General features: G+C 42.5%; 5 protein-coding genes across 5 annotated transcripts; 1 reads left to right on the top strand and 4 right to left on the bottom strand.

Moving 5' to 3' along the window:
- Nucleotides 1–28589: 28589 nt before the first annotated feature.
- Nucleotides 28590–34979, bottom strand: rskrb (ribosomal protein S6 kinase related b; the record flags this gene model as incomplete). The annotated part of the gene is made up of 12 exons (XM_079738696.1): nucleotides 28590–28889; nucleotides 29246–29359; nucleotides 29787–29897; nucleotides 30005–30093; nucleotides 30259–30348; nucleotides 30869–30896; nucleotides 31070–31110; nucleotides 31536–31643; nucleotides 33149–33218; nucleotides 33594–33662; nucleotides 33780–33863; nucleotides 34656–34979. The coding sequence occupies 12 exons, from the start codon at nucleotides 34977–34979 to the stop codon at nucleotides 28590–28592; spliced, it is 1428 nt and encodes a 475-aa protein (XP_079594822.1).
- A 1901-nt stretch (nucleotides 34980–36880) lies between these two features.
- Nucleotides 36881–43890, bottom strand: cct8 (chaperonin containing TCP1, subunit 8 (theta)). Its single transcript, XM_079738110.1, has 15 exons — nucleotides 43760–43890; nucleotides 43007–43097; nucleotides 42719–42798; nucleotides 42463–42612; nucleotides 42038–42218; nucleotides 41494–41555; nucleotides 41218–41355; nucleotides 40747–40925; nucleotides 40370–40436; nucleotides 40175–40262; nucleotides 39616–39731; nucleotides 39343–39414; nucleotides 39038–39202; nucleotides 38797–38916; nucleotides 36881–37160 (listed from the first exon to the last, which is right to left on the bottom strand). The coding sequence occupies exons 1-15, from the start codon at nucleotides 43817–43819 to the stop codon at nucleotides 37086–37088; spliced, it is 1644 nt and encodes a 547-aa protein (XP_079594236.1). The 5' UTR covers nucleotides 43820–43890; the 3' UTR covers nucleotides 36881–37085.
- A 222-nt stretch (nucleotides 43891–44112) lies between these two features.
- Nucleotides 44113–49205, bottom strand: pimreg (PICALM interacting mitotic regulator). The gene is made up of 5 exons (XM_079738511.1): nucleotides 49097–49205; nucleotides 47867–48186; nucleotides 46996–47339; nucleotides 46573–46668; nucleotides 44113–45033 (listed from the first exon to the last, which is right to left on the bottom strand). Exons 2-5 carry the CDS (start codon nucleotides 48173–48175, stop codon nucleotides 44877–44879), a joined length of 906 nt encoding a protein of 301 aa, XP_079594637.1. The 5' UTR covers nucleotides 48176–48186; nucleotides 49097–49205; the 3' UTR covers nucleotides 44113–44876.
- A 2273-nt stretch (nucleotides 49206–51478) lies between these two features.
- On the bottom strand, nucleotides 51479–58206 carry tmigd1 (transmembrane and immunoglobulin domain containing 1; the record flags this gene model as incomplete). The annotated part of the gene is made up of 6 exons (XM_079739064.1): nucleotides 51479–51490; nucleotides 51595–51698; nucleotides 51885–52169; nucleotides 52489–52770; nucleotides 53169–53252; nucleotides 58065–58206. The coding sequence occupies 6 exons, from the start codon at nucleotides 58204–58206 to the stop codon at nucleotides 51479–51481; spliced, it is 909 nt and encodes a 302-aa protein (XP_079595190.1).
- Nucleotides 58207–59998: 1792 nt separating this feature from the next.
- slc47a1 (solute carrier family 47 member 1) lies at nucleotides 59999–67378 on the top strand (the record flags this gene model as incomplete). Its single annotated transcript, XM_079739063.1, has 17 exons — nucleotides 59999–60310; nucleotides 60504–60605; nucleotides 60961–61029; nucleotides 61715–61863; nucleotides 62158–62200; nucleotides 62503–62547; nucleotides 63075–63172; nucleotides 63739–63836; nucleotides 64139–64252; nucleotides 64640–64707; nucleotides 65164–65272; nucleotides 65447–65522; nucleotides 65613–65682; nucleotides 65822–65954; nucleotides 66221–66315; nucleotides 66461–66550; nucleotides 67028–67378. The coding sequence occupies 17 exons, from the start codon at nucleotides 59999–60001 to the stop codon at nucleotides 67376–67378; spliced, it is 2022 nt and encodes a 673-aa protein (XP_079595189.1).
- Between the last annotated feature and the right edge of the window lie 4711 nt (nucleotides 67379–72089).

Raw genomic sequence — 72089 nt, 5'->3', positions numbered from 1 at the left:
TGCTCTCCAAGACCAGTATAGTCAAATTTAGGTTAAGAACTTTCTCTACAGGTGGTTTGATAGACACTTCCAGAGCACCTTACACCGTATCAAGTGATTAACATACATTGTTAGCGATGGTGAGCCCAGTGGGAATCCCTGACCCTAGAAGCTACGCTGGGCCGCTACCTTTTATTCCATTATTTATGCTAGCTTTATAAACTGTGTAGCTAGGAGGAAACAATGACCAACACTTTTCTGATAGCAATCTTTATCTCAACTTTTTTTCTCCCCTCAAAACGTGTATAGCAGTGAGTTCAGGCAGCATTTCAAGCCCACTGTCAACAGAGCCCAAGGGAGATGCAGTATTTATTCTAGGAAACACCAGTATAAAACTGCAATCCCCCCCCCCCCTCACAAACACACACACACACATTTTCAGTGCTTAAAATAATGTCTTAGACGAATCAAGAGGTGGGATTTATCTTTTTCTGGAGACGCCTCCTTGAGGTTGTCAGCACTACAAACTCTGCAAAATAACATTTCTATGTCAAATCTCAACTTGCACTCTAAAATATCTATATGTGAAGCTGTTTGTTAGTTAGTACACTCTGTCCTGTATTATTACACTCTGTACTGTATTATTATTAATTATTACTGAACACACTTATTATTAAGTGTGTTCAGTGGAAATGAGGAAAGGCCCTAGGAGCCAAAAATGCTAAATGTTCAACTAGGCCTAGCCCATTCACCTGACAGTTTGGTTTAGCGCTCACCAATGTGTGTGTGTGTGTGTGTGTGTGTGTACGCTAGGGTGCGTGAGTGTGTCTCACAGCAGTCAATATTGACCAAATATTGATGCTTGATCTGTTTGAGTGTGAATGTGCAGGGAAAGCTTTGAGAATGGCAGTAGGTTTAATAGAAGAAGAAAAAAAAAAGGAACGATCGCATTTTGCCGATGTCAGCATCCCAGCTCTGAGCTCAACACACTTAGGGCCCTATTTTAACGGTCTTAAACGCAAGTGAGAAGCGCCAAGCGCAAGTAGCGTTGTGGGCGGTTCTATGGCGATGTCGCTATTTTACCGGCGCAAAAATGACTATTGCACACGGCGCAAATCTAAAAAGGATTGGTCTGAAGTAGCCTAATTACCCGTATGTGTGGTTTGGGCGTAACGTGCAATAAACCAATGAGAGAGCCAGCCCCCATCCCCTTTAAGAGCCATGAGCGCATTTGAATCTGACGAGTTGATATTTTGACAGCGCGTCTGCAGTCTCCGATGAGACAGATGCACATGAATTTCAAACTTCAAATGGCTCAGTTTATGGCCAAATAATATGGCCTAATTCACACATGGAATAAGGTTTTCTTCCACAACTTCAGAAATACTGAGTCCTCAAACAAATTTCGGCAAAGAAAACTTAACACACATATGATATGCGGTAATATGTGGTTCTATTTAATGATATACGCAATACATTATAAACATCGTTTCTTATCAGTATTGAATGCATTATCGTTATCGACTTGTGTTCCTAATATTCATGTGTCCCCCCGTTAATATACATTGCCATAGACTGTATTATGCGTTAAGTGTTTAGTTTGCGTGTGTTTAAGCAGATGGACGCACACACGCGCGCCCACATTCATTAATTATTTTACACATACACACACGCGCGCCCGCATTCATTCATTCTTTTTAACACTCACTCACGGTAAAAAAACATTTTCTCACGATCAAATTCTCATCAATCCTAACAGTTATGGGCATGTACACAATGTCTGTGTCAAGAAAATATGTGTTTGCTGTACGGTGTTTGCAGTTGCATTGATTTAAAAGTACAACTTATTACCGCTGTATCAGCTGTTCTTTCCCAAATAATTTACCAAGAATGTGTGGCTAGGTAGATGAGAGAAGCAAAGTGTATGCGCGAGGTGCACAAGCAACATTATGCATGCACCCTTAAAATAGCATCTGAACAATGTGCCACTGCCTTTAAACCAGGTATTTCCTGGTTTGTGGCGCAAATGGTTTCTGAAACTGCAAAATAGCACCAGGGAATGTTTGCGCCAGATCACGCCTCCTCCTTTCGCCGAACCGCCCCTTGGGGCACAAGATCATTCCCTTATTTACCGACGCGTGGCACACGAGGGAAAAGAACGCTCTGCGCCAGTTGCAAACTAGCAACGACACATGCGCCAGAGAGAAAGTCAAATGCGCCGGATGCAAGATAGGGCCCTTAGTGTTTCTAACATACCTTCCCGCTGAAGAAAGATGCAACAATATGTGTATGTTAAGAATGAGTATGTTAAAGTCAATGTGTGCATTGCTAAAGAATGGTTAACCAGAAGAGAAAATGCTGAAAGCTATCCTTTCAACTAGAGATGCATTATTTTGGCCTAAGTTTGGGTGGTAGGTCGGGCACCACTGCGTGCATTGGCTCAGTCTGAGATTAAAGAGACTTTGGTGCATTAAGCTTTCGAGTACTGCAATGAACCCCAAAAACTTTCTAATGAAGTCCTATGCAAATCTTAATAATACAAGTGACTGGTGAATAAAAAATACAGTGCAGTACAATAAAACTAAGCATACGGTTTTAAAGGTATCTTGCAGGTGGGAGCCACATCTTTAGCTGCAGATGAAGAGCTGTGACCCGAAGGTTGGAGACAGGTGTTAAATCTGTTTGTTGTGCAGATCCATCAGAGCGATGGCGTTCTTCTCAACACAAACATGGCCTGCTTCCATTTCTGTCTCTCTGTTGCCCCCCGATTTTGTGCAAGGCCCAATACGTGGAGCTAAGTGGTCAATGTACTCCAGATGGATGTGTGGGAAGTCGTCGGGGCGTATCCATTGCGACCATGAGAATTAAAGGGGCAATCTGACCTATTTCAGAGATTCTCCAGTCCAACTATTTCAAATTTAGGGCATAATATATATACTTATGATCTGTTACGCTCCTTCAGATTACTCCCCTTCAAATTCGGCCTGAGGACTCCTTCCTCAGGCCGAATCTGAAAGCGATCTAATGTCGCTGTGCAGATCAGGCTGGCCCCAAAGCATTTTGGCCGATCAAGAATCCCAGGGTAAAGGTAAAGCCATCTTCCCTTTCCTGATATTACCTGTATCATTCCAAATCAAAGGAATACGATTCGTTTGTTGTTGAGTCTGTTACTTTTCACAAACGCTAGGTAGCGTGGTAGCTTAGCTCTGAGAGCTACAGATAGTTGATTGGATTCGTTAATCGTTAATTCTTGGAACGATCTACACCAAGAATTGACGTCAAGGTGGTCCAGAAGTTTCTCAAAGTTGGAAGAGCAGGTTTTTATCTAAGGATCGTGATTGCTCACGTTACAACCGAGTGGAGTTATAACTCCAAGGCTACCCTAAATCAAGGCTACAACGTCAACATCATCAACCTATGACCCTATCCTGCTACAAAATGCGTTCAAAAAGATTGCCTACCTCAAAGAGGATATCCACAGTCTGTCAGATGAACTCTGACAGTCAAACAAATCTCCACTCTCGCGGCCATCCAAAATACCGTCCTTGGGACTCCACATGCCCACGGCCTGCTGCCTCCTCTACACCCAGCCCGCTGTGGACCGAGGTAGTGGTCCGCAACCGGAATGGACTCCATGGCCGATGCTCTTCACCTCCTCATCTGAACCTGGCGAATAAATACTCCATCCTCTCAGAAGTTGGCTCCCAGACCGGGGCTCCGGAGGCTGCTCTCAGGCCGACGTTCCAGGCGGACAGCTCGACATCTGTGGCTTCATCCCGGCAGATGGCAACAACCGAGGCTGTCACCCGACGATCGTCTGCCTGTGTGACCCACGCAGCAGCTACGGCTACCTACCATCTGGAGCCTCGTCGGCCAATGCATGGTCCAACTGTCTCCCCAGCCAAGCGGATGCCTGCAGCGGTGGATCCACCAGCGTCTTCCACCTCCCGGCGATCGCCGCCACTGGCCAGCCTGCCTGCTGTCCAGGTTGGAGGCCGGCCTGCCTCCCGATGGCTGCAACTGTCTGGACCCTTGGCTCTCCCTGTCTGCATCGGAGCCGCAGCAGGAGGGGTACTCTCACCCACTGGCGACAGTGCAGACTGGCCAGTGGCTACGAAGGCTAACGGTCGTTCCCGGCGTGAATCCATCTCTGCCCGCCGTCAGCTCCTGAGGAATGCCCTGAGCAGGCGACGGGGAGGCCTTCCTGCTGCTGTGATCTGCGTCCAGAATCCTAGCTCCACATCTCCAGTGGAGCCGTCTGCCGCAGCCCCTGTAGCCGCACACCGGCCAACCATCCCGTGTGCCTCGGGGCTAGCGGGGAGGAAGGGTGTAGTGCAGCAGCAACATAGAGGCCCTCGGCCTGCATCACCGTCTCCACCATCGACAATCATCCTGGGTGACTCGATTATCAGAAACGTCTCAATCTTCAATGCCCGCACTATGGTTTTTCCTGGTGCCACTGTGGTAGACATCACTGACAAAATCCAGGAAGTTACGATGTCCTTCCCATCGGCTGACTACCTCTTATTGCACGTCGGGACAAATGACGTTGGCAAACGGCAGTCGGAATTTTTAAAGAGTGACTTTATCCGACTGTTCAGTGTATTAAAACACCTTCATTACAAGGTAAGTATCTCCGGCCCCACCCCCACGGCTGGTCGTGGCAGTAACCTTTTTTCCAGATTGATGGGTCTTAACACCTGGCTCCAGTCTGCATGCCGCGCACACAATGTAGGTTTTATTGACAATTTTAACCTTTTCTGGCAGCGCAGCGAACTTTTTGCAATGGATGGAATTCATTTAAACTTTGCGGGAGCTCGTGCCCTTTCCTCCAGCCTCTCATATTATATCCGCCATCACCTTAGCTCCATTGGCATGCACCAGCAGACTCAAAATGAACTGGCTACATGTGCGTCACAACTTTGACGTTCCCCTGATCCCAGTCCATATGATAATGGTCACACTTTCATACTCCAAGTGGGGCTAGGATCGCCTTCTGTTAATAAACCTCGTAATCTCATTCCTTCTAATTTGATTACAATATATCCTCAGCCAACTCCCACTCATGTATGTATATTTCCCAGCCTATGAATTATGAGGTTCCGGCTGGCAATGTAAATCCACCCTGCTCCTGTCCACCCAACCAGCTTACGCCACCTAGCACTAGCGCCCCCAGCTGTCCTATCCCGATACTAACAAGTGATAGGAAATATCGATTACATCCAGCCTATGGGGTAAATCTGGTCAATCTTCAGCGAGTAGCTAAGCAAACTCAGAATGTTCAAGAACCTCACAACACTATAGTGAAACTTGCCCTATTGAATGTCAGATCGCTCTTAAACAAATCTTTTTTAATCAATGATCTTATTTGCTCTTATAACCTTGTTATATCCGTGAAAACAAAAAAGGAGGTAGAGTAGCCACAATTTTTAATGCATCTTTTCAATGCAGACAGTCATCATTCGGTGAGTTTGTTTCTTTTGAATACCTGAGCACAATTATTAAGGGTTCTCCTCAGATTCTATTACTGATCATTTACAGGCCACTAAAGCACTCTCCTAAAGTTTTTCTTAAAGAACTTAGTGAACTTCTGTCTGCCATTTGTTTAGAGTATGATTGTGTCATATCTGGGGATTTCAATCTGCATGTTGACAATCTGGAAAACAGCTATGCCAGTGAACTGCTCTCATTACTTGACACATTACACCTAACACAACATGTACAGGAGCCAACGCACTCCCTTGGTCATACACTTAACCTGGTCATCACAAAAGGTGTTGATATTTCGTTTACTGTTAGGGACTTAGCATTGTCTGATCATTCTTGTATTTTCTTTGATGTATCGATGTCCACACAAAAGTACAACAGCTCTGTGATGATGGGAAGGAGAATGATCAATGATCACACTAATGCTCTCTTTGAACAAGCGTTTGTCTCACAGCTTTCGAGTCCAACATCAAACTCAGTGGATGACGTGATGGATCATTTTAATTCACAAATGTTAGAGATTATGGATGATATAGCACCACTAAAACTTAAAAAACCTAATAGAAAACAGAAAGCCCCATGGAAACAAAACCCAACAGTTAAACTTTTGAAGAGAGAGTGTAGGAAGGCTGAAAGACAGTAGCGCAAAACCAAGCTCCCTGTACACTACATAATATATAAGGAGATGCTTCGAAATTTGAATACTGAGACATATACAGCAAGAAAGTTGTTCTTCTCAAACATTATAAACAGGAACTTGAATAACGCTTGAGTCCTGTTCTCGACAGTTGAAAAACTGACCAATCCCCCCTCAACTAGGACCTGAGCTCATCTCCACCAGCAGGTGCAATGAGTTTGTGTCTTTTTTCCAAACAAAAATTTATCAGATCAGACTGAACATACTATCTCAAACTTATATCACTCAGCAACCAGAACTAATAACCATAAAGACTGGAACAGTAAACCTGATGTCCAATGTCAGCATGATTGACTCTGAATCTTAGAAAACGGTACAAAGCCTCAGCTCCTCCACGTGCACACTAGATACTCTGCCCACCATCTTTTTTAAATCTGTCCTTCACCTACCAACGCCAGACCTGCTTAAAATCCTATAATCATCTTTGGAGATGGGCATTTTTCCCAAATCCCTAAAGACTGCTGTTATAAAACCACTACTTAAAAAGAACAACCTAGGTACATCCAAATTAAGCAATTACAGGCCCATATCCAACCTACCGTTCATTGGCAAAATTATTGAAAAAATTGTTTGTAATCAACTTGCCTCTTTTCTAACGCTCAACAACTGCCTTGACAACTTTCAGTCAGATTTCCGGGCCAACCACAGTACAGAAACAGCTCTTGCCAAGTCAAAAGTGACATTCGGCTAAATACAGATTCAGGCAAGGCATCAATCCTAGTATTACTGGACCTCAGTTCTGCCTTTGACACTGTGGACATCACCATATTACTTCAGCGACTTGAGCACTGGGTTGGCTTCACTGGTGTTGTAATCGGGTGGCTAAAATCCTACCTATTAGACAAGAGCTTCTCTGTTACAGTTGGAAACTGTTCCTCAGCATCTACATCTTTGACCTGTGGAGTTCCCCAGGGCTCAATCTTGGGTCCACTATTATTTAACCTTTACATGCTGCCGCTTGGTCAACTTTTAAAGCCTACCACAGTTACGCTGACGACACTCAAATTTATCTACCGCTAATGCCTAATGACTATACCCCCGTTGAAAGTCTCTGTCATTGTATTTATGAAATAGATAAATGGATGTCACAGAACTTTTTACTGCTCAACAAAAACAAAACTGAGGTTGTAGTTTTTGGAAAGAAGGAGGAAAGGCAAAAGATTTCTGCCTTGCTTGAAAGGAAAGGCCTAATAACAAAAGATGTGGTAAAAAAACTAGGTGTCCTTATAGATAACAACCAAAATTTTAGCAGTCACATTAAATCAGTCACAAAATCAGCATACTTCCATCTTAAAAATATCAAAAAACTTAGAGGATATATGTCAAAGGAGGATCTGGAAAAAATCATATATGCTTTCATCATTAGTAGGATTGATTATTGCAATGTACTTTTCACAGGACTTCCCAAAAACTGCATAAAACCACTTCAAACGATACAGAATAGCGCAGCCAGGGTCCTCACTAAAACAAAAAGGGGAGATCACACTACCCCAATCTTAAAGTCCCTGCACTGGCTCCCAATTAGTTACAGAATTGATTTTAAAGCATTTCTGCTTGTTTTTAAGTCTTTGAAGGGGGTTGGGCCAAACTACTTACATGACATGCTTAAGCAATTTCCCAAACAAGGTCCCTTAGATCACAACATAAAAAATTACTACTGAAACCAACCGTCAGAACAAAGCAGGGTGAAGCAGCTTTTAGCCACTATGGTGTCCATCTCTGGAACCAGCTTCCAGAGACCATCAACAACTCCCCAACTGTCACCATTTTTAAAACAAGTGTTAAGACCAAACTCTTTTTAGATGCTTTCGGCAGTTAATGCACATTGTTTTTATATGCCTTTTTTATTTTCTCTTTTACTTTTAAATTCACTCTTTGCTGTTGATGTTCTAGCTATATTTTACATTTTACTTTTATTATTGCTAAAATTGTGTATGGTTCCATGTTTTTATCTTTATTATTATTTTTATTTTTTTGTGCAGCACATTGAATTGCCACGTGTATGAAATGCGCTATACAAATAAATATGCCTTGTCTTGCCTTCAGTGAGTGCTAATCATAGGGGGAGGCTTCCAAGACATCCAATAGTTGCTATTTTTTAACCATATATTGACGAAATTTAGTCAAACCAAAGGTTGGACGCATAAGAAACTGAGAATTCTACTCTCAAGGACCCATACCTCATTGATTTACCAAGCGGCAAATTTAACCCCGGGAGGTGTCTCCCACAAACACCCAGTTGACCAATCAGACTCTGCGAGCCCAAAACAGCAAATCAGGAAAGTCTTCCACTTTAAGGAGGAGGTCAAACACCATTAAAACCCTATGCACAGACAAGGTTTGCTTGCAACCTTATTTTGCTCTGCTATTACATTTTATACAGAATTAACTCTGTTATTTTTAGAGATATTTCCTCTGTTTTCTCTACAACAATTCTCCAAATCACGAGGTGTGTGATTTTCCATCCAGGCTGGAAGAAACAAAAACACACACATCTATTACTGGTTTGGTCGCTAATTTATGCTGCTATGCTTTGTGTGAATAAAACATTTATGAAACATGAATATTAGATTAAATCGTATCCGTTTTTCATCATTAAATCCTTTTAGAGTCAACGTCATCAAATAATCGTTCTCCCTAGAAAACCCTTCAATCAATCCACACAAAGGACACGTGAGAACAACTCCGAGCCGTTGTTCTCAGTATAAGCGCTCACTTTGACTCTGACAGCTCTATGTGCAGACTGGCCAGCTTTAACTTCCACCTCTTCTCAAAATCTTGGAGTGCCATTCATCACCACCCATTATCTTTTCCACACAATCCCAGCATGCATCTGTCTGGGAATCAATAAATGCCGTCTTCGCAGGATGGCTGAGCTGGTTCAGGGCCACCATTTAAGGCGGCACTCTTTCACAAAGCATTACCATGGTAGAAAGCTGTTGAAACTACTGTGGTTGTCAAAACTAGTGAAAAGTGAGTAGTAAAAAACAAGAAAAATCATTGTATTAAATCCATCCCTGTCTCTTCCTGGAAGGTACTGGTACTATGCATAATAAATAGAATTGCTGCCTGGAGATTAAGCTGCTAAACAAAGCCTTAGCACACATTCAAGTGCGTGTGTTTGTTTTGTGATTGGACAAAGGCAGCCGATGGCTGTTGTGGTTCATCACTGTGTGATGTGATTCAACAGCTCCATTATTCTGTGTCCATTGGGACTCATGGTATAGTAATGTTTGTTTTATAGGTCACTGGCCTGTACACTGCTCCCAGCATTCAACCTAAATACCTGGAATCCAAACCATTCATTTTGTACCCAATGACCATTGGAATGTGTTGCCCACTGAGGGGGAGCTAGATAGAGAACCTATCACCTATACGATTCGGGAGTTAAGGACATGTCTGGTGAGAGAACAAATCCCTTCTGAAGAAAAGTTCAGTCCAGAAGAGACTTTTGATTTGAAGCCATGCCTTGAAAGACAAATTATTCAGCCAATCAGCTTAAGGTAATGTCACCAACTGAGCATTAAATAAAGCCCTCTTCGGATCCGGTTGGAAGAACAACAAACAGGACCCACATCTTTTTCTCTAATCGAAAAGTGTTACATTATGTAATAATATATTTATATATATAATATATATATATAACTTAACTGAATACAAGCCAACACTTTAAAGAAGTGTATCTGTTGCAGATTCTAATGTGTTAGTGACACGTTTTGAAATGGGATATGTGCATGTGGTTGACATCTGAGGCTCAAGGCACCTTGCATGTTATCTCCGAGCAGCCTGCAGCCTCCGATTGGTCCATCCGTCTGCTGGACAGTCTGAGAGCAACCAGCAACAATGAAATCCCAGACCTTGAGAATTTTCTTTTCCTGTGGACGGTTGGCCAAAGCGCAGAGGAAACATATATTTTTTAATATCCTTATAAGAGTGGATAGGGTGTTACAGAGAGGGATCCCAACAGAACATGATTAAGAAACTAAACCACCAAATTAAAGTCTCTCAGCAATGGAATAGTGTTGCATTTCACGCACCTGTTATTGACAGGCAAGATGGATTCCCTGAATCAATTAGGGAAGAGATGCCCTGATTTGTCAGAAATGAGCCAGGATAGGAATTCAATCAAAATTGTCTCACACAGAGGCAGGTGCAGTCAACACTAAAACAGATATTCTCACAACCAAACATTTAAAGGAGACATATTCTGGTGTTTTCCCAACAAGAAAACATAGTATATGATTTCCAGAAAACAGATTTTTGAAGCTGTTTGCTGGAAATAGCTTTTAGGAAAAGAAATCTCACCTACCACTATTCCCCTATGTTTCAGTCCCTTCAGAATGCGCTGTTTCCGGTGCCTGTAGCTTTAATACAAATGAGCTGCTGCCCATTGACCAATGACCTATCAGAGTGAACCACAGAATGGAGGAGAAGTGATTGTTGCCGTGTGCGGACTCCTGGAGCTCTATATCTATATAATATAATATAATATAATAGTAATATTATATAATATATAGGTATTTATATAATATTATATCTAATATCACGGCCAAAAGCTATGTGTGCCTCGGAAGACATTATGAATCATAAAGACTGCGTCTGAAGTCTCTGTTACTTCCACAACAAGTAAAGACTCGTAGTGGGGTAAATCTTGGCCATAGTTGAGAAGAATTGAGGCAAGGAACTTTCCGGGAGTACAATCCCTTTCTTCTCCATGTCTCCTCCTCCGGATTGCCGCCTCCGGCAGCTCCGGTTGGGGGAGCTAGGCGGCACTCCGGCAGCTCCGGTGGAGAAAGGGATTGTACTACCAGAGCTGAGCTGCCGAGATCCCCCCGCCGGAGATTCTCGTCCGCTGGTCCACAAAATCTTAGCTATGCTCTAATTGGAGGGAGTTTGGGAAGTGGGAGGTAATATTCAAATGTGTCTCGTTTCTACGTAGGAGGGGTTACCGAAACTGACTCGCTCGTTTGGTAACTGTAGGCGTGGTACTCTCAGAAATGCATATCTCAAAAAAAGAAAAATCATGAAATCATGTACAGACTTTTTTCAAAGTTTGTATGCTTGTGGGAGCACCAGAGACCCAAATCAACACCCCAAATCCCAGGAAAAGTGTTGTTTTCATAATATGCCCCCTTTAAAACCTCCTTTTACCTGTTAATAATTTCGACAATTGAAGTCCCCAGCATTCTTCATGCTCATATCCTATTCTCCTTTACCCTTATCTTAGCTAAGTCCTCCAACTCCTCCAGCGTCTGCAACACAGATAAATAAACCAACATTGTGTGGTGTGTGCGTGTTAAAGTAAACCACACTCTTGATATAATGAATATAGTTTGCTTGTGTGTGTGTGTGTGTGTGTGTGTGTGTGTGTGTGTGTGTGTGTGTGTGTGTGTGTGTGTGTGTGTGTGTGTGTGTGTGTGTGTGGGGGTGTGTGTGTGTGTGTGTGTGTGTGTGTGGTATGGATGAGTTGACTCAGATGTTTGGTTGCTTCATCAGTCAGAGAAAGGTGTGATGAATATGGTTAGTGCTGATCCAGCCCCCAGTGTGTGCATGTTAAAGTGAACCACATCATAACATAGCGGATGTCCTTTATAATGTCTGTATGGATGTCTTTTATATTGTCTGTATGGATGTCCTTCATATTGTCTGTATGGATGTCCTTTATATTGTCTACATGGATGTCTTTTATATTGTCTGTATGGATGTCTTTTATATTGTCTGTATGGATGTCTTTTATATTGTCTGTATGGATGTCCTTTATATTGTCTGTATGGATGTCCTTTATATTGTCTACATGGATGTCTTTTATATTGTCTGTATGGATGTCCTTTATATTGTCTGTATGGATGTCCTTTATATTGTCTGTATGGATGTCCTTTATATTGTCTGTATGGATGTCCTTTATATTGTCTGTATGGATGTCCTTTATATTGTCTGTATGGATGTCCTTTATATTGTCTGTATGGATGTCCTTTATATTGTCTGTATGGATGTCCTTTATATTGTCTGTATGGATGTCCTTTATATTGTCTACATGGATGTCTTTTATATTGTCTGTATGGATGTCCTTTATATTGTCTAAATGGATGTCTTTTATATTGTCTGTATGGATGTCCTTTATATTGTCTGTATGGATGTCCTTTATATTGTCTGTATGGATGTCTTTTATATTGTCTGTATGGATTTGACTCAACTGCATACAAATCCAAATATATATATCCATATAAATTGAAATTTAAGGATGTACAAACCAATTTTTGGATACATTGTATATCAGGTGTTCTTAGATGTTACATCTCGGGACCAAAATTACAATTTGAAGGACCCAGACTAGATTACGATTTTGATTTGTAAATCAAAATGATGAGAACAGTTACCACGCAAAACATGTGCATGTATCCATTGTGATGTCTATATTGTCAGTAAATTAGGTGTCAATGAAGCTTGTGCTACATGCTAACGTTAATGCATTTTTCATACTTCATTGCAACACTGAGCTTCTAAAAAGGGATCGCTTCTGATTTGATGAAGTCCTGCCTTTAGCTACCAAAGTATTTTCTGCTACGCCCTACGTAATGTTTTTTGAAATGTTGCAGCAAGCAGCCAACTTGGTTTGATTGACACACTCCACACTCTACGCTTTGTCAAGGACAACACAGAAAATACTAAAATAATAAAATCTATAGACATAGGTACGTAAGTATTTTCCATGTTCCCGAATCTGCTGTATCAGGAAATAGATAGCTGTGAAGCCCCTGCAAAACATCTCACAATGATGCCTTCAAAATCTGTGTGTGTGTGTGTGTGTGTGTGTGCGTTTGTGTGTCTGTGTGTGTGGGGGGGGCATCTATTCCCCCCGCCCCAACCCTCTGCCTGTCTCTGTCTGCTTAAGAGATGACAGAGAAAACACAGAGAGAAGGAAGTGTGGGGAAGATGAAGTGAAATGTGCTCAGAAAACGAGGAGCCCTTTTATTGTTCCAAATGCTGAGTGACCTCAAAATGTCAGAAAAGAGAATTGAGTGTGTCCATGACTCTATGCACGGAGACACACACGCATGTACGCACGCACACACACACACACACACACACACACACACACACACACACAGGTTCAGTAATAATCTAGCAGTTGAAGTAATTAGTAGCGCAAGATTCAAGACTATTCCAAAATGCACTCAATAAACTATCAAAAACATCCAATGCGTCTCTCAATACATTACGTTTTGACTTCTGATGAAATTATGCATTGTGTTATCGCATTAGTATTGATTCAATGTTTTCAGTTATTGGAAAAATGGGAATGTAATGAAACCCAATCAAAATCAAGTGAAATAATGATGAAAATAAAGTAACGTAATTTGTGCTAAATAAAAGCTGTTTACAAAAATGTTGTGTTCACTTGATAGTGTTCTGGATAGTATCCACACATTACTAATGTAAGTATACTAGAAGCCGTTATTACTGAAACATGTACTGCAGTACATATTAAAGATTTGCTGCTAAAGTTAACTTCTAATAACTAATTATTATTTATCAAAATTATCTTAACAACAATGAAGCATGTTATTCTAAAATATTAAACTTTTTTGAATGGGCTCTTAAATGAACAGAACACTTCAGTTTTCCAACAGAAGGGCTTTCAACGAGTCAAATTATGGCATTTCCACACTATATCCCTCCATTTCAGACCAAGTGGATGATCTGGCACTGCCAGCCAATCAGAGGAAGGCTGATACGGCAGACGTTGCATCCAATCTTCATATATCGCCAAATGACTCACAAGCCTCTCCTCGTTGGTGTCCAACTGCACATGATCTGTCCATTCGGATGGAATGCATCGCTTATAGCGACTAATGTAACACTTCACTGCATTCAGGATGCTGCCCAGGAATTTGGCCGCTAGTATTTGGCTCTAACGCAGTATTTCCACAGATAAGGAGGCTGGGAAGATGATGGGAATATTAAAAGAAATAAATATATATTATAAGGCATTGGCAACGTCTGAAATCGATCACTTGTTCACTAATTCCCATAACACTATATAGGGAACACTATATAGTACATTTAAGAAACAAGTCAGGCAGAGAATAGAGGGAATTCAGACACTTTATGCACTGGAAATCTATTGCTATGACTTGTACGAGATACATTAAAATGCTGCTTCATCGAATACAATAAGGAAACATGCATCAGTTGTTGATTTTATGGTGCATTATGGTTAGAAGCAGTGTACTAGAGTTCACATTTCAAACAGCACTATAAAATGTTGACAACACAAATAATGAAACACTATTTGAAGGAGTGAATGACTTCATGCACTGCCATTGGGTCTTAGGCAACTTATATCTTTCATCTTTCTTTTTTTTCTTAAATAAAAAAGCAATTCCTATTTGATCCAGGTGATAGGCGGAAAGTTGGACAGATAGACAAGCAGGCAGGCAGGAGGTTAAACAGCAGGCTGGCCAGCAAACATTATAGCAGGCAATCAAGCAGCAGGCAGGCAAGCAGTTAGAATCCCTGCAGGTGATAGAAAGGTCAACCAAAGAGTTTCTATCCAAAGATGTCAGTCCTTAAAGTGTTCAAACTTATATAAAATATAACTTTTACCATTAATGGTTAAAAAATCGAATCTCAAGAATAAAGAGTTAAACCATATGTGCAAGCAGTAAAGAACTGTATGCATTGAGCCTCTTCCAATGTGTTATTAACAAACAAAGCAGCAGAATCACATGCCAATCCCCTTTGCACTTTCCTGTAGTCCTTACGAATAGTGTCTGGACTCTTCTTACATAGCATCTCTTTCAATATGAACAAGAATTTCTGAGCCCAAACCCACTTCCAGCTCAGTGAGGAGCATGCTGATTTGTATAGGATATCCCATAATTGAGGCGATCGAACGGGGAGAACCCAAGCGCAGACCAAAGCGCAGAGAACAGAGGTTGAATTAAACCAGAGGTTCATTGTAGGGAGGATGTGAGCAGTAGGGAATAAAGAGGAGGTCGACAGACAATGCATGTCCAACAGGTGTGGAGCCGGGTACAACAAGGGAATGCCTCGCCCATTGCACAGATAATGGGGCACCAAGAGGGGGAGCCAGAGCAATGCATCAGCTGGGTATGGTCACGGCCGTACCCAGGCGCTCCTCATAACAAACCCAGACCAAGAACGCATCCAACAAGTTACTGCGGGTCCAGCTACGCTACGACTAACCATAACGTTAGTTACGTGGCCGTAACAACTCGTTATTGTGTATTGATTATTGTGTATTAGCGACTACAAGACTGGACTGATTCTGAAATGAGCTATACCTGCATCGTAAGTATCAATCACAGAAGGGAGCATCAGCATGTTAGAAAATAGGGAACAAGAGAACCCTCTCTCTCTCTCTCTCTCGATCAAAGCACCCTGTCCCAGGCGATAAGATCTGGAAAGGCACGTCTTGTTTTACATTCCATCCCCCTGTAGCTGATACACTCTTGATAACCTCTCTTTTCTTCCTCCCCCTCACCTCATCTCTTCTCCGTGGTCTGCACAGGCTACCTCCTATCCCTTCTGTTCATCTCCCCCAACGCCTCTCTCTCTTTAGCCTGCAGTCAGACACGTGTGGAGGAACGAGGAGCCCGGCCGGACCTCTCTGCTGCTTCTCCCTTCACTCTCCCGCCGTTCTGTCTGCTCTCATCCATCTTTTCCTCGTGCTCTTGCATTTCCCCTGCCCCTCCCCCCCCCCACCGCAGCCACTACTCAACCTCTCACAATGCTCTACTGTTCTTTTATCATTTTCTCTCTCGTGCGCACTCTCTCGGGCCTGAGGCTACCAGCTTTCTCCTGCTGATGCTGTTTACCATGTGCTCCATGAACCGTTCATCCTGCCAACCCTACCCCATCCCACCCCACCCCCACATAACAACCCTCCCATCCCCATCGTCCCATCCCCCGTCCCCCAGCCCATCTCTCCCTCACTCCCCCCCAAGCCAGATAAGAGAGGCTGTGTTTTTTTTTTATGCTACTGGCCCTCACGTTGGATTTGCTTATTGGCCTTCAGTTAACCTCCGGAGAGCGGGGTCCGTGATTCCAGCCGTGTCTGCCCTTTTCAGCGTCGAGCCTCTGGCCGTGTGGGAAATAACACCCGATGGGGGTCACTTTCAGGAACAGCCAGGTGAATGTGATGGATGACACCAGTGTTCGATGACACGCTGATACAGATTACGACGTGAAAGTACATGGAGATAGTAACCAAGGTGCTAAGGCACGCAGTATAGTGGTGAGGGAGTAGAACAACGAGAGAGTGCTGAACATAGAGATAAACGCGGCGGGCCTGATGATCCTATGCAATGGAAAGGCACGGCCTGCTTCATCTGCAGGGAAAGAATACTGAGAAATGTGTCCCGACTCCCGCTTGAAACTTGGAATCCTATTCTTTGCGTATCAAATGTCATATGTTCATGTGATTAAAGTTTTTCTTTTCACATTTTGATGATTCTAAAGTAAATTAAACATGGTTCATCAGTACAGGCTCTGTATTGTTTTGGGTGTTTGAATACTGGGTCTCACAGTGGCCATGTCTGTCCTTGTCAATGTGTTGAGTGAATGATAACTGGGTAATCATGATAATCTGGTCAAATATAAAGGAGTATTCACTGCAACGTCTGTGCTTGGATACATTTTTCATGGTAATCCTTTTGATTGTATGAACAACACACATGTATTGTATGTATGTGTGTGTTCTTGTGCATGTTTTCCACACACAAGTTGGATTTCAACGTGGATTTCACGGTGCACTTGTATATATGGTGCATTGTTTGACTATGTAATGCCTAGTGCTTGGGTGGATGTCTGTGTGTGTGTGTGTGTGTGTGTGTAAGAGGAGTAAAAGCTGTTTGTGTATGTGCACGAGTATGTGTGTGTTCTGCGTGTGAGGATTAGTCGCATGTGTCTATGTGTGGGATTCTGTGTGAGAGGAGAAGCTGAGTTTGTGTCTGTGTTTGGGTGTGATTATGTGTAAGATGAGTGTGTGTGTGTGTGTGTGTGTGTGTGTGTGTGTGTGTGTGTGTGTGTGTGTGTGTGTGTGTGTGTGTGTGTGTGTGTGTGTGTGTGTGTGTGTGTGTGTGTGTGTGTGTGTGTGTGTGTGTGTGTGTGTGTGTGTGTGTGTGTGTGTGTGTGTGTGTGTGTGTGTGTGTGGGCCTGGGTGCCAGGAACAGTTATCGGTTCTGTCCAGCCTGCTCTACGCTCACTAAGCTCTTTAACGGAGAAGAACTCAGCAGAAACACACACCTCCACCTCTCCCCTCCACCTCTCTACTCCCTCACTCCCTCCGCCCCTCCACCTCTCCCCCATCTATCATTCATTCAATCTGCACCTTCCAGTCAGCAAAAGGCTTGACTCATACTTTTCTATTGTATACTCTGTTGCCTCTATCTCCTCTTACTCGTCCTGTCTTCTTTGCTTTTCTTCCTCAACACAAACAAACAGACACATACAAATCCATCTATTGTATATGTATATATATATATATGTATATAGATTAATATTTATTTATATAAATATAGGATACTTTATATATATATATATATATATACATATATATACAAACATACATACAGTACATATAAAGATATATAGGCCTATATTCCAATATAAAGATATTGTGCTTCTCTTCTAAACCTCTCTCTTCCTTATCTCAGGAAATGTCACTCTCTTCCATCCCATCTTCCAACCAATAAATCCACCCCACGCACACACACACACACACACACTATGCAGACAAACAGGAAAACGAGTGTGTTCATAAACCTCTCTGTATAATCCGGCTGAATTCGGGAGTGGAAAAAGAGGAGTGAAACATCAACGACATCTGTGCCTGTCCTCGCTCCTCTATTGAGCACTCACCCCAAACCTATCTCTGACCTGTTTAACCTCCATCTCCAGTGGGGGCAGCTGGGAGCAATTCACCCTTAAAATGGGCTAGAACTTGGTGAATCATATCATCTGATATGTGTGTGTGTGTGTGTGTGTGTGTATATGTGTGTGTGTGTTTGTGTGTGTACGTGTGTGTGTGTGTGCCTGTGAGTGTGGGGAATGGTGGAAACATGTCTCTCGGGAGGGGTAGCTCTCTCGCTTCCTTGGTGAAGTTGGTTTGTACGCCCCATCTGTCAAGACCTCTGATACACAGAGAGAGACAGACGGAGGGACATTCTCCATCCCAACACTGATCAGCACACACACACATACACGTAAAGCAGGAAACACAAAGTTGGTTCCTTCTACGTGTGCTTCATTCTACGGTTTCTCCACAATATACAAATGTACAATCCTGCTTTTTCTTTTAAATGTGTTTTAATAACGTAATACAAGAGGCTTTAAATACGATGACTGGATACGTTCTTAGCATGGGTGGGACCTGTGGGGAACCTAGCTTTCACCATACTTACTCTATCAGTCAGAAACTTTAGAGTTATTCTAAAGTGGTATCGGCATATTCTTAAATAAAGAGTGATTATGGAGTGAATGAGCCATCATTAATTGAGGAATGACAGTAAATCATTCATCCTTTGGAAGCATTCAGCCAAGTATTGAGCTATCACAATTGTCAAGAGGAGTTATATTTCATTCCCCACAAGATAGCAACTCGGTTTCACTTAATTTTACACAGGATAGAAACCCAATTTATCTAAGGTGGATCTCAGGTGGCAAAGGACATGCATGGGTCGCCTTTGTCTCCCAACTTCCTTCAGTTTTTTTCTTCTTAGGAAAAAAAAAATAATAATAATAATAAAATAAACGGCTAAACCATGGCTTAATGTGTGTTGTAGCTTTCGTAAACTAGGACAAAGAGAAAATTGCACGTGTTTAGTGTGTGTGCATGTGTGTGTTTCTGTGTGTGAATAAATGTGTGTGTGTGAGTATATGTGTGTGTGTGTGTGTGTATATGTGTGTGTGTGTGTGTGTGTGAATGTGTGTGTGTGTGTGCGAATAAGTGTGTGAATGTGTGTGTGTGTGTGTGTGTGTGTGTGTGTGGGTGTGTGGGGGGTATTAGACTCCCTCTCTCTATATCTGTCACCACACTCAACCCGCACATTCTCTCATTCTCTCACTGTACTTGCCAATACAGAGAGAAGCACAGAGACCCTTGTCTCAATAGAGGGAAATTAAGCTCCTGAACATTACATAAGATGCCTACACAAGAAGGGGGGATTTATATAACAGGAGAAGATGGAAGGGGACAGGAAACAAGAACATAAATGGGGGGGGGGGGGGGGGGGGGGGGGGGGGGGGGGGGGGGGGCGGGGGAAGGCAAAAGCAATCAAAAAACCAACAACTAAATGGAACAAAGGGGCAAAAGGAGAACCGCAGACTTATCGTTATTCACAATTTCCCCTGGTTTCAAAAAATGTTTGAATGCAGCTGTAATGCACCCAAGTAGCTGTTGGTCACTAGTGTCGCTCGGTTAACAAAGGATGTAATACAATGTAGTTGGTGACGATGGCAAAGCCTCTGTTGGAGTACTAAGAAACCACCATAGTCCTACTACCTGTGTTGCTTCGGTAGAAAGCTGATCAGGCCAATAGCATCTGAACATGTATGTAGATCCCTGCTTCTCCATTCACCTCTAAATGTTCACTTAAAACTGTGTTTCCTACCTTAGCGTCCCTTGATATGCGTATGGGATCACAGGAGACTGCTGACACGAACTGTAGACATCTGATGGGTTGGGAACGGGGGTTGGGAACCACTGCCTTAAAAGGAAAATAAATCCAATCACTTTACAGTTGAAAAACCTTCAGCTTGGGTTGTTGGTTTGCCAAAAATGTATAATGTTGGGCAAGGGCGTAGGAACCAGGGGGGACGGAGGGGACGTGTCCCCTCCAATATCGGAGACAGGCGCATTTGTCCCACCTAAAAATTATACCGGATCTGTCAGGTTTCCGATATGTGTCCCCCCCAATGTTAAACTCATTCCTACGCCCCTGACGTTGGGGGACATTCCCTGTTTAAATACATGAGTGAGTTTGATGTGCGTTCCGACGACTGAGAAAGCCTTCCCTTTTTTTTTTGCCTTTGAGCAAAGCTTTTCCATCACCTTAGTGGGGCTTTTTCTCCTGCTAATTTGTCCAGCTCCCATTGGTCACTTGTAGCAGTCCCAAAAGTGAGCATATGAAAATGCTGATATATATTGACCGTTATCTGCAGTACCTCAGAGTGAGGTGATGCAGGGACAGATGCTGTGAAGATGCTCATCCACATTTAGAGACAATCCCATAGCAGTATGTTGATATCAAATTAATTTAGTGTGTGTGTGTGTGTGTGTGTGTGTGTGTGTGTGAGGGTGCATGTGTGTGTGTGTGTGTGTGTGTCCTTGCACAGAGTCATGGACACCACTAAATCATGTCATGAGAAATGGTCAGATGCTAGACCCTCCAGCAGATGAGAAAGGTGTTTGAATGTCAACATCTGAACACGCTGCAGATAGGGAGAGATGCCATGATGGGATTTTTTTCCTGCTGGGACTGTTTTCTTGAAAGAGTTTGTGTGGAGTAAAAGAGGTTAAACACGATTCTGTGCAGGGGTGCAGGGGGGGGATGTGTGTTTGTGTGTGTGTGTGTGTGTTTGTGTGTCCATATGTCAGCCCAGATGAGGCACTCAAGGGACTCGGTTTGTCAGTGCCTTAGGACTAATGTGTGGGTGTTTTGGGGCGGCGGGGGCTATTTTGGGTGGGGGGAGGGGGGGGGAGTGAGCAATTTGATACTTTCTCCAAAGTGAAATGATTCCTTGCTGAGAGAAAGAACTTAAGACAGATATGAGCCTTTGACATGTGCACATTTTACTGGAGTCAGCATAGGCCTGTTTATCTAGTGTGTTTTACATCTTAATTAAGCCATGCACACCATTTACACAGACTTTATCAGCGCAAAGGCAAAAACCTGTTAGCCCTCAAGCCCCCTGCCCAATGAAACCCTACACAATGTTTGGTACCACGAGGATCAATCCACCAATCCTCTGGTTAATGCAACCATTTCATCTTTGCATAAATAATTTTGAGTTCCCTGATTTTTTTTGTTATTTACATTTGTTGATGCACTTCATGGTTAAACCCGTTTTTTTTTTACCCTGGACATCTTTGCAGAGTTGACTGCTGGAGGGAATACATTTGGCATGGTGAGAATGATTGATTGTATTAATTTATCACAACTACAGTGGACATTTTCCACATGGGTATCTTATTGAAATGTGTATCGTTTCTGATCAATATTGTTAACTAATGTTTTGTAGAAGCGAACTTCCTCCACAAATTAAACTCTTCCACCATCTAGTGGTAAGAATGTGTTATTGATACCAGGTTTGGGACAGCGAATACAAATGGACCAGGCATCGCCGATGCATGGGTATAGTTCCAACCCCGCTTAATGCCATGTTGCTCTTAACTATTTAACTACTAGGCTACTATACTATACTATACAACGCAATACTACTATTACTACTGGATGAGCACCTGTGCTGTAGGCAGCGACCGGGGGTGCAAGAGTGAATTGCCAACTAGAAACGATTGCAGGCCTTGCTTAACCCTTTACCCTTGCTTAACTCTAATGACATATTTCAAAGAATTTCAAAATTCAAAGAGTTTCAATTACTTTTTATTTTTCTTCAACTTAAATATGTAGCCTTTATGTTTAATTGATATATTTCAGGATTATCATGTGTTATTAAAGCTTAATGGGTTATTATGTCTTCAAGAATCAGGCCCTATATGCTAGGCTATTGATTAAGGCGTTAAATATTCAAACATTTTTAATTTATATAGAATAACATTTCCTGTAGTTTCTGTAGTATCAGCATGCACCAACAAGATCCTATCCTAGTAATCTTCTTTGACAATGGGCAACAAGCTTGATCCAAATGTTAAGTATATTAAGTGTGCAAGTGGAGTAACAAGGAATTTAGCCTAATCAATCAGCAATGTTCTTGACTGCTAATAAAGAACTCTTCACTAAACCATTCGATTAAATTCTACAACTAATCCTACTAATACACATAAATCAGCTGATTTAAGTCAGTTAAAAAAATATTCAAATGTCTTACTCAGTTGGCTGTAGCTTTTTTTTTTTAATCAGGTCATAGGAATAAGCCAGTGCTATACTTCAAATTCCATTCCCATCAGCCGTTTTTCTTTGGTTGTCTCTGTTTACCTGAAGCCTCAATAAAGCTCAATTCACCGGCCTAGCCACTGAAAGCATGTACCCTTATTTGCGAATCGCTGATATATACAAGGAAAAAGTTGACTTTGTATTGGGCTTTACATAAAAGCTTAAATCCTGCAGAATGTATTTTATTTAGATGGTCCGACCAAAATAAGAAAATGTCAGTTCTCATTTTATATTCATTACACACATGATCCATTTACCATCCATTTCCTACAACATAACTTACAATTGAGATATGGTGCTAGGAGGAGGCCACCACGACAACATATCACTTCACACAAAAAAATCCTCTAACAACATGGCAATTGACAGCATTGTTCTTTTGACCAAAGAGCTAAAGGTTATCAAATATTTTAAAAATAAATGTATTGTACTCCTTTTGAAATGATTTAAGATGCAAACCACATACTTATCAAAAATAATCCTATTCCAGTTTTACCTCAATATCAACAGGGATAAATTGGCAGACACACTCAATATCGTCATTATCATCATCATCCAAATCACGGTATCCATCTGCCGGCTCTTCTTTAAAGACAACCTGCCCACTGATTGGGTATTCAAAAGGTAACTCAAACACCTTGTTTGGATAGTCTCCCTTCCGGGTTGAACCTCTAAAGTTCCCTGCCATGGCTTTCAGTTGGGATGCAATTGCAAGTGCAAACTTGCAGCGCCGGTGAAGCTGGGAGCTAAGGTCAAAGTTGTCTTCCAAGATCTTGTACAGCACAGGAACATAATTATCCTTCTGAGGGTTTTCCACCACATATCTGTGTATCTCATAGATGACCGCCCTGGTCAGCACTTGCAAGTCCAATTTTACTCTGGCTTCCCACTTTGAATCCACTTCAAGGTTTATCCCCAACTCTTTACATAGGGGATAGGGGTCACAATGGAAAGACTTTCCTTGTTTTAACTCCTCAGCAGAGTCCTTCTTTATGACCTGGTTGAAAAGTCTTTCTTTGGTGCGTCTTTTATTCGCTTGAACAATCTTATCAATGCACATGTTTAGTTCTGCAAATTTGTCACACCCTCGGGTTGGTGTTATGCGTCGCCAGTACCACTTCTGAAGCGCTTGCGCGATTTCTCCACCTTGAGGGTTGAGGTCGAAATTGTGCTCAAGAACATCAAACATGACATCCCAGACATTCCCACACAGCTTCCCGACAAAGCTACTCACTTCTAGCAGAACCCCATTGGTCAGGAGACCCAAATCCAGTCTCTCATTCAAAGGCCGCTCTTTCACTGCCCAAAGGTTTATCCCCATCTCCAAACAGAAGGGGCAGTTCTCCATGGAAGGTTCAAGAAATTTTGCTGAGGATTGATTAACTGTTTCAGCTGCGGTGGAGGAGCTGATGATATCAACCATGCTGTAAGACCCCGGAAAATGAACAACAGTATTTAAAAAATCTGCCGATTTTTCACGGCGACGGCTTTCAAGATCTTTTACTTTTGTGGTGACATGGCACTTGAACCTTGTCTGCACTGAATCCAGTGGGTTAAGCCTGAAGTTGTTTTTATAAATCTCAAGCTGGAATTTCGATTGAGTTCTGCGCATATGACAAGCAAATTTATACATGTCCTCTAAGATATCATCAGTTAGTAGTCGCAGATCAGTATTTAACTTTACACCAGAGCCGATGTTAAAGTCCCAATGTGTCTTTTTGTGTTTGAACCACGTAGTGAGGATCTCTTTACTGCGCACTGTCCGTCGCTTCCAGAGTCTTTGCTTTTCACTGGGCACCTCTATGCCACGACTTACATCTTCAGAAAACTGACCTGGGAGGGCTTCCCCGTCACTACTGCATGAAAATGGAACAGCAGGTTTCGGATAACTATCATGCACTGGATCAGAGTAAGTGTACGACTGTTCTCCGGTCTGCGATTCCTGCATGGCATCCATCTCTTCGTAGCTTGTTGCAAATAATTTCTGATCATCATGTCGCAGGTGTCCGAAGTCACTAAACACATCATCATACTTGGGCTTTCGCTTCCTTTTGCCATGCTTTGTAAGTGATGCTAAGGCTTGGCTGTCATAGTCATTGACCCATCTTCTTTTCCACCCTCTTTCCCGAGATTTTCTTTGGACAAAGATGCAAGGCTTCTTCCTGAAAGCCTGTTTGGCATCACGCTGAATTAGGTCATTTCTGCTATTCCTGAGCGTTATGATTTTTCCCCAGATGCAACTTTCGTAAGCGCTGAGATCAAAATTATGATTGAGCACGTCTGAGACGGTCTGACGTTGTGTTCCGCACAGCTCTTTCACAAATTTGAGCACTTCAAAAATGACTTTGTTGGTTAAAAAACTTGTGTCTAGTTTCTGCTTGGGCGTGTTTATGGGTCTAATGTACAGATCCAGACCAATGGCATCACAGAGTGGGTACAAACCCTTTACCACTGTGCATTTTGTTGCCTCTTCTACATGCTCAGTTTCACCATCCTGGTCAACATGGTCCGATGCTGTGGCGGCTTCATCTTCATGAATCCTTTCATGGCAGTTTGGTGTAGAATTGACAAAGAACTGGCTCAAATTAGTGTAAGGACGACTCTGGAACTCTGACACACCAGATAGATTAAAAGTATTCGGGTCAGGAAGCAAAAACACTTCGTCCTGTTGGGAATATTTTTTCAGCAACCCAATTTTTGTGAATATGCGGTTTGTAAACAAATAGCGCTGTTTATCATTTTCCATGCCGGTGTCAAAATTATACTCCAGGATGTCGGACAACAAGTACTTAACCGACCCTACCGATGCTTTACTAAAGTCATAGATGTCCAGCACCACTCCATTTGTTAGCAAACTCAAATCCAGTTTGGTCTTCCTTTTGCAAGCCACGTTGAAATCCAGTCCAATTGCAGCAGCATCTTGGAAGGGACCTGGTGTTCGCCTATAATTAAATCCACTGTGAATGCGAGACTGCCAAATATACTCAATATCTGTGCAGTTCATTTTGGCTGTTTAAAAGACCCAACTTGTTACAAGTCATACAAGTCTTGCCAGTAGATCGTCAAGTCAGCTACAAGTTCCAAGTTTTAATACTAGACAATCCACTGTCACTGCATGGAGCATGACTGTTATCCAAACGGAAGATATGATCTACGAATGTCTTTTTCCGAGTAAAAGGGCATCCTCATCCATGGTACAGATTTCTCGGCTAAAACAGTAACTGATGGACTTGTGCAGTCACCAGCATTGCACCAGATTCACCTGCAGGCCTCTTCTGGTCACACACCACGGATCCAAGTAGCAGTTTCAGAGTCTCTGATGAGAGAGGATAAGGGATGTCAATAGAATGTTTTTGGAATGACTCAGTTGAAGCTACATTAACCAGCCTCTAACCACCTACATAAATCATACATTTCACATTATTAATGATCAGTCAAAGAATATACATATATATATATATATATATATATATATATATATATATATATATATATATATATATATATATATATATATATATATATATATATATATATTACCCTGGCACAGAGGATGCGGTTACCCCACCAGTCACTCGCTGCTACCACTCCTGAAACGAAGTTTCCAGAGTTAGCTAGCAGGTATATTGTATTAGCCTATATTATAATAGATTGGGCTAATAGTAGCGTTTAAAACACCTCAAATTGAATGCAGATACTGACATTAACAGAAGTGCACATTGTTGTCTTATTGTGAAAGTAAATTTGTCTACAGACAGCTGTGGGAAACACTTATAAACCAATGGATTTTTCAAAGCGTTTAATTCACAAATTAAAAAAAAAGTCTCCATGTTTCAATAAATTGGTTTAGTTCCAAAATTTGGCAGTGGGCAATCAATTTACTTCCATCATATCCCAAACAAGTGTTCAACAGCCCCCATATTTGTATCGCTGTCAAACCCAGGTAGGCCCTAATCTCATGAAGCGAAAAAGTTTGTGTTCACTTGTCTCATTCTATTTTCATTCTTACCAAGAAATAAGCAGTTATTTTTTATTCAATAGGTACACTTCGTTCCAATCATTTAAGAACCACTCCTACACTTCCATCATTATTTATTGATATTTTACTCAGCGCTGGGTTTTTTTTTTAACTCGGCTGGTTTGCTGAATAGGCTAATGTAGCCAACAATAACAGTGACTAGCCTGGCTGTTCTGCCACGACTTGGCGTGTCGCTATGCCCAAGGGGACAAATGGGAACGCTAGGTGCTGCGGGAGAGCGGTGTAAAATGCATCTCGAATCTCTCATCGAGGGTTAGAGATGGTCATGTTTAGTTAAAGTTTGGAAATGTTTACAGATTAGGTGAGATCAATCTGAGCCGCGGGACAAAGTAAACAACTACGTACTGAAATTCGCCATTTCTAACCTTATAATCCACAAGGCTCCAAAACCTAATTTAGCACTCTGGTGTGTCGGTAGTGTCTCCCGTAACGTTCGTGCACCAGGTTCCGATTCGCGTTGAAAGCAGCATAGATAGAAGACTGAAATGAAAGCTAGGGATTTGAAAGCAGACAAGCAATCTACGATTAAAAGTTGACCATGATGGTAAGATATACAACTCGTAGTTCAGTAATTAACTATTGTTACGCCTGAATAGCATTTATCCCGCAGTTCTGGTAAAAGGCTTTTTAATACTAACAATGGTTTTGCAGGACAAGCAAACAAAGGACATGCTCTGAAACGGTTTGGTATAGGTTTCCATGTACATACATCCAGCATAGGCACACAAATAAATGAAACGGTAGAATAATGATTAAACTTAGCGAACTTACATTCTTGTTCAAGCTACCATGTAAACGGCTAGCATTACAAAAGCACAGCTAGCCACATAGCAAAATGACAATAACAAAAGCATGGACTGAGCAGAGGGTTGGACCCTTCGTTCTCGCTGCAACCAATCAGAACATTGCTGCATTCTTGCCAATAACCAACGTGAGTGTGATAACGCGTGACTGCGTTTAAAGATTTAAGATAGTTAAATTTTTCTTGTATTAGAGATTAAGATTGTATATGCATGCATTTCTGCATTTACAAGTGAGGCATCCTGGGTAATTTATTTTAATAAGAAAATATTTGATTCTGATGTTCAGAAGATGCATTAAGGAACCGAAGCCCTTGTCTTCATAAAACAGCCCTATAACTAGTATCATTGTTACTTTTGAAGTAAACAATAAATTAACAAATAAACAATAACTTGTTTTATAAATTGTTTATTTATTGCCAATAATATAACAATTATTTACAGTCCCAGTGGCTTTTAGGAAATAAAAAAGAATTGTACATTTCGGAGACAAGGTGGGAAACCCACAATGTGCTCTTCAGGCGCAATGTCATGAATGTCGAGGGGAATCACTCCAAAACACAAGAAAAAGGCATTCACATCTGAATATATAATATGTCATGCATAATATAAATATAATATATAGGGGCAGTTGTGTGGGACGGTGCTAGACTTCAGGCAGTTGGCGGTCTTGGAGAGTCTTATGGAAGGACTACAGATGGAAGCCTATAATATGTTTTACGTTTTTTGGTTATTTCTTTTTTATAAAATAATAAATAAAAACTATTTTGCCAACAGTGTTGTAGCCTTCAACCTGCATCCAGGACACAATTCTGATGTTTAAATACTTGTCATAGTCATTGTCTTTGTTAGTCTTAAATCATAATTAACTCAAAGCTAGGTTGGAATACACTGGTAGCTCGAAGTGGGCAATCACCTTTCTAAAACATATTGCATATCTGTATAGTTTTAGGCCCATGTTGTCTACCCCTAGAATATGGACAGGATAACACTGTGCTGCTCATATTGTTTGAGACTGATCTCCATAATAAACAGACAGAGAATTCAAGGTCTACAAAATGTGTATTTACCTTGAAAGAAAAATACCTGATCAACCAAGATAGGAAGGAGATTGCTTTAACTCATCCTGGGATTTTCTGTCTAAAATAAATCAAAGAAAATAAAGTCCTGTTGTAACAAATATATTGTTCTAGGAAAATATCAGTTACATTATGTAAACCAATGTGATGAAGTGTTGCATATTCATCACAGGAAGGCAAATTATTTTGGGATACGTGCATGTAACCCCACAGTTACAAAAAAGTAATGAAAGTCAAGGTAATTGAACTAGACTGATTGGTCGCAGGAAGCTCCCCCACCCCGCTTTACACAGCATTTACCTCTGTGTGTGTTCAAATAAGTAGCCTTGTAATTGTCTTATTGGTACTACTACCAATCCACAAGTTTCTTCACACAAACACCTCACACCTAGAGACTGTTTCCACCGACGGCTGACGCAGGAGCAGGCTCGCTGGGCCAGGTAGGACGGAGGCGGGGTTGCTCTGTGTGGTGTCATCGAGGGGCTGCCCTGGGCCGGGCGGGGCAGAGGAGGGAAGGGTCTGTGTGAGCTCATCCGGGTGTGCAACGGGGGTCTCGGGTGGGCTGAGCAGAGAGTCATAGTCGAAGCCCCGGAACGGCTGCAGGGACAAGGTGAGCCCTCGCCGAGCCTTGGCCGAGCGGTCCGGCCTCTCTCTCAGCTCTAGGATCACCTGGAGAGCAGAGAATAGAGAAATATACTGCTGAACAACCCCTGATTATTCTCTGAACAACCCCTGATTAATCTCTGAACAACCCCTGATTAATCTCTGAATAACCCCTGATTAATTTCTGAATAACTCTTGAATCACACCTGAATAAATCCCTTCTCCAGCTGCTTACTAATCACATATATTATACTACTAATGCAACATGTGTTATCATACTACTACTACTCCTCCTACATTAAATACTCATGTACAATACCTCAAAACAATGGCCTGAATATATGCCCAAATTCTATGTCTAAACATACAGTAATAATTTCCCATCTAATCTAATCTAATCCGTATCTGAGAAGGTCCAGTACAGCAACAGGGTGGCGCTGGAGCAGGACCAGGTCCGACGTGGTTCCATGGAAGAAAGTCTGCCGCCTGAACCGCTCCAGCGTCCTGAGACGTCTCGCTGGCGTCTTACACAGCAGCTGCAGAAAAGAGGCCTGCGTCAAACTGCCCACTCCGGACTGTTACGCTACCAAATACTGAGGTTACAGGCTGCAATTATTGCCATCACGCTGTGCTATATATATTTATTTATAATACATATATTTATTTACATTCATAGATATTTATTTTTTCATTCAATGCCTTATAGAAATTGCAGAGCAGCCGGATACATTTTTGTACATTAGTTTTGATCCGAGCCTTTTCTATTTGAACATTTTGTTTATTTTTTCAAGCGGAAATTTCAACAATACGTGTTTTTTTGGAGAGAAATGCTGAAAAATGCATCATGATCATCAAAAATAATCGTTTGAATAATCGTAATTTCATTATTGCCAAAAATAATCGGGATTATGATTTTTCCATAATCTATCAGAACGTGGCAGTTCCCCGTAAAGGTTGTGTTACCTCTGTGATGAGTATGACTAGAGGGGGGGTCAGGTCCAGGGGCATCTCGTAGGGGAAACAGCGCACCTTCCGCAGCATCAGGCAGTGGTCCACCTCTGGAGCCACGGGGAACTGAGGGGAGATAGGGGGCATATGTGAGTTTAGCATGATGTAGCTTCTACATTAGAGGACTCAAATAAAACGTTTTCCACTGTTCAGACGCAAATGATGTGCCTTACCCTTCCAGTAACCAATGAGAAGAGGAGGATGCCGAGGGACCACCAATCAGCGGCGTGGTTGTAGGGTCCACCACTCAGAACCTCAGGAGCTGACAGAGACAATACTTTCATGTAGAAAACCATGTAGACTTGTCTCCTCACCAAAAAACGTTTACTTTACTACTGTCGATCCATGTATAAATATAAATCTTTATCACTAAATAGGTTAAGCTATTATACTTCAAGGATACAATACTAAACTTAGTGTTTCTCACCCATGTACTGGATGGTTCCACAGATGGTGAAGGCCCGTCCACCACGCTCCAGCCGACGGGACAAACCAAAATCTGCTAAACGGAGGTGGCCTGTACAAGATCAGATATAGAGTATAGATAACTTATTTTGTGAAAATGGTACATAGAATTGAATATGCTATACTTGCATCTATAACGTGAACTGACACGTTTTACTTAATAACAATAAATATTATATTTTATGTTTCAAATGGTCTGTGTTCGTACCGCATCATTATCTGTGAGTGCTTGATATATAGTTAGTACAGGGATATATAGAAAGTGGTACATATATATGTAGGCCTCTTTTTTGTAAAGCAATGTTAATTAAGTGATGCCAGCTATATAATGTCAGGACTGTGTTCTCGAATGCTCTGTTTTTGTCCCCACGTTTATATAATAGCGTTCTCTGGTTACCATCTACCCAAAAACCGACCGATGCAATAGCGCCCTAGTGGAGGCTAAGAAACAAACAGATGTAACAGCGCTCTCTAGTGGATGCTAAGTGTAATAGCGCACTGGTGGACGCTAAGAAACAAACAGATGTAATAGCGCTTTTTGGTGGACGAACAAACAAATGTAATGCTTTTACCATTTTCTGTAAGCAGGATGTTCTCCATCTGAATGTAAAAAAATTAAATAATCAGTATTATTTAAATAGTTTGGTTTTCATGAAACAAAAAATGTACCACTATATTAATTAACATTAATCCAATGCACTTATGTAGAATTGATTAATAGAAGCGTATATATATATAATTATGATATAATAATAATTTCTTTCCACACTTGCCTTCACATCTCTGTGAATGACTCCGAAATCATGAAGAAATCCTAAGAAAACAAGAATTTGTTCAAACAAAACAGTTCAGAAAAAGACAACCGTTCATATACCGTACATATTAAATTTCACTTAGTTTGTATTGGTTTTTATTTGCTTCTCATCATTTATGTATTTCTGTAAAGGATGAAGTGAGCATCACACTTAATGGTTATTTAAAAAAGAAAATGTAAACAACACAGACTGCATTGCATGTTGCAAATGTTTCTGAGAAGAAAATAAATCTGTGAACCCCAATGTTTGCAGGCATCTCTGAGCAAGATGCCTAACTATCTGATTCATCTATGACATGCATCTAAAAATGTCATCGCTGTGGGTCACTTTGGATACAAACCACCACTAAATGAAAGCATACCGCTTTGTTAAATAATAACAACACAGTTCTATTGTATTGTATTCTATCCTGCAGTCTACTCACCCAGAGCACTTCCCAGCTCAGCGGCATACACCCTCACGGTGTCCTCTGAGAACCGACCAATCATCACCCAGTACGTGTACAGGTCCCCTGTGCTGCAGTAGTCACACACTGAGGGAGCAGACACAGACTTAATAATAAAACATTTATTTCAAGGTACCCAAGAACAATGTACAAATAAAGTGCACAGTCAATAAAAGTACATACATGTCAATAGCAGAAACACACATGATCCGGTAACACTGACAATATGGACATAGTATATATTGGGGTCACTTAAGGGGTCACGCAGCGGGTTTAGATGCACTCAGGGAGGCTAGAAAGGTGAGGGAGGTGAGGAGGAAGAGGAGGAGGCAGTGAGGATAGCTTCACGTATTCAATGGGACAATCATTGGGGAAACGTCTTCCGCTAGATTTAAAAAACACAAAGCAGGGCTCTGGGTGAGAAGGTGGTGAGGGGGTGGTTGGTGGTCCGGTGGGGTCCTCAGAGACTGTAGGTGAGGTACAGGCCTGTATAAATAGAGTTCACTTGGGAGGAGAGCAGAGGAGAGGAGAGGAGAGGAGAGGAGCTCTGGCACACTTTTGTGATTGCATCAAATAGCATATCTTCCACAATTGGGACGTTGGTGGAGTGGGAGGCAAACTGGGTTACACATTCTCAGCCAGTGGTTTCATGGGAGAAACCAAGGGGGGAGGCAGCATTTGCAAACCCACCACTATGTATACCTAGTATCTGAAGGAACAGTAAACCCACTTCTATGTATACTCTATACTTTATGAAGCAGTATGACAGCCACAGATATAACTAATTACTTTCTAGATTGAAAGCTACTCACTGGGACAATGCCAAGAGTACATACCGCCCAGGGCTATGACTACTTACTGACCAGGGCTATGACTACATACCGCCCAGGGCTCTGACAACATACCGCCCAGGGCTCTGACTACATACCGCCCAGGGCTCTGACTACATACCGCCCAGGGCTCTGACTACATACCGCCCAGGGCTCTGACTACATACCGCCCAGGGCAATGACTACATACTGCCCAGGGCAATGACTACATACTGCCCAGGGCAATGACTACATAATGCCCAGGGCAATGACTACATACTGCCCAGGGCTATGACTAAATACTGGCCAGGGTTATGGCTGCATACTTGCTTAATGGCTTAGAATAGTAAATAGTTAGTATTAACCCTAATAGTGATTAGGGTTAGTACTATATACTGGCCAGGGCAATGACTAAATACTGGCTGGGGCTATGATTACTTATTGGCCAGGACTACGACTCAGTATTTGACAGGGCTATGACCACATACTGGCCAGGGTTACGACTACATTCTGGACAGGGCTATGACTACATACTGGTCAGGTCTCTGACTACATATTTGCCAGGGTCAAGCCTACATATTTGCCAGAGCTAAGATTCGCCAGAGCTAAGATAAATATACCAAGTAGGGTTACGACTGCATACTGGCCAGGGCTGAACTACTTAGTGGCCAGGGCTACAGCTACAAACTGGCATACATGCTAGTGGTGGGGAGGTGAGGGAGAGGGAGGTGAGGGAGCAGGGCGATTGGGCAGGGCTGGGTCACTTCTATCCATGTGACTCACTAATGTAGAGGTGGCGCTGGGTCTGCCAGCAGTCCTGGAGGTCAAGGACGAATGGGTGATGGACCTGACGCTGGGGGCAAAAGGTGAAAGGTCAACCTGAAACACATCTCCATTGCGACCAGTGGTTAAGGAAGCGCCTGGGCTAGGCTTGGCCTCCTATCTGAAACAAGGGTTTGGAAGTAGCCTTTGGCCAACACGCTTGAGCCTAGTAAGCCAGATGGAACCAGATGGACATTGTTGCCAGTGTTACCGGGGGCAACTGGTGTAGCATCCGTGTGACAGGGTCAACAGAGGTCTCTGAATGGTCAGCTCTGCTGGATTTGAACTATACATGTTACTTTGTTCACACATAGTACTGTAGAATGGAGAATAGAATGTCGATGATGCCGCCCCTGGTGAGGTCATGATCTCTCTGTCCCTCTTGTGGTCCATCTCAGTGTCATACCTGAACTATGACTTCCTCTTTAGATTGTTCCAGAACACCATGCCTCAAGATCTCGGACTTGGGTATAACCTTTAAGAAAGAAGACAAAAACATTTGGTATGGCCTCTCTGGGTTAAAAGAACGCAACACATTTATTCAAATATTATGATGTAACTTCAGTTTCAGAAAGAATGACTAATCTGTCACCTTGACTGCGTAGGTTTTCTGTTTGACCTTGTCTTTGACCTTCAGGATGGGTCCGAAAGATCCTTTGGCAATGTAACCGAGCACCTGTAGCGTGTCACAGGAGAGTATTCATATATAAAGAGGTAGAAGTATCGGGAAAATGCAAGGAGATAAACTATTAATGGTAGTAGTAGTAATGGTCGTTTTTTTCATCGCCAACACTGCAGAGAAGCATCGCTGTTCAGGACTTTCTGATCTTGCAGACGTAGCTAATCAGGTGAGGAGGAAGGGAGGAGATAAGGAGAAGAGGCAGGCGGTAGAGGAGGATGGGGACGAAGGAGAGAAAGAGGAGGAGGTAATGAAGGGAGGAGGTGGGGTGGAAGAAGAGGAGGTGAGGAAGAGGAGGAGTTGGGGAGGAAGAGGAGGAAGAGAGGAAGTAGTTGCCATAGTAGCGTGTCACAGGAGAGTAGAGACAAGCCGTGGTATTAATATATAAAGAGGTAGAATAAGTACAAAGTAAAGCAGTGGAGAATATAGAGAAATATATAGGGAAAATGCAAGGAGATAAATTATTAATGGTAGTAGAAGTAACGTCTTTTCTCATCGCCAACACTGCAGAGAAGCATCGCTGTTCAGGACTTTCTGATCTTGGAATGGAGGAAGAGGAGGAGGAATGGAGGTAGAGAAGAAGCGGGGAGGGAGAAAGAGGCGGTGGAGAAGAAGAGAGAAGGAATAACGGAGGTGAGGATTAAGACGAGGAAGAGGTGAGGATTAAGAGAGGAAGTTGGTGTAGGAGGAAAAGCAGTCAGGGGAAGGAGGTGAGCTTACTTTCCGATCGAACAGAGGTTGATATAGGAATCACCCAGAGCTTCACCACACCTCGGTCTTGAGGCCTACCTGGAAGTCCTGGGGTCCAGGGCCGCTCCTGTGGGGGAACTCGGGCAGGAACATGGAGATGAAGTTGGGAAGGCTCCACTCGGCCCTCAGCCGGTCGGGTCCCACCCCTGCCAGGCGCAGCACGTGGTCGGGGATGTCAGGGGCCTTGGCCTGGAGCATCCTCCGAGGGCCCAGACGCAGGGCCGTCGGGGTCAGGTGGCACAACCCCCCCGGCAGAGAAAGGCCAACCCCAGAGAGGAAGCCACGCCACCCGGAGGAGCTCTGCTGGTCATCGCTGGGCCTCTGAAGGGGCCCAGGAGAGAATGGCAGTGTTTCATTGCCCATTCCACATGCCCTTGGTGACTCCCCCTCGGGCACCGGCCCTCGGGGGAACCCCTGCCGCCATCATAAGCGTCGTGCCATTGGTCTGAAATACTGAACTGAACAGGGTGAGATCGACCATCTGAGGCCTGAGAGAGCGAGTCCACAATGGTGGGCACTCCAGACGTGTTTATCACCCACAATGCCTTGCATTTATGCGTTTGGTGCTAAACAATACATCCATGGTTAGGTGGCAGTAATGCCACCTAAATCTTTGACTATGAGATGTATATAACCCTGTGTATCCCAGGTTATCATAATCATATTGTTTGGAGAATAAGTCAAGTTTGACTCCGGTCTCCTGTCAATTTTCAAACATAGAAGTATAAAGACCTAGTTATATTTTTTATGCTGAGATGAGATAGGGAGATGGGGAGGGATAGATTCTTCTTCCAGTAGAACATTCTCCGTGCCCCACATACGTAGGCCTATATAGTAGTCACTAGTCACCCTGTGAACTTCCCTAGGGCGCCATATACGATTCGCTGCTCTCTGGCGCAAGATGTGTGCGATCAAGCATGCAAAATGTCATTATGCCCCAACGATGTGTGATTCAGAAAAACATATATCATGTCAACCCTAGCACACAGTCCTCTATTAATGGAATAACGATATCGAATATACATTATTTCTCCAAATTCCATCGACACGTGTGAAGTGACTATATTATGCGGTGCGGTTTGTGTTGTAATTGGCAGGCGTAATTATGGAGTGACTAAAGTAGAACATGTAGTTGCTTGCCCTGTTTTAATTGTGGCATGTCCTCTGGAACTCAACACTGCACAATGACACAACAATCCAGACACTCACCTTCCTAGTTCTGCTGGCATCGGCCCCCATCTCCGGACGGTGATCACCACAGCGACCTCATAGCGGGACCTACTCTCAACCCTGCACTCGCATCGCAATACGCGCCGTGCACCGTGGCGTGCGGATCACTTTCAAACACAGCGTTGATCGAAGACTGTTATTGCCAAAACAATTAGGTAGGCCTACATCTATGGAGCACTTGTTATGTCGGTCGGTTATTGTTTAGTAATTAAAAGTATGCCTCGCGTGTACCAACAAACAGATGCAAGATACGAGACGAGATAAACAAGTTAATCCCCTTTATGGACAGCGTCTACGTAAATCCGCCTACGTCTGTTCTATCCAATGAAACTGCAATCTCTCCCCAGCGCCCCCCCCATCAACAGTGTCCTGTCCTACATTCCGCTCTACGCAGGACGATTGCCGCAAAAATAGACTCCTGCTACATTAAATTGTCATCTTCGATGAACTACAATAACGTTCATGTTAAAAGATTAATTTATTAAAAATATACACCTGGTAAAATGCCTATTTATGTTCTTGTATGCTTTCCATCGCATATCGATAACTGGAAATTAGTTAATTGGACTAAAGATGCGCACAATACAAAGTAGAAGTGCTTTACATAGCTTGTGCCATTTTTTGGCCCGGGGTGCTTTTGCTCGGTATGTCTAATGGATTAAAAGGTTATCATCGAACTAGTGTCACTTGCATCATGTTGCATACATTTGTCCGGGGAAATAATCTTTGAATTGGAAATGCATTCCATTTTTCTACAGATGTGATGCTCAATTAATGCATAGTTAAGGTGCTTAACTATATGGTATGTTCCCTAACCCTAAACACAACCAGTTTGAATCCCATTAGTCTCTGCCTTAGCATGTATTTTACAACTGCATCCATAGCCCTCATCTCAAGAGGTTAATAGCCCACATCATCCCTCCATTAAACTGATCCAGGTGGATGTCTCAACACTTCAACTCAAGGCTATGGAAACTCTTCTCCCAGAAAGACATTGACAGGTTTCCTTAAAAATTGTCGACCAACCACAGATGGAGGCGCAGGTACTTTTTATTTGTAACTCGAAACATAAAAAGCTGACGAGTGCGTTCTCAACAGGTGTACGTTCTCAACAGGTGTACTTGACTAATGGTCATTTGCTACAGATGTAAACCAGACTGTTGCGCTTTAAATAACAGTAGAAAAAAAAAATTGTGTGTAGAATGCAAGGAGGGATCGGGCCAGGCGTGAGGTCACGGTTCAGTCTTCATCATCCCAGTCCTTCTTGCCCTGGGGAGGGGGTTTGGGACCGCCAGCCTGTTTGGCCATGATGATCTGAGGAGGAGAGAGGCGGATTAGAGCCCAGCTACAAGGCCCCACACTCACACAGCCATGCTCCAGACACTAAAGCAGGAAGACCAGTTATCAGGAAGATTATATTACCCTTCCAGTGAGCGAAGGGCTTTGTTCACCTAGAGCAGTGAACTAGCCGGGGTTAAGATACCTGAAAGTGTTTAGAACCAAGAAGGCTTCAAAAGCAGAACCACCTTAAATGAAAAATAGCTGACAAGATCCTTGCTATGGTGGCATCTGCAGTTTACTTGTCCTTAAAGGGGTAACCTAATGCTTGGCAAGGAAGGTTTTTGTTTTCCCACACTAATCAAAAAAAAAAGAGAAAAAAGGTGCCAATATAACTAAATAAGGTCACGTCATTAACTGCATACGATAAAGTGATATCGCTTTGCACAAGTTTTAAATATACCAACTATTATAACGCAAGCAAGAACATATGAAGACATTCAAGTATTGGTTGAAAATTAACAAAACCAAAATACATGCATCATGCGACCACACGTGTTTTCTCTACAGAGGCAGAGTGATAAGTTAGGCCCATTTCTGGAGATTTTCAATCATTGACATACAATTTGGTTGGATATTTCATCACACAAAAGTGAGCATTCACACAATGTTAGTAACGGGCAGAATAAAACCACACTTTAGTACGCCACGGGCAGAATAAAACCACACTTTAGTACGCCACGGGCAGAATAAAACCACACTTTAGTACGCCACGAGCAAGTGAGTCAAACTGGTGCAGATCGTTCCGGTTTTCAAATCACACTCTCATTCCAGCACCTGCTGAGAGAGGGCATGAGCGCCCTCTAGTGGTGGGTATCAAACTTTTCGGGTGCGTCATCGTCGTCCCAGTGGCCCCTCTGCTTAGGGGCTTTGGGTCCCCCCGCGGCCTTAGCCATAATGATCTGGCCCATGGATAAAATACTGTTCACTTCCGTTTCATGTGTAACAGCACTGTTCCATTGATAGTATACTATACCGTTCCATGTGAACCAACACTTGACTGTTACAATACTGCCCACTGGGTATCTACATGATTCACTACTGTTCCAAGTTTAACTATTGTTCTCTACTGAACCTAGTGGAACAACACTGTCCAGGAGTGTTGGTCTCCACTGATCACGTAATACCTTTTGAGTGATGATGGAGGGTTTGAAGGAGATTTTGTTCCATTTCAACAACGGCAAACGACATTTAAACCAAGAAAAGATTTTGAATACCAGGTAGCACACTGTTAACGCATGAGAGAAGTGTGTCGGCTTCTCCGTTTCAATTAATAATATGCACCATTAAAACATGTTTGCGCTAAGGGTACACAAGGGTACAGAGACACTTAAAACCAAAGATGATTAACTACTTCCTGTCCAGCGATGACCTTCCTTTAAACTCATGGGTGCTTGGCACATCCCAGATATCAGGTACCATGACGTCACAGCACATTTACAATTTTGAACTAGTTGCATTCATAAAAAGAAAAAAATAAATAAATAAATAAATATATATATATATATATATATATATATATATATATATATATATATATATATATATATATATATATATATATATATATATATATATATATATATAATGCGAATGTTGCACGTGTGTGTACCTGGTCCACTCTCAGGACTGTGATGGCGGCATTGGTTGCCAGTTTGATTCCCCAGTGTTTGACCAGGTACGGGTCCAGAATACCGGCTTCGAGCATGTCCTTCACAACAGGGCCATCTCCCTGGAGACCATCACAGAGCACAAGCAGCACATTTAATAATTAATCACTACAATTAAAATGGAGATTCTATGGTGCATAAGGGGACAAACAGGGCATTCTCGTGTGAGAACTATGCACGCACCTCGATGTCGAAGCCCATGTTCTTGCCCCCCTTGTGGTGCTCAGCGTACAGCTTGGAGATCAGCTCGTTGGCCTTGACGCCAGAGTTCTCTGCCAGCGCACGGGGAACCGCCTCGAACGCCTCCGCAAACTTCTTGATGGCGTACTGCTCAAGTCCAGGGCACGTCTTCACAGAGAGAGAGAGGGGGAGATATACATTTAAACAATGTTTATACACATGTCACAATGTTTAACTAGCTCATAGCTTAAATAGGCTGAAGAAATCTTTATTCCCTGGAGAGCCAAGCGATCTTAAAGGAAGCATACCTCTCCGTAGGCGGCGATCTGCTTGGCCAGCTCAATCTCTGTGGCTCCGGCTCCAGGTAGAAGCCTCTTGTCCTGGATGGAGGAACAGGCGACGAGAATTGTTTGGCATTAACATTTGTCAATTAATTGTACACAATTGTATTGGACGTTTGATGGTGAATGGTAATGGCAACAGCCTCTTTGTACCGAATACAAAAACTGTCTTAGGGTATGGGAGTCCATTACCACCTTGATTACTCTGGTAGATTGTGAGAATAAGGGGGAGCCACTTACCCTGACCAGAACCTTGAAGGTGTTGACGCCATCGTCTACTGCCCTCTCGATGTCGTCCATCAAGTTGTCAGTGGAGCCTCGGAGCACCATCGTGGCGATGGCACCATCTTCCTTCTCTGTTAGAAAGAAATAAGTACATGGTAGTAGGGATGTGAGCTCTTCAGGTTTTTTTATATTCCTCTTAAAATGTTTTATAATACGTAATACAAATACTGAATTTAGGATTAAACTTAAACCTATGCAATTATGAAGAAGAAATTATCGTTAACGATAATGAACAAGTTCAGAGCTCATAATCATAGTCATAGTCATACCGAGGCGACATTGTTGAAAACAGATGCGTTTCAGAGCTACTAATTACTTATTGGATTTGAGAAAACTCCAATCGAATTATTTTTCAATATGCAATACATAGTAAAAAAAAAAATAAAAAAAATCAATAAGTGCCTTGATTGTTTGGGCACAAGTGCTGTATAATACAGCTATAAGAAAAATACATAAGAAGGGAATATGATTAAATTGATGGCAATGGGGTAACTGAGGGGGTGGTCTGACGCACCATGCTTGAACACCACAACCTGGGTGTCTCCCACCTCGGACAGGTAGACGCTGTCGCAGTGACCCATCTCCTCTGGGGTCGGGGGGGTCTGCATCAAGGTAAAAGAGTTAAGACAGACTGATTGATTTAGTTCAATTTAAGGGTAGAGGGACGGGGGGGATGATCAAAAGGAAGCAGACATGCTGGCTAGCTCACCATCCTGGGCAGAGCGATGGCTCCAACTGTTTTGCATAACCGTCTGAGGTCCCACTTGGAATTCAATCTAGTTGTGAAAAACAGATTGCGTTGCGTCAAACACAATGACCATTAAATCAACCGTTCACTCCTTAGTTACATTTACTTTTAGTTTACCATTTAATATACATGTAATTAATCACAAGACAGGGGTTTGGACATCTTGCTCAAGGTCGCTACAGGTAGAACTGGGGACATTGGGGTTCAGACCCAGTACCTTTCAGCTGTGGGTCAAACACCCTATAGAAAGGCTTCTTCTATACTTTATATAACTTAACCATGTCATGCAAAGCGACCAGAGGGGTCACGTGGGGTCAGGCGAGGATAAGTAAACCTACCGGACGACCATCAGGTTGTACTTGTTGGCGTAGTGCAGAGCCATGTCGGCCACCTTGCCCCCGGTGACCACCACGTTGGCCCCGGTCTCCTTGATGGCCTGCATCTGGGCCTCCATCATATCCTCCTCCCCTTTGCTGAAGTTCATCAGCTCCTTGGCGTTCTTTATCAACACCGTTCCCTGCGAGACAGCCATCGTAAGTCCACGTGTTTAACTTGATAAATTATTTTCCCGCTTTTTAACCCATTCAGTACTTTGTTTCCAGTTATTTAAATCAAGTACTAATACCTCCTGCACTTAATCCCGCAGTACTACATTCTCTAGATGGCATTTCATGGGTTTTCCAACCACAACAACAAGGTCAAACCAAGGCAAACCCCAGAAATAAACTACGTCAGTTAACATTTGAAGCCAACATAAAAGAACAGCATTAGCTTTCAAGTACAAAAAAATAATAATCAAGAAGGCTTACTTTGGTCTCTGTCACCATGCAGTCAAAGGGGCAGGAGAATACAGCGATATTGGCATCTTTGACGGATGTGAGGTCTCCTTCCAACTCCTTCTTGAAGACCATGCCGTGCAGCATGGTGGAGGCTGTGATACCACATCCCTACAGGAAATAGGGAGACGTTTAGTCCCTCAGCCGTTCTGAATAGTTAAACGACTCAAACAAAAACAAATAAAATATACCAGGGTCAATATTTCAACCATCATATAATCACATCGTATGCACATGATGGGTACTTACTAAGATCTTGCATACTCTGACACTATCAACATTGAAACTGCCAGACTCTGGGAAGATGGACACTGAAAGAAGAAGGAAAAGATTCAACATTGCAGCAGAAACGATAACCATCTGAATATACCATTGTCGTGGATACTTTGCCATTACGGTTCCTATACATGATGGAGCGGGTTCCCATACATGAGGGATCCTATACAAGATGGACTAGGGATCCTATGCTAGATGGACTAGGGATCCTATGCTAGATGGACTAGGGATCCTATGCTAGATGGACTAGGGATCCTATGCTAGATGGACTAGGGATCCTATGCTAGATGGACTAGGGATCCTATGCTAGATGGACTAGGGATCCTATGCTAGATGGACTAGGGATCCTATGCTAGATGGACTAGGGATCCTATGCAAGATGGACTAGGGATCCTATGCAAGATGGACTAGGGATCCTATGCAAGATGGACTAGGAATCCTATGCAAGATGGACTAGGGATCCTATGCAAGATGGACTAGGGATCCTATGCAAGATGGACTAGGGATCCTGACTCACCACAGGCCTGAGCGATGAGGTTGGCCAAGAAGTCTTCGTTGCCGTACTGTTTGCTCATGACGGCTGGGCGAATTAGAGCCGTTGCCTCGGTGATGTCGTGAAGGTTCTTGGCAGAGGTGCACACGCAGTCAGGAAGGATCTCCAGAGCCTTGTGGCACGCAATCTCATAGCCTTCAATCACCTGATGAAAAAGACAAATGGAGGCATTTTTTATTCACTAGTGTCAATTCCTCTTGTTTTGAAGAGACAAAAGTGTTAAATGCTGTGGCTGTGTTGGTTTGGCGTTTCATAATAAAGCAACACAGTGTGGTCTATTTGGTCAGGGTTGCCTGGGTTTCTTAGAATGGCAAAACCCATCACTCATTTTGTGTGTGACCAATCCAATGATGTAATCATCTATGCCCAACAGCAAGATCTGTGTTTACCTCGGACACTGAGAGCCCCATCCTCAGAAGCTCCTCAGCCAGCTCCATGAGAGCTCCAGCAAACACAAGTACAAAGTTGGTCCCGTCTCCAACCTCTTGTTCCTGCATGTGGGATGCCATCACCACCATCTTGGCTGCTGGATGTTGTACCTGATAATGACAATGACAATTAAGCATTCTAATTCAATGGCCATAAAGACATTGATATTCAGATGGATTGATATTCCAGTAATGATTTGGATAGGTCAATTTTCACCTCAAGTTCTCTCAGAATTGTTGCCGCATCATTTGTGACAAACAGCTTCTCCAGGTGATTAATGACCATTTTATTCATGCCTGCGAAAAGGGTGGATAACACACACATTGCTCATTGAATAACTTGTTTCCAACGCAACATTACATAAAGTAGACATTGGGGTTTGAACCCAGAATCTATCCGCTAATCCAACACAAAAAATACTTGACTACCTTTTCAATTGAATACCTTGTCTAATTTTCTTGAATATAAAAACCTAAATCATTAATGTTTAACGACTATGCTTACCATTTGGTCCATAAGCAGTGCGTGTCGTCTGAGCCAGCTCCTTGCAGGCTTTGATATTACGGTACACAGCTTCCTCAAGTCCAGAATAGTGCTACGGGGGGTTAGAAAATAACTACGTTTGTATGTGTATAACCAGCATATATACATTTCATACAAGACAAAAAATCTTTATAATTTCCCGAAAAACACACTTGACGTCCTGTCACAAAGAGGGTTAACCCTAGGGTGATTGTTACTGCTACAGAACGGGATGGGCCCCTTCAAACCCATTGTTAAGAGTCATCTTGGAAAGCACCACACAAATAGTATACATCATAAATAAATCTATGTAAAAGAAAAACGCATGTCATTTCTTATACAGAACCCATCAGGTGTACGCCATAACTGTCGCCCCAATATCTGACTGAAGGAATCGCCCGTAAAGAGTAGCTGGTTAGCATGCCAACATCTCTAGCTAGGTAATGTTAGGGTTTTCACCAAATCATCCTATCGTACTAAAAGAATAATACATTTATTTCAGATAGCTACAGGTGCACGAATACCGCATGCTGGTGTTAATGGACACTGTAAACAGGCGGCCACACATGCAGGAGCATCAGGAGGCGCGAGCGGCCTGTCTTCTGAGTGTTCTAGAACTCTCCCACATGACCACGCACCAAGCCGCTTCCTTACAAGGCAGCTAACAGATTAGCTCTGATTTTTGTACGATTGTTTCATTGACCTAAACCTATCGCCCGGACATTCCAGCCTCACCTTAGCACCATCCTTTAACATTTGGGCAAAGCCCGGAGCTTTGGGTACGTGGAGAGCCATATTCGGATGTTTAGCAGCTCCGTTGTCTCAGAGATGGTAGCTGCAGCGTGGTTTCAGGGCTTGGTACAAAGCCGGAGAGAAGTAGGCGGAGCGTCGTCACAATGGGCGTAGCCGCTCTGGACAGAGCGCCGCGAGGGATAAACCTAACGCCTCAAATAGTGCAGGGATAACGTTAAGGTTCGGGCTCATAATGATATGTCGCACCAGAGGGAGACATAGGACTATAATTGAAACATAGACAGCCATTTAAAAAGGTATAACATTTATTTTGAAACTTCACATGATACATCAATTATAAAAAATGCTTGTCGATCCCTTTCACCTTGACAATAGGAATTGGAGGGATTCAGTCATGATCATGAAAACTGCCATGCACTGCATCATTAAATCACATTATGGACTGGGCATTGACAGCATTCCCATACATTATTTGTTCATAGGTGTATTTATCCAACGTGAAAAAAAGAGTAAATAACTACAAAAAAGTCTTTACATTCTATAATATAAGGAATACATCATATAGTGTCTGAAACGTATAAGGCATCATTAGTCTTGCATATTGAAATGGAGAGGGGAAGCCTCTCTGTCCATGAGAGTAGTAAACGTGTTAGTTAACAGATATACTTTTGGTTTTGGTGACTAAACTCTACGTAGGTTTGATATAAAAAGTAGTGCAACAGTTAACAACACTCTAGAAAAATAAATGTAACAAACAATACCCAGTAACTACTTCATTTGGTTGGTATTCCAATGTAACAGGGAAATGTGCACTGCTAGACAGAACAGCGCATTAACTCCTAAAGCTCTATCTCCCACACCATCTTCCCTTCACTCGGGGTCGCTATGACAACAGACCACTGTAGCTACAACGAGAGCGCCAACTCCCAACTAACGACTCCCAAGACACATAACTATGCAATAGTTACTAAAATACAGCACAAATGGTACCGGATTTAAACATACACCCGACTTTATGTCCAACAAAATTCCCGTGTGAACATACCAAGCCAATGGGACAACTAAAATCAGACAGTGCAAGAGGTGCTGTCGGTTGGGTTTAGGTTTTGCGGATGTTGCTGGCGGTGGTGTGAGCCAATTCTCCCAGCGTGTGAGACAGCTTAGTGGCGCGCCGGGTCAGGTTGGAGCGGCTCAGTTTGCCGTTCGGGTCCAACTTTCGTATCACGGCTCCCCCCACGCGCTCCAGGCCGTTGGTCCTGGCAACAGAGCGCTACAGTTGTAAATGCTGTTGGAACCATGACAACGGTGAGAGCGGCGGTAACGGCAAGCTGACTGGACTGTTGGCGTTTACAAAGGCGGTGTTGACAGCAAGGGGGCAGTGTTAAAGCATTATTTGGTTAAGTCGGACGAAACAAGAGTGTAAGGCTGTTGAAAATCGTTGTTATTATTATGGTCAACATCTCCAAATGACCAACAATGATGAAAGGGACTCTTCTCTTGCTCAGAGGTATCATCTGTCCTGCCATCAGCAGGTACGCCTAGCATTGGTGGCCTACAATTCCAAAATGATAATTAGCCATCAGAGTCTCTAGGACTATTTGGTTACTTTGATCAGCATAATCCATCTCTAGACAAATGGAGAATGGAGGTCTGTGTCATCAAAGCAACATACAAATTCACCCATGGCCAGAAGGCGGACAGGTACTTGTGAGCAGCAGTATTGCCGCTGCAAATTGTTTTTTTGGGGATGACAACATTGAGCCATCTTTGATACGTGTTCCTTGCAAACTTTCAGGATACTCTCGGAGGTTGAACAGAAGATGAAAAAATGCTTTACCATGCAGCCACAGGGCTCTCATGCACGTTATCTGAAAGTTACACAATATAATATAGCAATTCTCCATCAAATCATGCCTTTGTTTCTGTTTGTTTCCAACCCACCAATCTGATGCCTTTACCTTTATTACTACTCGGTCATTTGGGAATAGTTGAAATTCCTGTTTCAGGAGAAAAACAAAGGTTTTGGTTGGATGTCATTGAGATTAGAACATATATATGGTAATGGGACATGGTTCTTTTGTCCAGGCCAACACTTTCGTTAGTTATGAAAGACATCCAGATAACGTCCAGGCTGACTGCACACAATGACTTCTCCTTCTCTCACAATATGTCCATAGAGGTCATCCTCTTGTCTCATGTATCAGCATTATGAACATCAGCATGGAAAGGAATGCAGCTGAAGCTGTTCTCTACACAACAGAGTCCTTCATCTGGCTTCACTTCCCATGACCACACACCCTTCCTGCTCCAACGGGCCCCCTTCCCTCCGGGATACCAGAAACACTGACCCAGTTTTAAATTTAGGCGGGAAGAATGCAAGTGGGAAGAAGGCAGGGTGAAGGGGTCAGACCAGCTGCTATGCAAACTAGAATTCTTGAGTTGGGTGGATGAGTAGTCTCTCTCTCCCCCTTCCTTTATATAATGTTACAGAATGGATTTACACTAGTAATGTCAATGCCAAATACACAGTTTTCCAAGTCCTATTTCACCCCCCCCAAACACACACACACACACACACACACACACACACACACACACAGAGTCAAGCATGACTTAGATAATATACTGTTAGCTGTAGATGAATAATGAACTAATAAATAAAAAACTATAAATGTAAACCTAAACACACAATCATCAGTTTAACGTCATGCTCAAGAAACTTGATTCAAAGGCAGGCCTGGAATGCATTTAGTATTTGCACGGTGTGTTCTGATAGTTTGATAAAGTCGGGTTACCTGTCGTCTCTCCCAATGAAGCTGTCGAAGGCCCTGGAAAGGTGCTTGAGCCTTTTCAGTCCACTAGACACGCTCTCCAGGTCCTGGTCAAACTTCCTGTCAAGCAGGAAACAGGTAGAGATGTATCACCCAAAAGATATTTTTGCATAAATGTGAGGATCTCAATACCACTGTAGGATAGCAGTGGTCTGCACTGCTAACCTACCCTGGCCTACAGGCAGGGTTATGTTAAATAATCTTTATTAATACCAGCATGAAGTGAAATTGAAAACATTAGTAAGCCGTAATAATTCGATGTTTCCTTCCATGTTAAGTCTTCTTCTTTGTAAGGTCACTGAACACAAAGGACAAAACTCTTCAAGAGAACACTTAAAAACAAATGAACTCAGCGGGGCCTACAGAGTGAGTCTCGTCAGAGCCTACCGTCTCTGGTTCTGCGTGTTGGGCGAGGCGAAGGGGCTCTTCAAAGCGGCCATACGCACAAGCTGCCTCCGGCCTCCTCTGGGCCTCACCCCGCGTGCATCATCGCCGGCCTTAGGTGTGCCCTTTTTCGCAGACCGCCGCCTGGACGCAGGGGTGCGTCCCGGCGTGGCACAAGCCCTGGGGGTGCGGCGAGGGGTTGGTGTGGCGACCAGGGTGACAGGTCGGCCCGGGGTGCGTCGAGGGGTGCGAGAGGTTGATGGAGTACACTCCTCTTGCTCTCCGACTCGCCCGGGAGTGGACACCAGACACTCCTCCTGCCTGGCCTCTCTGCTCCTCTGCAGCCGCTGTGAACCACGGAGAAGGAGGACATGCTTGTGTATGTATATATGGTGGGCGTCATCCTTTAAATGGATGGAAAGTACTCGCGTGAAAAAAGGATTTGGTCAATGCAGGAGTCGCATATTGACAAGACAGAGCCAACAGATAGTTAGTTAACGGTTAATTCCTTCAAGCATTGGGCTCACGCAATGCTTGTTAAAAAGCTTATCTTGATCATCTATGATAACATTTTATGACTCCTATGAGGAAGACACATCTTGATCATTTTGAACCGATAGACCTCTCTTTAGAATGTACTGTTGGTATTGTCAGATGTTTAATAAAGATGTGTTACTAGTGAATAGATGTAGTCACGGCGAAACAAAGTGAGGCTCATTACATTCAGGCATGGGATGGGTCTGGTATCAGACCCCATTTCCTTCTCTCTCTATAATGATTCAAACCCGTTGTTAGCATCATAATTAGCCATATCTTTAGGTCATCTTTATTACGTTATGTTGGGCCCACACAAATGTAGTATTACTGGCCATACCTGGTAGACTCCGCCCACAGATTGGCGGGCACCGCGGGCTAGCTTGCCCATGGTGCCCGGTTTGGTCGGCTCCTGCACCGGTTCCCAGGTAGGGTTCTCCGGGAGGGAGTTGGTCTGGACGGAGCGCAGCGGAAGGCGTTTCTTCAGAGTCATTCGCAGGGAGTTGAGCGAGGACGACGAGCGGAGCTTGCGGAAGCGGCTGGGGGCTTCTGGAGAGCCCTCGGCCTCATCCGACTCCTCGAGGGTGGTGTGTGCCCGCCACACCCCTACCATGGCCTTGCCATATCCGGTCATCATCGATGACGTCATGCTCGGAGGATCTGCAGGAGAGAGGAGAGCATTGAAGGCAATAATAGGTAACGCACTTTGTGCGTTACCTATTATTATAGAATCCAAAAAACACATTCCTCCTACTCCCCCTCCTCCTGTTTATTGCCTTCCACATCAGGAAGAATGTGCATTAGTAGGAGTATGTGAATACAGAAGAAGACCATGTTTCTTGATGTGGTCTCGTGGTTGACATCGAGAATGAAAGTGTTTGCCAAATTATACAATGTAGGCCATTGGGGTGATCCAGGGAAATATTGTTAGCTGCAGCCTATTATTTATGAATATTATTCCATGTTTTGTCAAATCTGTATCATAACAGCAGGGGATACATAAAGTATTATCATATAGAGACCTCACTCTCTGGAAAGACTCAATATGGTAAATGAGAATGAGAAACATTGTACAGTACATAACGCCTTCCTTACTACAAACTGCGAGGCTGTATTCTGAAGGCCTATCTGACTGGGAGGTGTTGACGAAGCTTTCGGATTCCAATCGGCGACACAATGCATGCTTTGATTACATGGAATCATATGGCATGGTGTTTATATCATTTTCTGGGGTTTTGCCACGATGTACTTTGTGTGAATGGGTGGTTTGCCGTTGCATGTGTAACATGTATCGTGTTCTAACGTTCAGTGCTATTGATAGCGTTTTGACTGTCCGAATGAATCTATTGATGATGGGTAATCCCAACCCGCAACGCTTCAAGATTCAAAAGTGCAGAAACAACTGTTTTCAGCACGCTATTTTTCTTTTAGCAAACAACACATTCGTGTATGAAAGTAATTCCTGGGATTCCTGGGATTAACTAAATGTCTCAGAACGTGAATCATTTCAGTACGAAAGCGAAACGTCCAAAACCTACTTTTCAGTGAATAGTTTCAAGGACTGACTTACCTCAAGGCGCGGTGTCTGTTTGGTCCCTTTTTGTTTTCTGTCGCTCTGGATCACAATATTTCTTTCTCCCAGGGTTTGAATTTGGCGCTGGATAACGCGAGCTGACTCCACACCCAAAATGAACGTCCTTTAGGCCGCACCCCCCTGGTGACGCACCCCTGAACATCATCACCTCATCCACCCCACCCAGCCTCCACAGGACCCGTGGGGAAATCTCGTGTGTTGGAAAATCATTATTCCACCTGAGCGCGCCTCCATCCACGTTTACATACCACTGTATTATATTTCGCAGTTTAATATTTTATTACGCTTGTCGTTAATAAATAAGAGTATTATTTATCAACAACTCGTTTGTTAGATTTATTTAAAATCACTTGTGTTTATAGATGTAACTCAAATATTATTAACCTCTGCTTTGTAAGAATGATTCAACATAATTATTAAAATACAATAGTTGTATGAAAACATTTATTGCAGCTATTTCTTAAAAAAGGATGGAAGCTCGGTGTAATGGTTTGATGCCACTGAATTAACTTTAGCGATCATGCTCATGAATAATTCCTCAAACAATTACTTATGTAATAAAATATGTCCTACTCTCAGATAAATACAGTCTCTACAAAGTGCTTTGTATATGTCGTGTAAAACTATGAGGCATCGTATCGGACTTTCTTGAGTTCCAAGTTGGGTACCGGAAGGGTTCCGTCGGTGGAGGTGGGCCTGAGGCTGGGTCTGAAGCCAGACACTTCTCCCCAGCTTCCCTAGCCCCTTTAGCCACCCCCTCCACCGAAACAGCTCCATCTAGGCTTCTGGAGATGAAGAACTCACCAGTTTTTTATTAGAACATTTTTAAATGGTGAAATACTTCTTTATCAAAGGAAAACGAAATGATCACTCAATTGTTTTAATGCTGTAAACAGGGTTTATTTGCCATGTTTTCTTTGGTCAAATACATTTTTATTATAACCTTTGCGTAAAATAAAGCCTCTGCTGGTCTTAACAGATTACCAGCAGATATTGTTGAATTTATTGTGGGAAATATCCCTTTAACATTGTTAAACACGCTTTACTCACATGCATTTAACTTATAGGCCTACACTAGGAGAAGGAATGGGAGCCTCTACATAATTTTGCCGGAGCAATAGCCTGATAATATGAAGCTTTTCATTGCATTACTGAAATAGGGCTATTTATAAATATATATATGGGTAAACATTTATCCCTATAACCTAACAGTTGACAGGAAGGGATAGCTATGCTTTCATTGTCCTGAGCCTCACCTGGAGTCACTTTGAGCGGATGCCTCTACTAAAAGGAAAAAATGGTTTTAATGTATTTTAGTACCCTACCAACTGCACCTATCTTATGCACTAGTAAATCAGAATACTAGAGCTTGTAAATTGTTTGATACAGTTTGTTCAAGGGAGTAAAACTAATCCAAAAAGTTCTGCCTGTGTCATGAAATTAGAGCTCCTATAATTTATAGGCCAAATTATTATCCCAGTAAAGGCCAAAGCATCGGCAATGGCTACAGCAGCAGATGCAATCAAAATCAATGAATCGGAACGACTGAAGTCATTAAAGTAATACTCTCAGTGTGAAATGACATAAAAAATCAGTGTGTAATATAGTGTTTGCCATGGCAGGGATGTTAAATGTTCTCTAGTGTTGATGGGATTAGCTGGCAGAAGCAGGAAATGACATTGTCAGACACGTACTACCTTATCAGTCTCTGCTCATGACACATCCTTTCACAAGGCACTCGTGTTCTCACTCCAGTTTATGAGAAAGTGTTAAACGTTTTTTATTGTTTGAACATAATGATCCTAACCTTGATGTCAACCTTTGAAAGGCACCGAAGTTTACAGGCATTTATGTATCTGTAAGAAGAAGTTATGCTGTGTGTGTGTGTGTGTGTGTGTGTGTGTGTGTGTGTGTGTGTGTGTGTGTGTGTGCGTGTGTGTGTGTGTGTGTGTGTGTTTGTGTGCATGTGATTGTGTGTGAGAGAGAGTGTGTATGTGTGTGAGTTCTGTGTATGTACTTCATGTTCATTTATGTTCTACGCATATCTTATCGAAAGTGAATTTGTAACATGGGGTTAATAATCTCTACCAGTTTGGAGAGTCAGGAGTTAAAGTTTAATTTACATCCAAAATGAAACAATAAAAATACAATGTCTAACCAATTGCAATATAGTACCTTTTACATTTTTTTAAAATACAGGCATAATCCAGATTTCAATCACCTCATACAAGGCAACATCTCAAGGTTTCATTTTCCAAACGTTTATAATTAAATACAGTATAAAATATAACCTTTACACAGAATTCTCATGAATACAATAACAGGCACCTGCTTGGAGGGGTTCCACATGTAGGGCCTTCACTTGAAGCACTGTCAACAGAAAAACAAAAGCGATATGTGGTTGAACATTTGTGTGGGGTGTGGTTACTGATCTAAGCATCGTGTGTTGCAGGTCCTGTGTGTTTGCGTCTTACCTTGGCAATCTTCTTTCTTCGTGAGAAAATGGCCAGAAGTATTGTGAGGAAGACTACCACGAGGCCAGCCACCATCGGCATCAGAGGGAACTTGATGGTCCTTTCTAGGAAGTGAGGAAAGAACATTTTAGGACCATTCTGTCCTTTTTAGTTCACAACTATTGTATCCTGCCGTTACAGCAGAAACGTCTTGAGTGAAATTAACACACACAACTAACACAACACATCAATATGCAGAAATTCAAAGGCAAAAATGCAGTTCAGATAACTTTGAAGAGAGGTAAACAGACCTTTGACATCAACATTGAAGGTTCGCCTTTGTTTTCCATGTTTGTGCGAATTTGTTTCACATATGTACGTTCCCCGGTGCAGATCCATGTCCAAATTGTTCACCGTCAGCTTGCTCGTGAAGCCGTCATTGGTCATTATGACTTTGCCAGTGGTGTGCTCCAGTTGGGTTCCATTGAACTCCCATGACACTATCACAGCAGGGTTGGCATACATGTCACACAGCAGCACCAGAGTCTCCTGTTCCTCCATGGTATGATTCTCACTGCCATTTGTCCTGGAGGCATCTGGAGAGCACAGTCGGATAGCTTGGCTTGGGTGGTCTAACGACTGATGACTGACATAAATCGTGGTCAATAGAGGCCTATCTTTCATTGAGGTTTGCTCAGAAGATTTAAAAAACCTCAATTCAAACTGAAAATGCTTTTAGTAAACAACGAATGCTGAACTGCAAATGCTGTAAGATTAAAAAAGCTAAACAGAACATGTAATTTGTTCACGATGCTAAAATGGGACACAATAAGCTCATGATTCAAAATAAGTGGCTCATTATTCTGAACAACATGCTATAGACTGATGATGCTTACAGCTCCATGTGTGACTTACAGGTGACGTTCAGGGTCACTGAGTCTTTCAAAGTGGTGTCATTCTTCCTCTGGCAGGTAAAAATAGCGCCGTTGTCTTCGTGTGTCAGAGGTGTCACACAGATGGAGCTGTTATCACCCCGGTTATTGTTCTCCAGCTTCACCAGAGCATTGTTTCTCAGCCACATCAGCTCCATGTCAGTCCCAGCGGCAGTCTTGTGCCGGCAGATCAGAGACACGGTGCCATTCAGCTTCATCTCAATTAGCTGCTGATCACTACCTGGAACAGACTCAATACGCACACCTTGGTGTGTATGGAGTGAGAAATAAGAATGGTTGACATGCATGTATCATGATATGTTCCTTGGATAAAGGCATAGGGCAAATGATAAAATAGTAATAAATACATTTCTTATTGTACGTCCTGGCACTTGTACATTGCATTTATTCAAGGTACTTAATTGTGTAGCACCTACAGTAGCTGCTATCTTTGCTTTACACGGGGAATGGGTTAGCCTAGCGATTGTAATACTTGCACTTGGTTCTATGAACATCTTTACTGTACCGACAGCGATATATTGTTTCACTTCTTATGACAAATGTACTTATTGTAACAAATGCACTTATTGTAAGTCGCTTTGGATAAAAGCATCTGCTAAATGCCCTAAATGTAAATGTCTTAGGAGATCTGTCAATAGTCACCTGATGTCTGCATTACACAGAGGACCACAGCATGGAGAAGCAAGGTCCTTGATATTGTTGTCATTTTGATGAACCACGACCGGCCTGGGGAGAAACACATGCGCAATGACACACACACACACACACACATACACACACACACACACACACATACACACACACACACACACACACACACACACACACACACACACAGAGGCACATGCATAGGCCCAGCAACACACACACACACACACACACACACACACACACACACACACACACACACACACACACACAGAGGCACATGCATAGGACCAGCAACACACACACACACACACACACACACACAAACACACACACACACAGAGACACACAAAGACACACACATAAATATTGATACATTGAGTAATCACAGATATCCAATGTGTACATATTTATTAACAATATACAATTTAGGCTATGATAATGTGTGTTATTGAAGCTGCCTTTCTTGTTCCATTTCCGAGCATAATCACAGCTCATTTCTTTCTCTAAATTGATGCCGGTAATCCTATTCTTTGATGTCCATAGTGGCTCCTGGCCCCTTTCATGAAAGGCAAAAAGTTAACATTTGTTGTTTTCACTCATTGATTGCTTTTGATTTATCAATCAACATTAATTGAAGCTTTTGTAAATTTTATTTCCTAAGTTGAATACACCTTGGACCTCGGTCTATTCTTTATTGTAGCAGTAAAACAATAGCCACGTGATTTCAAGAATTTAGTTTTACACGCTTACACGCACACTTTTACATGCTTGCTGAACGTCCTCACGTTCCAGCGTCAACGTAAATCAATGAGACCAACTGAAAACGAAGCCGGTATGAAACTAAAACTGTGATGCTGAATAAAGTTTAAATTATATCAAAATTCCTTTTGGATATTATTGAAGATACAAGTGTGTAGATTTGTTAAATGGTTTGAACGAAGGTAAACGGTTGAAAAATTATTGAGTTACTATGTCTTAAGAAGTAGGAGTGTCAGAATGGCTAGACGTCTTCAATGAAAACAGCTGAAAACAAAGCCGGTATGAAACTTAGACTCTGATTCTGAAGAAAGTTTAACTGATATCGAAATTCCATTTAGATATTATTGGTGTGTAAGTGTGTAGATTTGTTAAATGGTTAGAACGAAGATAAACGGTTGAAAATTGATTTAGTTACGTCTTAAACATTGAAGTACCAGATACCAAAAAGATAGTATTTTATAAGTAGAATATCTTAAAAAGTATAAAATATTAAAAATAAATCGGAAAAGAAGCAAGCGATTCCAAGCTATTTTGAATATTTTAAGAGTCTCTATGTGAAAAATTGAGGAAGGAGATAGGTCCCAAAGTTTGTAGAGAATAATAAAGAGGAAATTTAGAAATAGAGAAAGAACAAAACTTATGAATAACAAATGTTATGCCCTGCATGCAGCACTCACCTAATATCTAAGAAACTTAATATAGGATAATTTAATGTTTTTGGATCACCTGACCTAGTGTTTGTTTAGTTTTCAAATCGTTTTTTTTTGCATTCCACAAATGTTGGACTCTTCGTGCATCTTTTAAAGAAATACATATTCTTAATCATTATTCAAATACATTTTTATATATGATATGTATATCTATATTACAAACTTAAAGAATAAGTACTTTAAATTATACAAAGTAATTATTCAAAGACAACCATAGTCTAAGAGGAAGCTAAAAGTATACTTACCAAAAAATTGTAAAAATACTCTTCTCTTGTTCGTCTCGGGATTGTTGCTGTCGAGCTCTGTGAGGTTTTTATAGGCACCAACTCCTAGGCTTTTAACAGATTTTCAAACATTCAGTCTTTCCTTTTCCCATCATCAACCCCTCCTCTATCATTCCTCATTATGACCCACTTTTAATGTGCACATTAAAAGAGCCAGGCCCTTTTTTATTGGCTGAAATGGCCTTGGGAGTGTGTCAGCATGACGAGGAAGAATATATATTGGAGACGCAGTGCGATGTGAAAGAAAAGGTGTGAGTAATGGACAGCGTTAGACAGTGCTGTACAGTCTTGGGTTTGATGACAGTGTTACAGTAATATTGCTAGACATTAACTGTCAGGGCTTCCAATGAGGACAGTGATAGATTCTTGTCTTGTTGATAGTGTTGGACAGGGCCTAATTTGAAGAAAGTGCTGGTCAGTGTTGGAAGATTTTGTGTCAGATAATGTTGGACCGTGTGGCGCTTACTAATACCATTGAGAAGAATTAATCAATAAACAATATGATGGCAAAAATGATTCAAATCTGAATTTCAGCTTTAATGAAAAGACTGTAAACAGGCCAACGATTAAATGCACAATTATGTTTTACTTTTGAAACTGAAGTAATTTAATATAATAATAATATTATAATATTATCTATAAAAAATCTTGAAAACAATGTAATGAACTTTATTCTGTGCTTTTATGCAGATGAAACCATTATGTATTGTTCACTTCTTCACTGTCAACCTTTGAACATGTACACACTGCTGTTTATTTGGTTAAACAATGCATATTTACTTTAAAGCTTGTCCTAAGTGCATGCAAAACCAAGCTCACGCTCAAAACCCAGGCTTGCAAGAGAGTGCCATCCTGCAGGGGAAGTAGATTGAAAAGGCAGACTCCTACCAAGGCTGTAGCCATGGAGTCGACACTGGGGGGAACACAATATGCAGAGTGGTCCGGGGGTCCTCCCCCCAGAATGTTCTCTTCTCCCCTTCTCTCCAGGACTGGTTGTACTTGGAATATCTGACTATCGGACTATGACACCAAAATAACAAGGACCCTCTAACACTAACCCTTTTAATGCGCTTCTTTAAAAATAGGATATACACAGAATAACAAAACATATCTATTCTTTAAATCAGTCCTAACTATTCTTTACTATTACCCGTCTCCTCAAAGACATAGCTCTATGTTAGTGTCTTTGCTCTTTCCTAATCCTAAATGCTAATTTACTCTGCTCTCTTCTCCACCTCTTGCGTCTCTACATGTCTCTCAATATCTCTTGTGTCCTGGTAACATATATATTAAGTTTGTCTTTGATTATCTACATAGATATTTCACAAACAAAATCAAACATACCTCAGGACACCCATAAACTTCTCTCAGTAAGTAGCTACTTTTTTATGGCTTCAGAGCTATGATTAAATTAGTGTCACATGTGATAAACTGTCAGTGCATACGTTATTTTTTTTCTGCTTTGGTCTGCTTTCCTATCTTCTCTCCTGCTCTCCAGACATAGTTTCTCCTCTCCTTTCTTCTGCTGACCTCTTCTCTCCAGTCATCTCTTCTCCCCAGGTCTCCCCTCCCCTCCCCTCCTCCCCAGGTCTCCCCTCCCCTCCTCTCCTCTCCTCTCCGGGTCTCCCCTCCCCTCCCCTCCTCCCCAGGTCTCCCCTCCTCTCCTCTCCCCCCCAGGTATCCCCCCTCTCCTCCCCTCTACAGGTCTATCCTCCTCTCCTCCCCATGTCTCCTCTCCTCCTCAGGTCTCCTCTCCTCTCCTCTCCAGCCTCCCCTCCTCTCCTCTCCCCACCAGGTATCCCCCCTCTCCTCTCCTCTACAGGTCTCTCTTCCTCTCCTCTCCTCCCCATGTCCCCTCTCCCCCCTCTCCCATCCTCTTCCCTCCTCTCCTCCCCTCTACAGGTCTATCCTCCTCTCCTCTCCCCCCTCTCCCCCCTCTCCCATCCTCTCCCCTCCTCTCCTCCCCTCTACAGGTCTCTCCTGCTGTCAACTTCATCTTCTTCCCTTTTGAGGCTGCTCAAAAACCTGACGAATGTCACTGCCCTCCCTCCTTATGAGGTCTCCCACTGGAAATCAATGCTGACTGTAATAGAAATCGTCCATCATCCTCTTTTTTGGTCACTTGGTGAATGTGTGGCTAATTATATTTAAATACATAACTATTTTATTTATTTAAAAGTAATAAAATAGAGAGATAGTAAAGTGTTTGACAAAACCCACAGCAGTCAAGCACTGACCTCTGCTGGGTTACGGTAACACCACTTGGACAGACGACGCTCAGAACTGCTGTGCCCCGTAATACTAAAACCGGTAGCATTAATAATGGCAAAAGTTTAGTTATGATTATGATTACATTTGTATATACATATAATAATTTTGGCCCTGACTCCTACAAATACAGGTTTCGGTATAGATGTTTACTGTCTTTTAATGAACACATTCTAAATAAAGAAATTCAAGCAAATTGTTTTTTTATCACTTAGAAGTACATCCGTTTTTTCTACTGTTTCAAGAATAAAAACTTATTTCTGCTACTTTTATGCTATTCTTCTATTACTGCAACATTAAAGTCATTTTATGCATATCTGGTGAAAGACTGTGGATGGTGGATTTGATTTATCACCATGGTATACTGAGGTTCATTATTAATGCAAATGCTCTGACACATCCCTGGGCCTTCTATCGTCGGCCCGCCCTCTCTAGGCAGGCCCAGGCTAAGTCACTTGATGATTTTTTATTGAGAAAGATCTTCTTCTTACCAACATATGTATCCACCTATCTATCTAGCTTTGTATTGTGATTATAGTCGCCATCACTTTCTCTTTTTATCTGTTCCAAGATTAAAAAAAGAGTGAGGGAAAGAATCGTTCGACTACCTGGAACTTGCTTCAAACTGAACTTAAAATGAAGACTTTCTTAAAATGTTTCAAAACTAAATTAATGTTTATCTATTATCCCTGATGCTGGTTTTACAATTAATAAAAAAAATTAATCTTTTTGGTCCAAGATACAAGAACAATACAAGAAAATATGAATCAAAAAATATATAAAAAACAGAACAAAGAATAACATTGAGGTTTTTTTCATTAAAACCCTCTGGTTAATCCAGGATGAAGACTATAAGTCACCCGTACGTGAGTACAGAACCAGACCAAAGCAGTGAGTTCTTGTGAGCTTGTGTAAAAGCTTGTTGTAGCTTGGACCATTAGTCCCATGAGAAAGGAAATGGCCAATAACCTTCCAACAAAAAGAAGAAAACATCATGCACTGGGTCATGGGTTTAAATGGACATTCAGGTAATGACAAGGGAAAATATAATGCTTCCCTCTCGCTCTGTATTCTCTGTTTACGACTATGTTTGCAAGTGTGTGAGATGCATTTGTGTGTGTATCTGCGTTATATCTGTGTTAAAGAGTCAGTTTTTGTATATTTGTGTGTGTTTGCGTGCTTTTATTTCTTTGTGTGTTTCTTCGTTTGTGTGTGTGTGCACAGGTATGCGTGCGTGTGTGTGTTGACTTTGTGTGTGCGCCAGTATTTGCTCATACCCACTAGAAAAAGCACGGGCATGATAAAAGAGAGGAGTACAGATATTGATAAGGAAGGCCGGAGCTAGGGCAGACACTGTATATCAGCCCTCAATAATCCGACATTTAAAGTAACTCTTTCATGTGATATATTTGTTGTGCACCCTTGATTCTCTGAAGTGAATGAATGCATTAAATCAATATGTTGAAGAACGAATATCATTTATTAATTTTGTAACTGGATTTTAACATAATCGATATTATAGCATCCATGTCATGGACACACATTACCACACACCTAACATAAACTAATTAAGATAACAATAATGACATTTGATGTTGATTGGTCAGCCCTGGAAAGAAGCACTTAATACCTGTAGAAATTATAGGTGCTGTTTGCATAAAAATTCCAGAGAAAACAGTCCTTCGCACCTTAACGAACTTGGAAAAAAACTCTCAGCAACCTCATAAAATTACTCTGATGAAGGAACAAAAGGCATAATCCCTTTACATTTAAGTTGAATTGTTAAGTAAACACATCCATTCGTACAGCTTACTGAATGAATGGCTGAAAACATCAAACATTATTTAGAGCTATAACACGACAATACTTTACTTCATGTAGTTGTTGGATTTTGGTTAAGGTTGTGAACCCTGTACAACCTTCCCCGATTACGATGAGACAATTTGTTCTTTCACCAAGCTACTTCTATACACACTTCAGTCCGATCAAAGGTTGGCCACATTTCCATTAACCATTAACACACATCCAAGTCTGTACCTAGATGGATCATACACATCTATGTAAACAACGATGGTTGAGTTGTAATGACAGATAGCTGCTCTGTCCCCTCTATGTTCTGAGAGCTAAGGTGATGTTGTTACTGGATATCCCCTGAACAGTGATCCAATCAGTTCAATTGACTGATTGACTGAATGCTGAATAAGTGTGGTAAATATCTCAGATCCGGAGGAGGATGTTATTGTATGTACGCACACACAAGCACAAACAAACAGACACACACACACACACACACACACACACACACACACACACACATACACACACACACACACACACACACACACACACACACACACACACAGGTAACACCGTATTGTGTAAGCGGACTTGCACATAAATACTGAGAACATGTGCTAAATGCCTACACATTCACGTTCTACACAGCCAACAAGCCCTCATCAACTCTTTGGTGTTCTTGAGCCAAGGAATTCCAAAGTCTACAGGGTTAATCTTGTGTTAGCTGGATTTCTCAGTGGAGTCGCCTCTCTGTCCTCATTAGTCCCCTGTTTCTTGGTGGTCTAGTTTCCTCCCTCTCAGTGTTTGGACCGTTGATCATTAGACTGGGAGCAGGGCATTTCACAACAAGCTCATGGATTAACAGCACGTGCCGAACCCCCTCCTTCCTTCTCTCATTTCTCACTCACCTTCAGTCTCTTTTCATTTTCTTCATACTGTCCCTCTCTCCGCTCTACTTTCTTCTCTCCTCCTCCTGTCTCCTTCTCTATCCCCGCAGGTCTGAATGGAGAAGTCTGGAATCCAGGAACCAGCCACCTTCATGCCACCAGCCGGGGCAGGTTCAGGGCCAGGTTCCGGGGCAGGTTCCGGGGCAGGTTCAGGGCCAGGTTCCGGGGCAGGTTCAGGGCCAGGTTCAGGGCCAGGTTCTGGGCCAGGTCCCGGGGCAGGTTTGGTCGCTTCTAAGACACTGAAGGAGGACGAGGCGATAGCGGCGGCTATGAACTCCAAACTGTTTGGATGTAGGATGATGAGGAGGCTGATACCCCTGGCCTACAGAGCAGAACTGTACCATGTACTGAGGCTGTCCGGGCCCATGGTGAGTAGAGGTCCATGCACAAGGACTTTGCATTCATTGATATCACCATGCATTCACTGATATGGTTTTGAATCTCTTCCCTATGACCTAGCCAAGCTCCACAGGTTGAAGATGGGATGCAGCTGCTGAGCCGTGGTGGTATGGTTGGCCTGAGTGAAACCTTCCTGCATCTTTTGTTTTTCTGTGACTGCAGCTTGTGTCTCGGATCCTGAACTTCCTGCTGCCGTTCGTCATCGCCATTTTCTGTGGACATATAGGCAACTCAGAGCTGGCTGGATATGCACTGGCCTCTGCGGTATTTACACTTTCCTGCCTTATTGTTATATTAGATATTTACTTGTGGGGCTGTCGCTTTTGTAGGAAAGAAACTACTAAGAACAGGTTTCCAAACTTAGCTAGATACGAGTGCAGGATTTCGTGAGTGGTTATAGTGTTTATACTAGTGTATTTATCTAATGAAAAAGGAGATGTACATATCACTTTAATTATATTAGACAGAATCTTCCCTCAAGCATTTAAGGAAAAATGTTTCTGTAAGGAGGGTTGGGGGGCGATAGACGGAAATATAGGGGGATTTATAGAGAGATTCTGTGTTCCACTTGGTTTCTGCATCCTCTGAAACCAACAGTTTGTTTCCAACCTGTTCTCAGGTCATCAACGTGACCACGACGTCTACAGGCTACGGCCTGGCTGTGGCCTCTGACACACTCATATCCCAGGTGACCCTAGCATCTACCAAAACCCAATGCTACTCAAACCTATTGTAGCCGGGGGGGTATTCAGTATTTATGCCCTTTAATCATTCTAAACTTGAATTATCGAAGTACACATTTGAGCATTTGTATATTGTTCATTACTATATTTTAAGTTTTACACATTAACGTTAACCTTACACCTGAGAGTGTAAGGTCGACTTTAGTGCACCTATAGTTGGTTATTTCAGTTTAAGTTTTGCTGAAGGCTTTTGGACAAGAACAAACCTAGTTTGTTAGTACATTTTCAGTTTGCTGAGATTAAGAGTAGACCATTCGGTCAACCAAAAACTGGACCAGCACTGAATTTGCATAAGCCTGTTCATTTGCAACAGATTTATGCATAGTCATGATGACAAAGAAATAACTTCTTGAACATTTGATTAATCATTTTTAGCCTACTGTTGTGGCTTTTAGCATGAACACACTGTTTTCAAAAGAGACTTACATAGAATTATCCTAAGACCTATTTCATGCCCAGGGTGCCTTCAGGTAGACAAACACCCTCTGCTCCAGACTATCCCCACCAACCCCCCTTTCATTTACCTTCATCCCTGCGCAAGGTGCTTTCATTTGCCGCTATTCATTTTATCTTAAGCATGGCTAAGCATTGTCTTCTCCACCTCTGACCAGAGTGCTTGACGCGTTGCAGACGTATGGTGCTCATAATCTGAAGCGCGTTGGCAACATCCTGCAGCAGAGCATCCTCATCATGCTGCTCTTCTGCCTGCCCTGCTGGGGGCTGCTGCTCAACACTCAGTCCATACTGCTCCTCCTCGCCCAGGAGGAGCAGGTGGCCAGGTGAGGGCCCTGGGCTCCCCCGGGCATCCATTGGAACAGGACTGCTATTACTGCGTATTAATGAAAATGTAGTAGTAATAATAGTGATAATAATTGTTGGTTGGTGGTGTAAATTGTTGATTGATGGCCGTACAATGATGTGATGATGATGATGATGATGATGAGGATGATGATGATGATATGAGGATGACGAGGATCACCTCATCATCATCATCATCATCATCATCATCATCATCATCATCATCAATGATTTATTTAATGCTGACCCTCTCATGTTTTGTTTGGTTGTTCTAGAATTGCCCAGCAGTATATTCTTTTCTTTCTCCCAGCCATCCCAGTAAGTATACCGGGCGCATTGTCAATGTACTGGACTGACTCTGGGTAACTTTAATGAGTAGATATCTGTAGTGATTTGTAACAGAAGTATCATAGACATGGATCATGAACATGCATCATGGATATGGATCATCAAAGGCTTGCTTTAAAACGGATCGCTAATCATTACCAGTTCATTTATTCATTATTTAATTTAATATATATCGTTATAATCACTGACTTCTGAATATAGATCATTTAATACATGAAATTGAGAATGTAATTTATAGGATTGAAAATCCAAACCTCTCCTCTCTCCTACAGGCTATGTTCCTGCACCAGCTGCAGGTGTCTTACCTTCAGAATCAGGTATAGTTCCTCTATAAAGCTGCAGGTCTCTTACCTTCAGAATCAGGTATAGTTCCTCTATAGAGCTGCAGGTCTCTTACCTTCAGAATCAGGTATAGTTCCCCTATAGAGCTGCAGGTCTCTTACCTTCAGAATCAGGTATAGTTCCTCTATAGAGCTGCAGGTCTATACCTTCAGAATCAGGTATAGTTCCTCTATAGAGCTGCAGGTCTCTTACCTTCAGAATCAGGTATAGTTCCTCTATAGAGCTGCAGGTCTCTTACCTTCAGAATCAGGTATAGTTCCTCTATAGAGCTGCAGGTCTCTTACCTTCAGAATCAGGTATAGTTCCTCTATAGAGCTGCAGGTCTCTTACCTTCAGAATCAGGTATAGTTCCTCTATAGAGCTGCAGGTCTCTCACCTTCAGAATCAGGTATAGTTCCTCTAGAGTTGGAGTAAGTCCCTATGGAGTATAACAATAAAAGTTGATGTGTGTGTGGATTTTGATACATATCCATTTTTTCAATGGTTATTTTTGTGTTGTCAGGGGATCATTCTGCCTCAGATGTACACAGCAGCCGCAGCTAATATAATCAACCTTGGAGTAAACTATGTCTTGATCTTCACCCTCGACATGGGCGTCATGTAGGTGTGCAGTTGTTATACTCTTATTTAGCCTAGCTCCATATGTTAGCTGCATAGCTTAGCACCATAGGTTAGCTGCATATAGCCCCATAGCCTAGCCCCATAGCTTAGCTGCATAGCCTAGCCCTTTAGCAAAGCCACATAGCCTAGCTTCATACCATTTCTACATACACTTGCCCCCTAGCCAAGCTTCATTGTGTAGATGAAAACCCTAGCCCAATAGCTTACTACTCTGATTTTTCCCATAGCCTAGCCCCATAGCTAAGCTGCATTGCAAGTGCCATAGACCAGGTGAATAGCCAAACTAAATTGCCCAGCCACAGAGCTTTTGACTATGACTTTATGTACAAGGGAGCATACACACTGTAATGACAGGACTCTGAAAATGACTTTAGGTTTAGTTTTATAATGGCATTTCTTATTTTATTGTTATAAAAAGCTTGTTGTTGCTGTTGTTATTTTCCCCATTGATGCTTTGAACTGCGTTATTATTTCAATAAAAAAAATAGTTCTTTATGAGTCTTCATGATAGCAGGGGAGATTATTTCAGCTGTGTTTGTTCACAGCGGATCAGCGATAGCAAACAGCCTCTCTCAGATCACCATCTGCCTGCTCTTGTTTGGCTATATCCTGCTGATGGGTCTCCACAAGAAGACATGGGGAGGTACGAACTGAAGGGCTGCTGGTGTGATATGGACAGATCCAGGGGAGTGTCCATGGGGGGGTCAAGGGGTGGCACATGCCCCCCCAAATAATTTTATTGGCCACCCCGAATGTCAATCCTATTAAATCTGGAATATGAATAAAATAAGTCTTATCCAGCCTTAACCTTTGCAACCCCAGGGCCACCACGACTTAACTAGTCTGGTCACGGTGGCCTTATGGTCAGGCCAAGCAAGTTATGTTGGGTCACAGTGTTATACGCGTTCCCCCCTCGTCCTTAATAGATCTGCTCTTTCCTGCTAGGCTGGTCCACTTCCTGTCTGCAGGACTGGGGGTCCTACATGCAGCTGGCCATCCCCAGCACCCTGATGGTCTGGTTTGAGTGGTGGCTCTGGGAGATCGGATGCTTCCTCGCTGGTCAGTGCTCTCAGGGAGTCTTCAATGTAATCACCCGGCTTCTTGCTTGAGCTATGATGACACACAGATTACATTTTTTTTAAGTTGACAACAATGAGAGGGTGATGGAAACCAAGAGCAGACGTCTTGGCCTGTCTAATAATAAGGCGAGAATTAGGAGGATCATGCTTCAGTGTTTGTGCATGTAAAGAGAGAGAGAAAAAGAGACAGAAGGTTAAGACGGTTGATACTTTCCTACATTGACATCAGCATTGCATCAGCCAACAGCTTGTGTAATAACAGTTAGCATGTTTTGCTTCCTTGATAAATTAAAAATTTCTTATTTATAGATACTATTGTGTAGTATATATACTTATATACAACATATTTTCTGGAAATTTTCTGCAGGTACTCTTGGTGAGGTGGACCTGGCTGCACAGCATGTGTTGATGGAGATAGGAGCCATAACATACATGGTACGATACAGCTTTCCCCATTCTATCTAACACTTCCTACATGGTATGATCGTTCCTCACACTATTCAAGCTAACATAGGATCCGCTTTATGTGATTCTATCTAGCAATCTAGCATGCATTGCATGATCCAACATATCCCCATTCTAACTGGCATCTTTGGTCGGTTTCCTTCCCTGTCACCATTTATTACTAAATGGTGCTGCCATTGCTTGAGATTTTGTTCAACCAGAAGCAGATCAAACCATATGGCACTAAACAACTATTAGTATTTTATAACAAAAATAAAGAAAAAAGTCCCCGTTGATTACCAGTTGAGTGATAACCAGCCTTTTTGCATCCAACCATGGCTAGCCACCTATAGGCTAAATTATCCACATTTAGTCACTTCTGCACGGGCTTCACAAACAAGTGGTCATGGCAGCCAGTCTGCTGGTCTAATATAAGGTCCTTCACAGTTCCCTTTAGGCGTCCACGCAGCTGCCTGTGTGCGTGTCGGGAACGCCCTCGGAGCTGGAGACACGAAGCAGGCCTTGGCCTCCTGCAAGGTCACCCTGACGCTGACAGGTAACAAGCACACACACATGCACACGTACATGTATGCATACACACACACACATACAAACACACCCACACCCACCCACACATACAAACACACCCACCCACACACACACACACGTGCACACACACACAACCAATCACACACACATGTACAGGTACTTATGGAGCTGTTTTCCCTAGCCATGATGGCTGGTTTGCAGGGTTTTGTGCTGCTGGGTTCCAAGTCTATGTTGGGATACATATTCACCTCTGATGAGTAAGTTGGACACCTGCATGAATTTATCCCGGTTGCTATACTACTACGCTTCTCATCCTCTGACGTACTATTTCTCTCATCCGCCCACAGATTTATTGTGAGCACAGTCTCCAAAATCCTGACGCTCTACATCTTCCTGCAGTTCTTCGACGCGCTGTTGGTACGTTAGAACACAACAAGATGCCCTCATGCTTTATGAATGAGCCTCTTTATTCCCTATGATGTATCACCTGCAGCCATACTGACATGCAGTGTGTGTGTGTGTGTGTGTTCTTCCACCTCTGCGTATGTGTGTCCAGTGCGTGTGCTCCGGGATCCTGATTGGCGCAGGGCAGCAGAAGACGGCGGCGGTCTCCAACCTGGTGTCCTATTACTGCATCGGCCTGCCCGTCGGGGGGGCTCTGATGCTGGCCACCCACCTGAGGTTACTAGGTGATCCTCAGCCAACGCTGTATTCCATTCTTTACTCTACATCCGTTTGATTTGTTCCGGGGCTCATGGATGTACCCGTGTATTCATGTGTAGCTGTGAAAGTAAGGGAAGAGGTGGCAGTGCCTCTCTTGTACAAAGTGAACTACATCCCTCGTTTTTCTAATTTTTGTGTGTATGTGTGTGTGTGTGTGTGTGTGTGTGTGTATGTATATGTGTATGTGTGTCTGTCGGTATATGTGTATGTGTGCGTGTGTGTGTATTTGTAGGTTGGTGGTTGGGTGTCTTCACAGCTGCGGTCGTGCAGACAACTTTCTTCCTAACACTTATCTATAAACTTAACTGGCAGAAAGTCGCCAAGGAGGTGGGTTCACATGGTGGCTATTTATATACAACTGATTTGCGCTGTAATTTGAATTGAATCCAATAAAATGAAATTTAATATCAAATCATGTTGATGAAATCAACATAAAATGCTTTGGAAATGAGATGAATGCATTTTGTTTCAGGCCCAGATTCGAGCTGGAAAGAGATTGTGTGTGACATCACAGCGCACTTCCAAACCTCTCTTACCAAACATCCCAGACTGTCCAAAAACAGTGAGTATGTGAGAAGCAGATGTGCGTTTCTCAAAATGATCTCCAGAATTTAGTATCTTGCTTTTGTAACAGAGCAAGATACATAAATAGTGAACTGAAAATGAGGGGTGGGTCCAAACCTAAGCAGTGATGTGATTTGATAATTCAGGATCTGATTGGCCAACCTTGCAGAAATTCCTGTTTACCAATTAATAGTAGATCTCAATGACGTTGCAACTGGTTTGGCTGCAGTGCCCGTCTTCTCTGACTGAGCGATAGAATCCCATTAGTTTAAAATTTCTTTCAGAGGAAGTTTTTATAAGAACTCCTAAAACAAGTACAAAACAACGACAGACTCATATCACATTTACATTGAGTCATTTTAAGTAGCTGCATTAGCTTTTATCCAAAGCCATTTACAAGTGAGCCCGAGAACCTTTAAACCATGAAAAGTGGGCCTCTCTGGTCTCTCACGCCCCCCATCCGCGTGTCTTTCAGACCCCGGAGGAGGCCGGGGGGGTGCCCGCAGCGGTCCGGTACAGACCAGTCAGCTCCGGGGAGCAGCCGGAGGGGAAGGACGAGGCCAGCCGGACGGCGGAGATGGAGTCAGCCCCGGCGGTGGCGCCCGTGGCGCTCCTCTCTGGCACCCAGCTGGTGCTGCGGCGGGGGCTGGCCCTGCTGCTGTTGCTGGTCCTCCTGTTCATAGGGATGGCGGCCTACTTCGCTTTCCCGCCCCCGGAGCCCACGGCTCTGCCCGGGGGCAACCTGACCGCGGCCTGGGACGGCAACGCCACCATGACCCCCACTCCGTGGTTGATAAGCAGCGCCGCACCAGAGGCGGCGGTGTAGGGCATTCTCAATGCACTTTTATACATAGAGCAAAGAACAACCCCTTTATTATTTTGTGCAGTAGTTTCTAGTTTCCCAACAATGGTATATGACACCAGCACGCCCCGCCTCCTCCGTATAATTTCAAGACAAGTATTGCCGTATATGTAAAGCTATATATATCTGGTCTTTATTGACACTATTTCACAACATAACGTCGTAAATAAAGGGATTTATACGTTTCTCGTGTCCGTTCTGTTATTAGTATATGTGCGATCTGTTTGTTGTTGCTTTTGAAATGACAGATGCTTTTGAAAACAGCCGGACTTGCTCCAGTGACGGTAGTTAGCCTAGCCACCTAAACAGGTCTGACTAATCGATAACAGAGATTTATAGTAATTGTCTGACTACAGAGGCAGGTCCCTATATCTACCATGGGGTGGAACTGTAGCCTATGGCTAGACAGTCATCCATTTTTCCACTTGTGTTTTATCAAGGTGTCCTAGTAGTGTAGCCTATATAGCCTACTGTATGACTGCTTCAGCTCATAACTATTCAATAGGCCAAATATTAAGTTTTGCATTTGTTCTTATTGGTGTTTAACCAAATAATTTAAGTTGGCCTACAGGTTCCTATCATTTAACACTGATCCAGTGTCATAAACCTTTCTATACCGACATGATGTTGTTCTGCTGGTATGCCACTCATGTAAAATGGTAATTACCAGTTTATACTGGCACCTACCGTTTTTTTTTTAAATTATTATAACATCGCTATTTATTTTACTGAACACAGCCTGCATGACGGTGAACTAGACACGTCTTTAGCATATGGCCAAATAAATTTACACGGTGTGTCTTTTTACAGTTTATTTGTTACCAGCATTCGTAGTGTTGATCAGATGAGAAATAGTCCAGCAAAGACTTTGACGTCGCTTAGCAACCGAGGATTGAGGGATTATCAGCCTACGTCACTCCCCGCTCTACGCGCATGTCATGCAGAAAGAGACTAGCGCAACAAGAGCCGCAATCATGTCTTGTTGTGCGGTTGGTTGCACAAACCGTTTGAATAAGACTAACAAAACGTATAAGTTTTACAGGATACCATCAACTCGCACCCCATTTAAGGCAAACAGGAGACGCCTTGGTTACAAGCTATCAGAAGAAGCGATTGGAACGAGCAGATGATTAAAGGCTAGGCTTACTACCGTCACCGGAGCAAGTCCGGCTGTTTTCAAAAGCATCAGTCATTTCAAAAGCAACAAACAGATCGCACAAATCCTAACAACAGAACGGAAAAGAGAAACGTATAAATCCCTTTATTTACGGCGCTATGTTGTGATATAGTGTCAATAAAGACCAAATATATATAGCTCTACATTTACGGCAATACTTGTCTTGAAGGAGGCGGGGCGTGCTGGTGTCATATACCATTGTTGGGAACGGCAGTTACCGTTCCTGAACGGCAGTTACCGTTCCTGAACGGCATATGCCATGGTATGTCAGTGGTCGCGGTGGCACATGCCACAGGCCAATAAACGATCTCGGCGCTACCGCAAAATTGAATGACCATATTGTGCAGATATACTTTTTAAACTATTCTGTAAATATAATTTTTTTTCTTCTTAGCTCATGAGGGATTTTTCTTGACAGAGTTTACCTTTGAATGTGAAGGGCTGTTTGAATTCAATTAAATCATGCCCTTTCCTGTGTTTTATTTTGAATATGTCTACATTTTTACCTTCCTTATGCTTATAGTTACACCCTGAAGGACAAAGTTCACCCTGACTTATGGAAATCACACCAAGCCTCTGTTTATATTTGACTGGCTCACTGGCTTTAGACAATGTTTTTCTTGCTCCTCCACTTTTACCTGTGTGGTGATTATACCCTGACCTTTGAGTTTCTGTGTGATAACTGGATATTTGCATGCAAGTTATATCATGCAAATTATATAAAGAAAGAACTCGAAAACAACTATTGAGAAAAGATGGATTAAAGACTATATATCTGTGTGTACCATTACATAGCCGTATATTTCAAGGGGGACCCAGGGGATACATTCCCCTGAATATTTAGAATGCATGCATTTGTATGCAATACATAACTCAAGGGAGGCTCTGGTATGGTGCCTGTCGAAATGACTGCACACAAGCTAAAGATTCTTGTTGGGAAACAACCACCTGAGTGCCTGGAGTTCCACTTGGCCAAGGAGACCCGTGGGGAAGCCTCCTGCCTCATAGCCACTCAGAGACAAACAGCACACCAGCATGCTGGGCACAGCCGCTGCCAGATGGACCCAGCCACGGGACCAACCCGCCGGTCACAGGTCAAGGTTATGAAAACACAACAACTTGAACAGGGTTAGGACATGGAGCATATGAACACTCTGATGTACCAATAGTAGTATTCTCATTCCTATTCTCATTCCTAGACAAGCACGGATACATTTGACTGAATTTAGATGTATAGAGTCTTGAATTAACCGTTTGGTGTGAACACTGAGCTGTCCTCACTGAGCAAATTACTTGAAGAGATGAATGAGCTTACTGAAACATTAAAAGGGCTGGAGATTTCCATACACTTAGTAAAACACGAAGTCAAACTCAAAGGACTTAAAGAGCGTATTAAGCAGTAAGCCATAGGAGTGGTCGGGGTTTACAGTGTTCTGAGAACAGCTAGGGGCATTGTTAATGGGTCTTGTAGGAGACATTGTTAATGGGTCTTGTAGGAGACATTGTTAATGGGTCTTGTAGGAGGCATTGTTAAGGGGTGTTGTAGGAGACATTGTTAATGGGTCTTGTAGGAGACATTGTTAAGGGGTGTTGTAGGAGGCATTGTTAAGGGGTGTTGTAGGAGACATTGTTAAGGGGTGTTGTAGGAGGCATTGTTAAGAGATGTTGTAGGAGGCATTGTTAAGAGATGTTGTAGGAGGCATTGTTAAGGGGTGTTGTAGAAGGCAATGTTAAGGGGTGTTGTAGGAGGCATTGTTAAGGGGTGTTGTAGGAGGCATTGTTAAGGGGTGTTGTAGGAGGCATTGTTAAGAGATGTTGTAGGAGGCATTGTTAAGGGGTGTTGTAGGAGGCATTGTTAAGGGGTGTTGTAGGAGGCATTGTTAAGGGGTGTTGTAGGAGGCATTGTTAAGGGGTGTTGTAGAAGGCATTGTTAAGAGATGTTGTAGGAGGCATTGTTAAGGGGTGTTGTAGGAGGCATTGTTAAGGGGTGTTGTAGGAGGCATTGTTAAGGGGTGTTGTAGGAGGCATTGTTAAGGGTTAGTTCGGAATTTTGGACATGGGGCCTGATTCCCAAGTTAGCCTTGGTGTTCTTTATCACATTACATTCAGTCCTTCTAGTTGCAGTTTGCACGTGCTAGGCTAGCGCACGGCAACGGGCAATTCTAGCTTGCTAATAAAACAGTCTTACCCACTCCACAGTACACCCGAGGCAAATCAACGTCTTTGTTGATAGAATAATGTTAGAAATAAAACCAACCTTGCATTGCATTGCATTTTGAGGGACTTGCCGTTTCTCAGCAGCAGTGTTATATTCCTGGTAGTAGGCTACGGCATCGGCGGACTGATACCTAGGTTAAATTCCGCTGCTGCTGAGAAGGTAGTCCCTCAAAATGCGATGATTCATGCGATGCGAGATTCGTTTTATTTCAAACATTATTCTATCAACACAGAAATTTACATCTATAGTCTGGCATTATAATTGATTTACCTAGGGTGTTCTGTGGAGTGGGTAATCTTATTTTAAATGTTGTGCTTTGGCAATGTCAATGTATGTTCTCTATGCCTATCCAGCCCTTTGAACATTGACTCTTACACAGAATCTTGAAAGATTAGGTTAAAGTTTCAAGTTTCAAGGACAAAATGAAAAATATGATAGCAGGAGGAGGATTCCTCTCGGCAGAAGAGACTTGCTTCAGGTTCCGACTACTAAAGGTCTGTGTTAAAGATAATTTACAAAATACAATAAATCCATGTGATGATAATACTTTTGGTGATGCTGGTTTAAAAGAATCTTCAGCAAATCATTAGAATTACTAGACCCTGCAGCCAATCCTGCAAGGCATCCACAGTTAGCTAATGTTGGGAAAGCCTTATTTGAATCATACTTTTTAATCGTATGATTAAAATAATACCATCAATAGTTAATATTTTATCTTGTATTTGACTTTATATACACTGAATTTGACGTTACTTCTTATTTTCCTTCACTCTTGCCCACGTGTGCGTCTTGCCTGTAGACAGTATCCTCGCCGTCACCCATTGTATTTTATTTTAGTGTAGTTCTATGGCTTGCCATATGTTCTGCCGTCAACAGAGCATCGTCAGCCGCAGCGGAAACTTCCATATTTGGCACATAAGGGAGGGATTTGTACAGCCTCGTATTTTGGTCATAGTATTTTGGTCTGAGTGTGCATGTTGCATTACAAAATACCAGTCCAAATGATTTTTACCTTTTCTCAGTGTAAAATTACACAGTTCCTCCACGCATCAATGATGTGGGCCTACCAACCTGCAAGTTTCTCTTGAAAAAAAAAAATATTATTGTAAAAAAGCCTACTGGAGAGGCGTAATGTCTGCAAGTGCCCTCTACCTGTGACATGAGAGAATCACAGGCTGAAGACAGCCCAACCCAAATGGAGAGAGACCAGGGAAGTTTATCACCTGTATAGACAACACATCATTACAATCATGAATTTGAATGATTACAAAATTAGATTA

The sequence above is a fragment of the Pollachius pollachius genome (genome assembly GCF_949987615.1).
Source record: "Pollachius pollachius genome assembly, chromosome: 6".
NCBI classification, from domain to species: domain Eukaryota; kingdom Metazoa; phylum Chordata; class Actinopteri; order Gadiformes; family Gadidae; genus Pollachius; species Pollachius pollachius.
This window is presented reverse-complemented; position numbering and strand designations above follow the sequence as displayed.

Excerpts from the sequence above, each read along its gene's own strand:
- cct8 (XM_079738110.1), bottom strand. The coding sequence starts at position 43,819 with ATGGCTCTCCACGTACCCAAAGCTCCGGGCTTTGCCCAAATGTTAAAG. Across the intron at positions 42,613-42,718 it reads CAATTCTGAGAGAACTTGAG|GTACAACATCCAGCAGCCAA; the intron begins GTGAAAATTGAC and ends TGTCATTATCAG. Across the intron at positions 40,263-40,369 it reads CCATCGCTCTGCCCAGGATG|ACCCCCCCGACCCCAGAGGA; the intron begins GTGAGCTAGCCA and ends ACCTTGATGCAG.
- pimreg (XM_079738511.1), bottom strand. The coding sequence starts at position 48,175 with ATGACGTCATCGATGATGACCGGATATGGCAAGGCCATGGTAGGGGTG. Across the intron at positions 47,340-47,866 it reads CTGTGGGCGGAGTCTACCAG|CGGCTGCAGAGGAGCAGAGA; the intron begins GTATGGCCAGTA and ends CGTGGTTCACAG. Across the intron at positions 46,669-46,995 it reads AACACGCAGAACCAGAGACG|GAAGTTTGACCAGGACCTGG; the intron begins GTAGGCTCTGAC and ends CCTGCTTGACAG.